Source organism: Ascidiella aspersa, chromosome 2, assembly GCF_963924565.1.
Source record: "Ascidiella aspersa chromosome 2, kaAscAspe10.2, whole genome shotgun sequence".
Taxonomy (NCBI): Eukaryota; Metazoa; Chordata; class Ascidiacea; order Phlebobranchia; family Ascidiidae; genus Ascidiella; species Ascidiella aspersa.
The window spans coordinates 6,434,844-6,506,932 of record NC_139448.1 but is presented as its reverse complement, the minus strand read 5'-3'; the positions used below and the strand labels follow the sequence as shown (position 1 = coordinate 6,506,932).

Genomic DNA, 72,089 nt, shown 5'->3' with positions numbered 1-72,089 from the left:
ATTTCGAAAACCACCCCATTGCTACATAGGTTCGACTAGATTTGTGACGTCACATTATGACCTAATTTCTTGACCTTATGTTGCAAAATTTCCAATCCCTTACCCATAAAAGTTTACATATTAAAATCGGCATTTTATTAGTTTGTGGTGCCATTTGCCCAAAAGCATTCGCTTTAGATTGTCTAATAATAAAAGCCTAATATTTAAATAGGAAATAGCAACGAATTTGCTGAAACTGTCTACGTTCAGCCCAATATAATTTTACCAGTCATTTGGGATGAGGCAGGCGTCCTTGAACTCAACCCCGGAAGCTCAATGAGGATAAGTGTTCCAAGTAAGAATTATCCAAAAGCTTTCGTTTCACTTTACCTGTGTTGCAAACAAGTCATTTAAAAAGACAAAAAAGTCCTAGTCGACTTAATCACTAAATAATCATAAAACGATAAACCAGTAAATATTTTAAATTAGTCCAATTATGAGCAATAAATCAACACACAAAAAAAGAAGTATTGACATGCAGCAATCTAATTAATGGTGTTTCAAGCACAATTCGAGAATAATAGCTCAATTCTATAGTAAAATGGTCGAATAAAACCCTAATATCAAACCAAGTAAACTGAATTAATGTCATAAGGTAAAAGAAAGTCACGTGTCTGAAATATTTGGAGTCATTTAAACAAAACGACTTAATCAAGTTGAATCATTTAAAACAAATCTAATTTGCTATTACAAACACTTTGTTATTACCACACAAAAAATCCTACCATTTCACATTTGAATTGTTTAATAAAGTTACAATCAAGATTATGAAAATTCAAATTTACAAAATTTGAATTCAATATGAGTATTTGACCGTTCAATTGACAGGATCCGAATAAGAATGTAAATTTATACATGATCAATGTCATTTGCTATAGAAGGACCAGAAGGAGTGAGCACACATCCAGAGCAAGCGAGCAGATAGGTATGTTGCCTTATTTGATTAATTCAATTTCAGTAGATTTTTTTTATTCTTCTCCATTTTAGTGATTTCTGATTTAAGATTCTGTGAAAATATACGCACTTTAGTGTGCACTTTTTGAATTGATCTTTTTAACAGCTTTGTGGAAAACAACCCCAGCACGATTTGGTTGAATATTTCGAAAACCACCCCATTGCTACATGGGTTCGACTAGATTTGTGACGTCACATTATGACCTAATTTCTTGACTTTATGTTGCAAAATTTCCAATTCCTTAATTAACGTTTACATATTAAAATCGGCATTTTATCAGTTTGTGGTGCCATTTGCCCAACAGCATTCGCTTTAGATTGTCTAATAATGAAAGCCTAATATTTAAATAGAAAATAGCAACGAATGTGCTGAAACTGACTACGTTCAGTCAAATAAAATGTTACCAGTCATTCGGGATGAGGCAGGCGTCATTGAACTCAACCCCGGAAGCTCAATGAGGATAAATGTTCCAAGTAAGAATTACCCAAAAGCATTCGCTTTAGATTGCCTAATAATGAAAGCCTAATATTTAATTAGGAAATAGCAACGAATTTGCTGAAACTGACTACGTTCAGCCCAATCTAATGTTACCAGTCATTCGGGATGAGGCAGGCGTCCTTGAACTCAACCCCGGAAGCTCAATGAGGATAGATGTTCCAAGTAAGAATTACCCAAAAGCTTTCGTTTCACTTTACCAGTGTTGTAAACAAGTCATTTTAATAAGACAAAAATTCCTAGTCGACTTAATCACTAAATAATCATAAAACGATAAACCAGTAAATATTTTAAATTAGTCCAGTTATGAGCAATAAATGAGCTTAAAAAATAAATATTAACATGTAGCAATCTAATGGTTTTTCAAGCAAAATTCGAGGTATATAGCTCAATTTTATAGTTAAATGGTAAAGTAAAACCCTTAATTTCAAACCAAAAAACTTAATTAATGTCATAAGGTAAAGTAAAGCCATTGGTCTAAAATATTTTGAGTCATTTTAACAAAACGAAGTAATCAAGTTAAACCATTCAAAACATGTGACAAAAAAGTGCACTTAAGTTAGGTCATTGACCTAAGTCATTACAACACTGCACTTTACCTATAAAAGAAAGCTTTATTGTTTTGTTTTTTTATTAGGGAACAGAGACGACGTTGATGAAACTGGCTACCTTCAACCAAATCCAAGGTTACCAGTCGTGCAAGATGAAGCGGGATATATTGAGCTCCCTGAATGCTCAATAGTGGCATTCGGTCTGACTAGAGGCTGTGAGAATAGACAGGATGGGCAACGTTGCGAAACAAGTGATCGCCACCAATCACCTAGCAACGATGTTTACCAAGACGTAGTGTAAAATTGGCTCAGGAATTTAAACGTTATAAAATAGTCATAGACACTGCTGCATGATTTTGCAGTAGTGACGCCTGACATGAAATAACATTGTCCTCTTGTATTGAGTTTGGCCAAAAGGTCACGGTTCAATTTTGGAACTTAAAAGCGGCGCAAAAGTGTTCTCCCATGTAATTTATAGACCCTGAAAATGTGCGTCAAGGTGCCATGGTGGGTCTTTTTTATTCTTTTAAGGGAGTCGTGCAACGATTTTGTTTCGTATGCAAACATAACTGTGCGGTAATGAAATATTTCCAAGCAATATTATTTCCTGACTTGTTCATTTCAACTCATTCTTACAAAACTCTAGCAATAGTTTTTGATTTATCGATTAATTTTCTCAATAGTGATTAAATTCGGCGCGCGACAAATAAGGTCAGGAGTATGCTGTTAGCTAGTTGAATACATTGACAAAAAGCGAAAACCAATATGTTCGTCAAAATTCAAACATATGCGACTAACGGTGTCGTCCTGGATAGCCGACAGCAAATATTATGGCTTTCGCACAATTTGGGGTTTAGAAACTGCAGGAAAAACTTGGTGTTTCATTTGTAGCAAAGCATATGTCCCAGTAACAGCGTGATGCCTAACAATTTAAGACGCCATTTAAAATTATCAGATTCCATAAATACACCTAGGGTTTTTGTTTAAAATATAACCCTCTACCTTAAGCGACCTAATTTTTGTAAACGTGGCTATGTTATAGTCTATATTAACTTGATGTGTTCACATTTATACTGCATAGTATGGGCTCTTGTCGAAATACCAAATTTGTTGATGCGTTCGAACACTATGCGGCTTTGATTTTTGATTGCTAAGAAAACGCTTTACATTGTCCACTCATGACTCAACCCAGTGGGTGAGGGGTCGGCAAACTGTGGGCCGCGGCCGACATGTGGGCCTTTAAGCAATTTTTAGTGGGCAGCGAGCTATTGCTTAATATTTCAGTTTTATCATGTAGTTGTAAGCCGCGCGATAGCATTACATTCACTGCAATGTAACTTAAAAATGGTGTAAGAGTGTTTTTACTTTTGCTCTTTGTTGCATCATAGGGCCACCTTGCTCGCCATCCACCAAAAACTATACTTTATTGAATCGTTTAAGCCCAACGACGCTAGACATACTTTGACATGTTGGGCCGTGTCACTTATAAACGCTAGAAAGGATTTTGTTTATTCAATGAAATAACTCTTCACACTACATGGCATGCAATATGACTTACAGATTTAAGGTTTTGTGACGTAACTTTGTGGCGCCATTCGTTTTCCGTAGTGGACCTTCAACAGCTCTTGAAAGAGCAATTTGTGCCGCGATAAAAAAGTTGCTGGCCAATGACATAAGCCATCAATATTATTAATTTTTTATCTGTGGTTACGTCATCATTTACAAGGCCATCGCGAAGAAAAAGACAACCACCGTTGTAGTTCAATACAAAGTTTCGTTAAATAATTTTTCTTATATCTGGATAAATTGGACATGAATTTTTGTAAAGATTTACAGTTTGATACGCGATAAATTATATCGACTTTTTTTTCCACTGTTTGCCATATATGTTTGATCCTTTAATAAAACAATAACTTTATGTCTTGATCCTTTAATTAAACAATAATTTCATTTTAAAATATATATTCTCTCTTCCTTACCATCCCTGTACTTAGCTTTTTGAATTATGTGTTTTTCATTTACTATTTTCTACGTTTTTCTGCAAATATTAGCATACGCGTATATTTAGGAAGTCATAAAGGTCATGTTGCTAGTGGAGTCTCATCAACATTTTGCAGCTGAGATTTTTTCGAATAACTCTTTTCACATATTTTATTTTAGTAGAAAATAATTCAAAACATTTTAGGTCGTAAAACAAATCAGGGTTAAATTATAGGTGTTTATTAGTGTTTACCTATAATCATAAGAAGCTAAACCAAACAAGAGACGATTACAGTAGGAGCAGTTTTAACCACACAAATGTACCAGTAGCCGAAAACTTTATAAACTTTCAAGGCTAACAAACGTGAGTCAAAAAACACAAGCACGTGGCTAGCGTATACAGGTGCGGACTATGGAAAAATTTTCATAGATGACGTCACAAAGTTACAACAAAAAGTGACGTCATAAAGAGGTAACATTAAGAACGAAACATAATTCGTTTATTTATTTATTTCGGTTAGATAAAGATTACTTTCAATATAAAATTATCATTACAAAGATGTTATCAATTTAAGCAAAGCCAAATAAGCCTTATCGTTCAAGTTGCCATAACTTTTATTTGTGAGTTCAGCAAAAAAACGCATTTATGTAGGTAAAACCGGAATAAATTCACTTAAGGGGGGAAACGGCCACGCCAAATGCTTTTTCCATTTCTTGCCCATGGGCATAAATTCTCATGTGTGGTAAGAAGCGTCTAACGTTCTATTAAAATCAGAATATACCTATAGTTTAAGTAAAGTAAACAATTCAGATCAGAAATAAGATACAACCACGTCGTAGTGAATATTAAAGTCCTCTAAATCTAAACAATTGAATTAACACACAGCTAAGCGCTTCACAATCACTATTTTCTATCTTAATTTGCATAAGGACAAACACAATTACGTATGAATAGGTTTATTGTTAGACACCATATTGCGTCACAGAAGTTATATTGACCAAGGGATTGTTTTTATTCATGAGTGCACAATAAAGTCCAATGTAGAATCGAGCTAACCTTACGTTATTTTTGTAATACTTGTCAACCTGCACTTTCAGGAAACATCAAGTCATTTGTTGTTGGATGGTTCTGTGGTTTTGTTTTTGGAGGTTCTGTGATCCAGGTGAAAAGTTAATATCTAAGTGTAATATTTCATTGCAGTTATACAGGATTTCGAGTTGATGTAATTAGTAAGACCGAGTGTGTAATTAGGTTAAAATGCACATTATTCTGTGTGTACTTGTGCTTTTGACGACAGCAGAATTTTCTGTTGCTGTTTGGCATCGTCTAGACAACTTGGAATACTTCATTGAAACCAAAAATAACCTAAAATTTAGCGATGCTTCTTCGGCTTGTGTTAGAATGAACGGAACGCTTGCAATTGTTAAATCAGAATCGATTCAAAAGTTTCTAGCAACGCAATTACGACAAACGGAAGGTAAGTATAGACCCTGTCTTAAGCTACCAAGAAGGAATATACTGTATAAAACCTATAGTTTATGTCTACTCTAGACACACCGAGCACTCATTACATTGGGCTAAAGAGGATAGGTACGAACCGAAACTTTGAATGGTTGGATGGATCGCAATTATATCATCCACATTGGGCTCCCGGAGAGCCCAATGACTTGACGTTCAGTCAGGACTGTGCAGCAATGGAAAGTGGTCTCGACTACAGATGGATTGACATGCGATGCACCTTAAAAAGAAAGTACATTTGTCAGAGAAAATTCGGTGAGAGCTGATTCATTTTTTTTCTGATTAGCACTTATATATTTTAGAAACGTCTTTAAATACAGAACAACGCATTTCAATAAAATGTGCATTAAATCGACTAACTTTAACTTATACTGCTTACACCTATCACAAGCTTGCAAACTCAAAATAATTCGATATTTTTCTTTTAGTTATATTTGAAATACGAAATTAATCTGTTAAACGTTGAGCAGAAACATAATTCGTTTATTTTTATTTTTTTTTTTTTTCGGTTAGATAAAGATTACTTTCAATATAAAATTATTAATATAAAGATGTTATCAATTTAAGCAAAGCCAAATAAGGCCTTATCGTTTAAGTTGCCACAACTTTAATTTTTGAGTTCAGCAAAAAACTTGCATTTATGTAGGTAAAACCGGAAAAAACTACACTTAAGGGGGGAAACGGCCACGCCAAATGCCTTTTCCATTTCTTGCCCATGGGCATAAATTCTCATGTATGGTAAGAAGCGTCTAACGTTCTATCAAAATCGGAATATACCTATGGGTTAAGTTAAAGTAAACAATTCAGATAAGAAATAAGATACAACCACGTCGTAGTGAATATTTAAGTCCTCTAAATCTAAACAATTGAATTAGCACACCCCTAAGCACTCCAAGGCTATATCCTGAAACGTTCAATGTTTCAGGCTGCATCATTCTTCTAGTTGTGTTCAAAAATCAACAAAAAAAACTTACCCTTTCTTCGTGAAACTACTACACTTATTTAGCCTCTACAACAAACATGTGTAAATTATAAATCGACAAGTGTAAAGGCCTTGTGTATTTGCTGTAGATAGCTGCGTTCGTTCAGTTGTGATATGATAAATTTGCAAATATGCAAGACAAACGATGAGAGGTTGTTTGGCTTTTATCAAAGCTAATAGAAAAATTCACCCAGTAAACTCAAACGTTGGTTTTCGGTTTGACGTTTTTTGATTTCTATTTTAGCACGATCACTTCTTCACAATCACGCCTTTTTATATGAATTTGCATAAGGATAAATCGAAGTCAATTACGTATGAATATGTTTATTGTTAGACACCATATTGCGTCACAGAAGTTATATTGACCAAGGGATTGTTTTTATTCATGAGTGCACAATAAAGTCCAATGTAGAATCGAGCTAACCTTACATTATATTTGTAATACTTGTCAAACAGCATTTTTACGAAACATCAAGTCGTTTGTTATTGCATGGTTATGTGTTTTTTTTTTGGAGGTTCTGCGGTCCAGGTGAAAAGTTAATAAGTGTAAGATTTCATTGCAGTTATACAGGGTTTCGAGTTGATGCAATTAGTAAGATCGAGTTTGTAATTAGGCTAAAATGCACATTCTTCAGTGTGTACTTGTGCTTTTGACGACAGCAGAATTTTCTGTTGCTGTTTGGCATCGTCTAGACAACTTGGAATACTTCATTGAAACAAAAAATAAGCTAAACTTTCACGATGCTTCTTCGGCTTGTGTTAGAATAAACGGATCGCTTGCAATTGTTAAATCAGAATCGATTCAAAAGTTTCTAGCGACGCATTTACGAAAAACTGAAGGTAAGTATAAACCCTGTCTCAAGCTATTAAGCAAGAATGTACTGTATAAACCCTATAGTTCATGTCTACTCTAGACACACCAAGCTCTCATTACATTGGGCTAAAGAGGATAGGTACAAACCGAAACTTTGAATGGTTGGATGAATCGCAATTATATTACCAACATTGGGCTCCTGGAGAACCGAATGATTTGACGAAAAGTGAAAACTGTGCAGCAATGGAACGTGGTCCCGAATACAGATTGGTTGACTTGCGATGCACCTTAAAAAGAAAGTACATTTGCCAGAGAAACTTCGGTAAGGAATTTCAAGCTTTTAAACTAACATGCCACCATCTCATGTTTAACATAATTTGGATTGCAGAACCACACACTTCAACACAAGATGAGTTAAATACTCAGACGGCAACTTCTGGAACAAACAGCGATATCACGACGACTGGTTTTACAAACATCGCAGCTTCATCAACTCGCTTTACGTCTACAGGTTACTCGCTTTATGTTGTTTTAATAAATAAGTTTTAAAGCGTTTTTTAAGGCGAATAAAGATACATAGATTTTGGGCATCAGCGTGTAGCTTACATTTAGAACACAAATACTTTATAGTACAGTAGTACACTATTAGTTTGTGGCACGAAATAGGTAAGGTTTTTGAACAACCAGAATCCTACCGCATAATAATTGTCTCACTTGGTTTTCTTCTGTCTATTCAATTGTTATATTTGTAATGTTTGTAAATGGTGTATTCGTAGAAGGTTTATTGCTCATAGACGTAGAAGTGAATTGGAATGAAAGAACGGATAACACGCACGTTTATATAGGGCGCAGAATGCAATTACCATTCCAACGTAAACCATTCATTACTGCGCCTTCGGGACGCTAGCGAAATAGCAACGCGAGAAACGCGTCTACTGGGCGTGTACTGGGCGTGTACGTGCATGCTGCATGGCAGTAGATTCATAGAGTGAGACAACGAAATACACGTATGAAAATTACTACGGTGGTCTAACTCCATGACAAATATCGTTTTGAGTTCTATTACAGAGCGAAACAAACCGACAAACGACGCAATGATACATCAACCATCGCAACCAACTGTTATCAAATATACATCGCAATCAACTGTTAGCAAATATACATCGCAACCAACTGTTATCAAATATACATCGCAATCAACTGTTAGCAAATATACATCGCAATCAACTGTTATCAAATATACATCGCAATCAATTGTTAGCAAATATAAGACAAACATTCCGACAACTGTCGAATTTCAATCAGTACACTACAATTCAACAGGTTACCTTGACATTAAGATAAAAATTAAGTTTAGCTATATGCTACCAATTTCATGTTTGTGCTTTACGTAATAAGAAATAGACTAGTAAACAATAACAACGGCTATATTAGAAGAACATATGGACAACGCTGTAAGAGCAACGGACGTGACCCATCAGCTCAAAATAACTGAAGAATCCACAAAATCAGGTACATAATTTCGGTGCCAAGTAAATCAATTTAAGTTGATTATTCGGCAAAGCACCGACTGTATAAAATAATAAATATTGCGATATATTTCTAGTTGTTGTTCTTAACGGATCTTCATTCACTTTAACTTGCAGTAGACGACAAGCCTTTTGGTATACCAAGAGCTGAATTTACAATCATTATTGTGGCTGCTTCTGTGGGCAATTTTGTAATACTATGTTTAACGACAGTGGTGGTTCTGATTTGTATAAGGTAAGTGAAAGTCCACAACTTGCGTATAAATCGAAATCAAAAACGATCTGTTACTCAACACTTTAAAAGAACGTTTTAACATGAGTTCGGCATCCCAACTTTAAGTTGGCTAACAACATAGCTTTTTTTGATTAAGTTTTATATTTGTTATATGCAATCCCAATAACAAACTTTAATAATGTGCGTATGGAGTTTCTATTCGTAAATAATTGAATGTGTAAAAATAATAAATTACCCGCATTCCATCACTGAGCTACTTTTTAAAAAATATGAGTGCGAGATTGTTTAAAGGGATTCAAAATATAATTGTCGACGTTGATTAAAAACGCTGCAAATTATCGGCAGTCAGGTTCTGAAAATAAATACGCGGAATACATTGAAAGGCAATTTATAAACATATAACATTTCTACATTTATTTTTAGTTCCACATGTAAATTAATACCAGAATGTTACATTTAAACGCTGTTGTACGTTCCCATTCCTCTTTGTTTAAAATTTAGTTGCATGCAAATTGTTGATAGTTTTTATGTGTTTCGAATTTTTGGAATTTATTGCAACTATAAACTTTGAATTGGCAGCAGTCTTGTTTAATTATTCTTGCATGATAAGAATAACTTTCAACAAACTAAACATAATCCGAATAAATAATATTAGGTTAGATCTAGGGTTGGGCATTTGACTGGTCATATACAATCCTCGTCAAATAGGTCAAATATTGGTCAAATACTATACACACTAACATAATGCAATTGAAGTTAAAAAAAACTTGATTTTACCTTTAAATAAATATATGAAGGTTTTGACTCAAGTACAATGATTTGTAAAACAAAAACAATTATTTTATCTATTTGTGAGTATCAATAAGATTTTTTGCAAAACCATGCCCATCTTGCAAGCAATCCTATAGCATTATTGAAGTAATTATTTACCATTACTACAACCACCAAGTTAAGCCAACAAGTTTATTACCGCAATTTAAAAACAGTAAATGCATCAGTAAAAAATATTTTTACTCCTCATCACAACTTTGGTCACTCTGAATTTTCTAAATCAGCGTGGTTCAACATCTTTTCATCGCGGGCCAATGCTTTTAAATAGCGATTCTTAGGCTTATTGCTTTATAAATAGCCTATGCTGATGAAGTGAATGCATTACGATAAATGCTTCATTACCTGTGAGATTATACACTTTTTCTTAGTGGTGCTACAAATCACAAAGGATAATTGACAAAGTTTTTTCTGTCAATTACAATAACAAAAAAACAAAAATTGAAGTGATATTGCTAGATGGAAGCTAAGCTGACTATCAGTTCGCGGGCCAGAAAAGCGTAACTCCCGGGCCAAGGGCCTGCAGTTGGGCCACACTATTCTAAATCTTCACATAAGGCATTTGATTCTTCTTAATTTCTAAGTAGCCTCAGATTGTCGTATACCCCAAATATTGTTTTATTTTATGAAAAACGCGATTCATCATATAAGTGCATTTGTTCTAAACAAAATAAATCTAATTTGCTATTACAAACACTTTGTTATTACCACACAAAAAATCCTACCATTTCACATTTGAATTGTATAATAAAGTTACAATCAAGATTATAAAAACTCAAATTTACAACATTTGAATCCAATTTGAGTATTTGACCGGTCAATTGACAGGCTTGCCAAGCCTAGTTTGATCCGAATAAGATGTTAATTTATATATGATCAATGTCATTTGCTATAGAAGGACCAGGAGGAGTGAGCACACATCCAGAGCAAGCGAGCAGATAGGTTTGTTGCCTTATTTGATTAATTCTATTTCAGTATAGATTTGTTTTATTCATCTCCATTTCAGTGATTTCTGATTTAAGATACTGTGAAAATATACGCACTTTAGTGTGGACTTTTTGAATTGAACTTTTTAACAGCTTTGTCGAAAACAACCCCAGCACGATTTGGTTGAATATTTCGAAAACCACCCCATTGCTACATAGGTTCGACTAGGTTTGTGACGTCACATTATGACCTAATTTCTTGACTTTATGTTGGAAAATTTCCAATCCCTTACCCATAAACGTTTACATATTAAAATCGACATTTTATCAGTTTGTGGTGGCATTTGCCCAAAAGCATTCGCTTTAGATTGCCAATAATAAAAGCCTAATATTTAAATAGGAAATAGCAACGAATTTGCTGAAACTGTCTACGTTCAGCCCAATCTAATGTTACCAGTAATTTGGGATGAGGCAGGCGTCATTGAACTCAACCCCGGAAGCTCAATGAGGATAAATGTTCCAAGTAAGAATTACCCAAAAGCTTTCGTTTCACTTTACCTGTGTTGCAAACAAGTCATTTTAGAAAGACAAAAAAGTCCTAGTCAACTTAATCACTAAATAATAATAAAACGATAAACCAGTAAATATTTTAAATTAGTCCAATTATGAGCAATAAATGAGCTTAAAAAATAAGTATTAACATGTAGAAATCTAATGGTTTTTCAAGCAAAATTCGAGAATAATAACTCAATTCTATATTAAAATGTTAAAGTAAAACCCTTACTTTCAAACCAAGAAACTTAATTAATGTCATAAGGTAAAGTAAAGCCATTGGTCTAAAATATTTTGAGTCATTTTAACAAAACGAAGTAATCAAGTTAAATCATTTAAAACATGTGACAAAAAAGTGCACTTAAGTTAGGTCATTGACCTAAGTCATTACAACACTGCACTTTACCCAAAAAAGAAAGCTTTATTGTGTTTGTTTCAATTAGGGAACATTGACGACGTTGATGAAACTGGCTACCTTCAACCAAATCCAAGGTTACCAGTCGTACAAGATGAGGCGGGATATATCACCCTGAATGCTTAATAGCGGCATCCGGTCTGACTATAGAGGCTGTGAGGATAGCCAGAATAGGCAACGTTGCGAAACAAGTGATCTCCACCAATCACCTAGCAACGATGTTTACCAAGACGTAGTGTAACATTCACTCAGGACTTTAATAGTTATAAAATAGTCATAGACACTGCCGCATGATTTGCAATAGTGACGCCTGACATGAAATAACATTGTCCTCTTGTATTGAGTTTGGCTGATAAGTTACGGTTCAGTTTTGGAACTTAAAAGCAGCGCAAAAGTGTTCTCCCATGTAATTTATAGCTGGCCCTGAAAATGTGGGTCAAGGTGCCATGGTGGGCCTTTTTTACTTTTTTAAGGGAGTCGTACAACGCTTTTGTTTCGTATGCAAACATAACTGTGCGGTAATGGAATATTTCCATGTAATATTATTTTCCTGACGTTCATTTCAACTCATTCTTACAAAACTCTAGCAATATTTTTTGATTTATTGATTAATTTTCTCAATAGTGATTAAATTCGGCGCGCGACAAATAAGGTCAGGAGTATGCTGTTAGCTAGTTGAATATATTCACAAAAAGCGAAAGCCAATATGCGCGTCAAAATTCAAACATATTCGACTAACGTTGTCGTCCTGGATAGCCGACAGCAAATACAATGACTTTCACACAATTAATGGTGTGGCTAAGAGTGTTTTTACTTTTGCTCATTGTTGCTTCATCTGGCCACCATGCTCGCCATTCACCAAAAACTATACTTTATTAAATCGTTTAAGCCAACGACGCTAGACATACTATGACATGTTGGGCCGTGTCACTTATGATCGCTACAAAGGATTCTTTTTATTAAATAAAATAACTTTTCACACTACACGTACCTTTTCACACTACATGGCATGCAAGATTACTTACAGATTTAAGGTTTTGTGGCGTAACTTTGTGGCGTCATTCGTTTTACGTAGTGGAACTTCAATAGCTCTTGAAAGAGCAATTGGTGCCGCGATAAAAAAGTTTCTGGCCGATGACATAAACCATCAATATTATTAATTTTTATCGCTGGTTACGTCACCATTTACAAGGCCATAGCAAGGAAAAAGACAACCGCCGTTGTAGTTCAATACAAAGTTTCGTTGAATAATTATCCTTATATCTGATGTAAATTGGGCAGAAATGTTTGTAAAAATTTACAGTTAAAGCGCGATAAATTATATCGACTTGTTTTTCCACTGTTTGTCATAAGTTTTATCCTTTAATTTTTGTTTAGTTATCTAAAATAAAACAATATTTCCATTTTATAATTTATATTCTCTCTTCCTGTGCAACCATGTACTGAGCTTTTTGAATTATGTGTTTTTCATTTACTATTTTCTACGCTTTCCTGTAAATATTAGCATAGGCATATATTTAGGAAGTTATTAAGGTCATACAGTGTTGCTAGTGGAGTCGAATCAACATTTTGCAGCAGAGATTTTTTGGAATAATTATTTTCACATCTTGTATTTTAGTAGAAAATAATTCCTTAAAAAAAATAAGTTCTTCTGGTATATATTTGTGTACAAATATTTAGAACAAAAACTTGTTTTATTATACAATGCCTGGTAACAACAGAATATTTATTGAAAGAACCATATCAGCCAAAATGGGCCGTCCGTAAGTCGGCAATATATTACACAAAATTTCCGAATAGGCAAAAGTTTTTTTTTTTAAATAGCAAAAAGCAACAAATGCGTTGAACAAACGCAATATATCCACATTAATAACAAAGCGTTTCTATTTTATATTCAATCATCAATTTAACACTAAAGAACATACTTGTAGGGTCTGTAACGATGTTCTGGTTGCTTCCTGGAATTGCGATCATCAGTCCCAGTAAAAGAAGACAAACAGATGTCGGTTTCATTTCGACAAATTAACAGAAAATGGAGTAACAAATCTAAACACAAAAAATTCGATGAAATAGGAAATGTATTGCCACATTTTTAGGATATTTGTAAATTGCGACGATATACCTTAAATTTACAAAAGTGAAACTTTACATTTAACGATTAAAAAAAATTAAGTTTGATCATTTAATTGCTTCCCGCAAACGAGTTTAACGCTCTTACTGATTAATATGCCAGGCTCTAGAAGTCAAAGTTTGCAATCAGCGTTCGGTAAAAAAAATTAAAACTTAATAAAAATAAAATAGCGTTGCAAACAAAGGCTAACAGCGAGCACTATGGTAGTTGAATGCCATCAAAAGTTATATAGTTATGAAGCGATAAATCAAACGCTCCTTTTTGTCATTTCGTTACAAATTGCAAGCTATTTCGTCTAATCCCGAAAAAACCCACCCGCTTACTCTTGTCATTTCTCTTCGAGGAGCGGCTAAAATCCGAGATAATTCCCGTTTGACGCCATTGTTGCAAATCTACAACCATTGTTGTACATCAAGCCTCGTGTTCCACGGTGGTTTAATGAGTTGTGGCGCAAAGCCTATATAGATCTTATCATTATCTAAGGTCTGTAAGTACACCGAAAGCCATCGCAGACTCACCGAATCTGTTGATCTATAATGCAAGCAGAGCAGACCCTTCGAAGCTGCTTTTTGACCAACGACTACCAACGACTCGAAGGGCTAGATCTCATGTGTGAATGTTTCATTGAATAAATGATATGGTACTGTGTATTACTTCTATGAGGTTGCTTGTACTAACAGATTGAGCAAGCATTGGCGCATGGTTGTTTCTCGACTCGTTCCCTTCTTAGCCTGCATAGCTCAGTTGGTGGAGCGACGGTCCCGGCTGGACCGGAGGTCGTGAGTTCGAACCTCACTGCAGGCTAGTTGTTTTTCTAGTCTGCTCTGCTTGCATCATAGATCAACAGATTCGGTGAGTCTGCGATGGCTTTCAGTGTACTAATTATACGTAAGCCGTAGTCGTTGGTCAAAAAGCAGCTTCGAAGGGCTAGATCTCAGTTATTGACACACATATGTGTGAATGTTTCAGTGAATAAGTCTGTAAGTTAATGATTTGTGGCGCAAAACCTATACAGTAGATTTATCAATATCTAAATCAGTGGTTCTTAACATGTTTCCTTGCTGCACCCATTTCAAATCACCAACAAATTCTCGCACACACCTCTAGAACTGCTTAACACCCCTTTCAAATCACCAACAAATTCTCGCACACACCTCTAGAACTGCTTAACACCCCTTTCAAATCACCAACAAATTCTCGCACACACCTCTAGAACTGCTTAAATGTTTTTCTTTATGGCTTATGTAAGAAAAATATTCTACTTTCTTCTTTGCTCCAACGCCATATAAAGACCATATGTAGGATGTTTAGAGGTACAAGATGACTTAATAAAATTATTCGTATTCCTAATCCTGATAAATAGCTATATAATACAGAAAATAAATTTTATACAACTTTAACAAATTCTATAACAAATAAAAATAAAATTAATAATAAAACTCTTAATTTCTTTAGATTAACAGACTGCAAAAACGCCAACAGCCTATACCGAAATGTTGTGTGCTAAAACAAACGCTACTATGGAATGCTTTAAGGGTTTTGCGCAACCTACGGCCAATGTTGATGCCCTACTCGGGCGACCTTCCACAGCTAAATCGAATTTGAAGTTTAACTGCATTGATGGAATTAAAGTATTTCCATTAAACTTTTTCACTTTTTTTGTATAACTTAATACTGTGGAATTCCCGAGATTCAATTTATTTTCAAATTTAATTCACAAATCGTGCGTTAAAATTGTGTTTGAAAAACATGCATCTCGAGAATAAAAATAATGAAAACATTGACAAAGTTATAGATGTATATGTTAATTAATACTTCAGAATAGCCACCAAAATATCTATCAATAGAATTAAATACTACATTAGCGATTTCTTATTGATCGCATATAAATATCACAATTATGATGGCAATGTTTAGCTTTCAATATGTTATTTGCATAAAGGTAAAAAGGGAAATTTATTTTAATCAGGTTCGTTATCAGGACGTCTATTTCTGCACAGAAGGTATATCCAAATATAGACATTGCTAGCAACTTCTTATGCAACTTTTGCCTCTGGATAATCTTACAATAGATTTCCAAGCAATAACAGTCGATGTTTTATCTTTATCACTTTTCTGTCGCACGTTGACAATTGGTTGTTTACTGGTTTTGGGTTTTAAAATGAGAATATTTAATTGCAGTTATTCAGAGTTTCAATTTGGCCTAATTGGCAAATTTTGTTTGATGTTCAAACGTGTTTTTATAATCAGGCCACAATGTGGACGTTTTTGAAAGTACTTGTGCTTTTGAAGACAGCCGAAAGTTCTGTTGCTGTTTGGCATCGGCTGGACAACTTGGAATACTTCATTGAAACCAAAAACAAGCTAAACTTTTACGATGCTTCTTCGGCTTGTATTAGAATGTACGGAAGACTCGCAATTGTTAAATCGGAATTGATTCAAAAGTTTCTAGCAACGCATTTACGAAAAATTGAAGGTAAGTATAAACCCACTCGTATAAGCTAGCGAGGAAATGAAATGTCTATTACCTTAGATTAGCGCACTGGTGCGCCATGGAAGCTGCTACGTTCGCCGCGAGCAAAAGGAAAAACCATGTCGAAATAAGTCCAAAATTAATCAGAATAAGACTTTAATGGACAAAATAACGTTTTCAGTCTTAAAGGCTGGAAGTCCCTTTAAAGATATGGAACTATAAAACCCATATAATAAAAAAATGCACGCAATTTAAGAGAAATACTGGTACTCCTCAAAAATGTCGCGCTCGCTTCCCTCGCAATGTGCGCCGCCACGTTTTCAAATGTTTCTATAGGTGCGCCCCCAAGTTGAAAAGGTTAACAAACACTCCCGTTCATGTCTACTCTAGACACACCGAGCACTCATTACATTGGACTTCAGAGGAAGGATACAAACCAAACCTTTAAATGGTTGGATAGATCGCCAGTACATCACCAACATTGGGCTCCTGGAGAACCGAATGATTTGACGTTCAGTGAGGATTGTGCAGCAATGGAACGTGGTCCCGACTACAAATGGATTGACATGCGATGCAGTAGAAAGGAAAAGTACATTTGTCAGAGAAAATTTGGTGAGAGATGATTCTTTTTTTTTCTGATTAGCACTTATATATTTTAGAAACGCCTTTAATTACAGAAAAACGCATTTCAATTAAAGGTGATTAAATCGATTAACGTTAACTTCTATAGCTTACACCTATCACAAGTGAGCACACTTAAAATAATTCGATATTTTTCTTTTAGTTATCTTTGAAATACGAAATTAATCTGTCAATCGTACAGCAGGGGTTCAAAATATTTCTCATTTTGGTGGGTGGTGCATTACACTTAGTTTTAAACCATCTTCCATGAGTTCAGCAATCCTTGACCCAGTAGCCTTAAGAATACCACACAGTTCGTTTATTTTGTTAAAACACTATGTTAAAGGAGTTACTTTTAAATCAAAAGCAACAAAACAAAGATATTATTGATTTACACAAAGCAACACAAAAGCACGATATTTTTTTTCTGTTTTGTTGCGATTGGTAGCCGACGCATTTCGGCTAAATCGTTTTTTAATGGGCTAAGACATAGAAACCTAATTCAGATAACAAATTTGCATTTACGTATAGATACAAAAGAAAATTATATGGTTTTGTGGAGCATGGACAAATTCCCACGCTTTTTAAACAAAAAGGGAAATTAACACAATATTATTACATTTTCGACAGCTATATGACTTTTGACATTTAAAAGTTTTACATACAGCAACTATAAATGCACCTTATCCATGTGTTTTATTTGTAAAATCCTTAAACTCGTTATGATAAACGAATAAGTTTGATGATATGCAGCAGTGCTCTAAACTTATTTAAAAACAATGGCTGTGTTAGCAGAACCGTTGACGAATGCCGAAAGCATACCGAATAGAAAGAAACACCTCGAAAAAACACAAGAACTCACACCAACAGGTAATAACAATGTCATATTTCAATTTGTTTGACTGCAATGCGATACATTTCTAGTTCTTGTTCTTAACTGATCTTCATTTTCTTTAACTTGCAGTTTACCAGAAACATTTTTGTATACAAAGAGCTGAATTTACGACCATTATTGTGGCTGCTTCTGTAGTAAATGTTGCAATACTGTGTTTTGTAACAGTGATGGTTGGAATTTGTATAAGGTGAGTGAAAGTCCACAGCTTACGTATTAGGTGTTTATATATAAAAATAAAACAGAGCGATTTATTACTCTTACATGACTATGGAGACATTTTTAGAATTGAAAGTAACGTTCCAAATTTAATTTGGCAAACAATTTTGATTTTTTTCTTAAGTTTAATTGTATTCAATTATAACTTCAGGAAAGTGCGTATCGAGTTTCTATTTGTCAACAATGTAATGTATCATAATAACAAATCACCCGAATTCCACCAATGGCTCAAAAAGTACGACATTCATACAGTTTTCATGAAAGGGATTAAAAATGTTTGACGACGTTGTTCTAAAACGCTTCAAATTATCGGTATGTAAGGTCGGATAATAAATACGCGCGACACACATTAAAAAGCAATTAATAAAAAAATTGCAACATCTCTACTTCAATTTTATGTAAATTCACTGCACCCAAACCCTGTTGTTCGTTTACACTCATCTTATGTAAAATTAGTTTGCACCCATATATTTGAAATTTCTTTATTCGTTTCGGATTTGTGGAATTTTTGAACCAGTAAAGTTTGAATTCGCAGTAGTCCTGTTTAATACATCTTGCATGACAAGAATAACTTGCAACAAACGAAACATATTCCGATTTAACAATATAGCTTAGATCCAATATAAAATGTTCAATTATACATGAATAATGTTTGTTTTATTATAGAAGAACTCAAAACGCCGCTCGATTCACACCGAACGAGGAACTAGGTATGTTGCCATATTTCAGTAATTCTTTGGAGATTTTTTTATTTTTGTTCCTTATTCATATCTCTGTCACTATTATAACGTCCCAACATTCGTCAATTAATAGGAAACTGCGCAGTCGAGTCAAGCCTATGTCTACTAATGCTCAACCGAAATCGTGCTGGGGTTGTTTGCGACTAAGGTGTTAAAGGTTTCCATTAAAAAAGTGAAGACTTAACTGTGACTTTATTTATGTACATGTATGAAAATTTTCACTCTTTTCTACACTACTATAAAATACTTTGCCGGTTGGGCACAGAGTTAAAATAAAAACTAAACGTTTACCTATTTAAATCGAACTTGTCTCAGTTTGTGATGGCACTTGCCCAAAAGCATTTGCTTTAGATCAGGGGTTCTTAAGGTTTTTTTACCGCGGACCCCAAAAATTTTCTTTTAGCTCGCATGGACCACTGTAGGCAAAAAAGTTCATAAATTGACGTCACGGTACAAATAAACTTTATAAGTTTGCTGATTTCGATCCAAAAATAGGAAAGTGAAATTAAGTCTAAATACATTCAGTGAAAACCCGTTTTGTTTTTAATTAAATTGTTTTGTTTATAAATTGATTACTTCATTAGTATACACTAATATTTCAATTAGGTTTTTATGAACCCCTAAAACTAGTTCACGGACCCCCAAGGCTTCCATGGACCCCAGTTTAAGAACCCCTGCTTTAGATTGTCTAATAATTTAAGCCCAATATTTAAACAGGAAATAGCAACGATTTCGTTGACCCTGACTATGTACAGCCCAATCTTATAATACCGGTCATTCGGAATGAGTCAGGCGTCTTTGAACTCAACACCGGAAGCTCAATAACGATAAATGTTCCAAGTAAGAATTACAAAGAAATCGTTTCATTTTACCAGTGTTGTAAACATGTCATTTTTGAAAAAAACACACTCAAGTGTAAAAACACTTAAGTCCCTGTCATATCAACCCCCAATATAATATTAAAACGATAAAAAATTAAATTAGTCCAATTATGAGCAATAATTTAACTATAATAAAACAAATATTAACATGTAGGAACTTAATGGTTTTTCAAGTACACCTTGAGAATAATTGCTCAATTTTATAGCAAAATGGTAAAGTAAAACCCCTAATTTCAAACCAAGAAACTTAATTAATGGCGTAAGGTAAAGTAAAGTCATTTGTCTTAAATATTTTGAATCATTTAACCAAATCGACGTAAACAAGTTAAATCATTTGAAAAATGTGACAAAAAAAGTGCACTTAAGGTCATTGACAGTCATTACACACCGCACTTTACCCTTAAAAATGCTTAATTCATTTTTTTGTTTTTGATTTAGGGAATAGTGACGACGGTGATGAATCTGGCTGCGTTCAACCAAATCCAAGGTTACCAGTCGTACAAGATGAAGCGGGATATATTGAACACCCTGAATGCTCAATAGTGGCATCCGGTCTGACTGAAGGCGCCGAAAATAGTCAGCATGGGCAAACAAATGATCGCCGCCAATCACCAAGCAACGATGCTTACCAAGACGTGGTGTAAATTAACCCCAGGAACGTCTTCTAATTCATGTAAAACTCGTCTTACTTTAAAGTTTATAAAAAACTATTTTTTGTAGCGACGCTTGGCCTTAAATAACAATGTTTTTTAAAGTGTTAAGTTTAACACAGATTGTTAGTGTCCCACATTTTTTGAACTTGATAGCAACGCAATATTATTTTATCGTTTAGATTTGGCCGATACTTGACATTTTTTCCGATACCCGATAATTTGGTGCAAAAGTATCGCGCTCCGATCCGGTATCAATTGACGTCATTACTAATGTTAACCGAGCATAATTGATAATATCGAAACATTTGAAGGTATTTTTCCAGATTATTAGGCCCGAATTTGCTTTATTTTAAAGTTTGATTTGCTCCAGCTGTTAACCTATAATTTTGGATAAATAGGCGAAAAGCTGTCAAGGTAGACTAGATGAGTTGGATCGCACATTTAATGACGCATTTAACATCACCAGCGAGCAGTACAGATTTGCGAATTTTCGACATTTGATAACACGAAACCTTGTTTAAGCTTTCTGTAAAAACGTATGTTCAATAGTAAATATGTGAAAGTATGTGCAATTCAACTATTCTTTGTCCTCTTAAACTGGCTTTCACACAATTAATTTTACGACAAAATTTATCAATGGAACAACAGCAATATCTCTTCGAGCCAAACTGGTAATAATATCGTTATTTGACGTTTTGTGAAAACAATGTTCAACTTGCTTGTTGTAGAAATCAAGCTTTGCAATACTCAGCACTTTTTTCTATTATTGCTTGCTTCTACAAGGACAATAGCGAACGTACAATTTTCGCACGGTACAAAGCGAAACAGTAGAGAAATCGGTGCAGGTTTTCTGTAAAGCGAAAGAAGAAATTTTTAGCGTACAATACTTCATTGACAAACAAAAAAGGTTATGAAATAAAACATACCAACGTTTGATGTCTGGCGTGTATAGCGTCTTCGGTAATGATGCTGGTGGTGACTGCACCAAGCACCGCAAAACAAAAGCTTTATATAGCAACACTACCGCGCCTAATTGTGTGCGTATGCAATGCGTCGCGCCATTATGCGCGCGCAAAAACGAGAATGGAGCATTAGCGAAAGGCAAAAAACTAACACTTGTATTTTTGCTATCATTCGAACTTGCCGTTTACAAACTATTTAAAATTCTGGTTAAACATTTCAAAGAGATACGGAGTAAACTAGAAAAACACAAATGTTGATTGTAAGCGACGTAACAATGTTTGGCGATTAGGCGACATACATAGATTGCAAGCTTGAGGTCAACTGTTGCAAAACTTCTCACGAATAGAAGGTAGTAACATGTAAAAAAAATGCGTTACAATAAAAACGTAGGCTTGAAACTACAAGTTTTAGTTCAACTGAAAAAAGTGAAAATACCGACACGATTTTGCAATATCACGACATTGCTACAAATTTATGCACGTGGCCCCCCAGGGGGGCAGAGGGCCACGGTTGAGAAACACTGCACTAACACGATCAGAAAATTAAAGTCTATCTTTTCTGCAATCGTGTTTTTAGAATTTTGAATTTGTGAAAATATCGAAATATTGCTACTAATTCTACGTTTCCTCGTCAAAATTTTGCACAAACTTCTACCAAATGAAACTATATGTTGCAATTTATGCCCAACCAACTTTTACAAGCCAAGTGTATTTGGAGTATATACTTGACATCTTGGTACTGTTTTTTTTTTTTGATCGGTAATCGGTGGTGTTAGAACATGGGTATAGCGGTTGAAATTATGAGCGGAGTTAGTCATGTAGGCCAGCTTAGGGATGTGGTTTGGGATTAGGTAATATCTTGTATACGCCTGATTCTGATGGATGGAATCCTTTTTATGAAGGCGAATCAATATAATGTAAGAAAAAATCAAATTTACATTTTTCCAGCCCAAATGCAATAGAGGTACATCGGAAAAATCAATTTGACTTGCAAACTTACTCGGATAGGCCAATTTATCAAAAATAACCATAATTGAGTCGAGTGTGTCGACATTTAGAGACACGTTATGTGGGTTCCTAGAAAGTCATTATACTCGTGCTCCAGCAATTAAAATAAACTGTAAACGAGGATTGTGTCGCATTCCGATTCAGAAAATAAAAGTATTTATAAGCTATCGGCATATTTTTCTAATTCACAGCTTTCCATATCGAATTAAAGTTACGGAAATCACAGTATGAAGTTTTAATTAGTTTTTAAAAAATAGTTCAGATTGTTTGTTTAGCTTTTCACTATACAAATGTAATATAGGCGCAGTAATGTTTCAAACACTTGCAATGGCAGATTGAAATGATTAACACTATTTGATATCAAAGGTGTAAGAAAAATCATTGAGTAAAAAGCAACCGTTGCGATGTGATTGGACGCCTATTGATTACTTTTGGGACGATCACATCTTCACAATCGTGCCTTTTTATCTTAATTTGCATAAGGACAAATCGAACTCAATTAAGTATAAATAGGTTTATTGTTAGACACCACATTGCGTCACAGAAGTCATATTGATTGTTTTTATTTATGAGTGCACAATAAAGTCCAATATAGAATCGAGCTAACCTTGCGTTTTTTTTGTAATACTTGTCAACCTGCACTTTCACGAAACATCAAGTCGTTTGTTATTGGAGGGTTCTGTGGTTTTTGTTTTTGGAGGGTCTGTGGTCCAGGTGAAAAGTTAATATCTAAGTGTAAGATTTCATTGCAGTTATACAGGGTTTCGAGTTGATGCAATTAGTAAGATCGAGTGTGTAATTAGGCTAAAATGCACATTATTCAGTGTGTACTTGTGGTTTTGATGACAGCAGAATTTTCTGTTGCTGTTTGGCATCGTCTGGACAACTTGGAATATTTCATTGAAACCCAAAATAACCTAACCTTTGCCGATGCATCTTCGGCTTGTGTTAGAATGAACGGATCGCTTGCAATTGTCAAATCGGAATCGATTCAAAAGTTTCTAGCAACGCATTTACGAAAAATTGAAGGCAAGTATAAACCCTGAAGTAAAATAATAACGAAATCCTTTAGTACCGGTACACTGAATGCCATTGCAGATTCACTGAATCTGTCGATCAATGATGCAAGCAGAGCAGGCTAAAAAACAAAGCCAGCTCTGTTAGCCAACTCTGTTTGCATCATTGATCGACAGATTCGGTGAATCTGCAATGACTTTCCTTCAGTGCACCAATGATATGTAAGCCGTAATCGTTGGTCAAAAAGCAGCTTCAGAAGGGCTAGACCTCAGTTGTTAACACTCATATGTGAGTACATACGTTTCATTGAATAAAAATACCTTAGTTTTATTTTCACACTAGATACACCGAGCACTTATTACATTGGGCTAAAGAGGATAGGTACAAACCGAACCTTTCAATTGTTGGATAAATCACAATTATATTACAAACATTGGGCTCTTAGAGAACCGAATGATTTGACGTTCAGTGAGGACTGTGCAGCAATGGAACGTGGTCCCGACTACGAATGGGTAGACATGCGATGCACCTTAAAAAGAAAGTACATTTGTCAGAGAAACTTCAGTGAGTAATTTTAAGCTTTTAAAGTAACATGCCACCATCTCATGTTAAATATAATTTGGATTGCAGAACCACACACTTCAACACACGATGATTTAAATACTCAAACGGCAACTTCTGAAACAAACAGCGATTTTACGACAACTGGTTTCACGAATACCATAGCCTCATCAACTCGCTTTACGTCTACAGGTTTCTCGCTTTATGTTGTTTTAATAAGTTTCAAAGCGTTTGTTAAGGCGAATAAAGATACACCGATTTTGGGCATCCGTGTGTAGCTTAAATTTAGAACACAAATACTTTACAGTACAGTAGTACAATATAAGTTTGTAGCACGAAAAATATAAGGTTCTTGAACAACCAGAATCCTTCAGTACAATAATTATTTTGTCTTGATAATTTTCTTTTATCTGCAATTGTTATATTTGTGATGCTTGATAACATTTTGACTTCCCTTACAGAGCAAAACAAACCGACAACCGAAGCAATGAGATATCAACCATCGCAATCTACTGTTAGCAAATATACATTGCAATCAACTGTTGGCAAATATAGGATGACAAACATTCCGACAACTGTGGAATCGCAATCAGTCCACTACAATTCAACATGTTAGTTTTACTAGCTGAGAGAATTTAAGTGCTACCATTTTATAGAGATTTGCCTTAAGAAATTTGAAAGCCTATGCAATGTAACAGCATATGTAGTACACTAGTAGTAAACTATTACAAAGGCTATATTAGCAGAAACTAAGAACAACGCTGTGACAACAACGGACGTGACCAACCTCCTCAAAATAACTCAAGGATCAACAAAACCAGGTACATATTTTCGGTGCGAGTAAATAAATTCACGTTGATTATTTGGTAAAGCACTGACTAGAGGAAATGTATAAAATAATAAATATTTTTCTAGCAGAACATACGAAAAATGACACCACCGCAATGGATGTTACAAAACAACCTGGAATGACTTCAGAATTGACACAAACAGGTTAATAATTTCTTCATTATTTAATTGTTTGCCAACAAGGCAATGACGTAGAATCATTGTAGAATTTATTCAACGTTTTTACTATAATACTATAATTTGCAGACACCAACCAGCAGTCAGATGCAGAGAAAGCTCAATTTCCTAAGGTGATTGTGGCAGCTTCGATAGGCGGCTTTGCAATACTGTGCTGCTGTGCGACAATAGTCGCCGTACTTTGCATAAGGTAAGTTAAAGTCCAGCTATTGCTTGAAAGTCGCGTTAACACGGGAATAACCTAACTAGATTTATATCATTTTACCAAAACATTTAAAAAGATCCTTTTGAAAAACACCGCGCTATAAAAATTACTTTAGCAAAATGTTTTGATATAGTATTATAATGACGTGCTGTTGTTGCGAACTCCTGACTTTGCCTTCTCTATAGACTATAATATTATTTATGAATGTTAAAGTTCGGCGCTGCTTACAGAGAGTGATATTATAATTTTAACAGTAAATATCTTTCTTAAAATTTCATTTAATTATTAGCCTAAATCGTAAATCGCATTATCTATTATTGAGATTAACGGCTGTATATTCGCCGTACCATATATAATGGAGAACGGACATTGATTGATAATATGTATATTTGTAAAAAAACGAATTTTGTTATGCGAAAAAATCTGGATTACAAAATAGCAACCCGGGTCAAATATGCTATAGGTGTCTTTTTATATTTTATCGTACAACTGGGAACGTGGTGAACAAACCAAATCCCATTAAAAAAAGATTTAAAGATTAGCCGTACAATTATTCAATTTACAAATGTAACATTTTTCAACGCAATTTTCATTTTTAAAGGTCTAAAAACGCTCATCAAAAGAGAACGACCCAGCAAAGAGGTATGTTGATTTATGTTGTATTTTGTTTCATCTTCAGTGTGAATATTGAGTTTTATTTGGATTAGCACGAACACTAGTAACATCGCATGCCAGGTAATTTGCGCAACGTGAATGCCAAAACCCATACATACAGAAGCAGATTAGCTTGTTTTAAACGTTTCCAATAACTCTTTATTCATTGACCATTTGTAAATGAACATAGTCCATGTTGAAAATAATTGAAACAGTATTTGCTTTCAAAACTTGCTATCCCACTTCAATTTTGACCTTATGTTCATTCTATACGTCTAAATATAACCTGCAGTCAATGCGCGCCAAGTCAATATAGATTTGCATAAGTATAAATATAATCTTGCATATTGGTGCGTACTTTTTAGAACCATACGAAATGGCCGACAATCCACTATACAACACGTTTACTGGAGAGCAGTTGTGGACAACACAGTGGCAACACCGAACATCAAGATTGTATGCAACCATCAGTGAGGCACCGCGAGCAACTGTGTTTGAAGAAACAGACTTGTGATTTTATTACACTCACGTATAATAGCGGACTCCTGCCATAAGACCGATAAGAACAACATCAACGTCGGAATAAAACACTGTTTGGAATATGAACAAAATAGGACATTCATAAAGTCATAATTACGTCTAAATAAGAATAAATCCTAAATGGGTCGGACTAAGACCTAAATAACCATAATTAAATTAAATCACTAACAACGGATTTTCTAACTCCTATTGTTATCCCAACTAACCACAAACTTCATACAGTTTAAGTCGTTACTTTGACCATTCAAGCCTTAATTAGATAAATTTAGGACAAGTTTCGACAGGTTTAGGTCTTATTCAGACGATTTACATCTTATTCTGTCATTGGTATTGCTATGTATTTGGCTTTATTATGTTGTTGGTCTTAAATATTGTTGCCTTGTAGGTCTTGTTGTGTGATGCCACAGCAGCGTTATTTGTCACCAGATACTTTCTCGCCTCGTCTTTCGAGTTTCCATTTTCTAATTTAAAATAATTTTGAGATTAAGATGCAACTTGTAGCGCTGAGAATTTCAGAAATGTAATATTTTCGGAATATATGACAATACACCAAACTGAATTTTTACATAAACCCCGTGTTTGATTTAGCTATCCAGCGCACAGTAACTGTAAATACAAACTAGACGCGGCTTAGGTTGTTGTATATTTTGGCAGGGGGTATATTTTCAGGGTTTTTTTTTTTTTTAATTTTAAATTTAAATTTTTTTTTCTAATTTTTTTTTATTTTTTATCTTTTGATATTTTTTATTTTATATTATATATTTTATATATTTTTTCCTTAACTTGTTTCTGCAAGCAAAAACAGATATGGGCCGAAAACTACCCCACTTAACTTCTGGCTTTGATGAAAAAGGGGTTCAAATATGACGTCGTAATATTTGGAATATGATCGAAACATATATTTGATAAATAGAATTTACGTAGATAATGCGTACAAGCATGTTATTACTCTTCGGCCTGCTAACATGTTTAAAAAGCAAATATTATCATTCTATTAAAATGGTTTAACGTCCGTGGTTTGCTATACTTTTGCCAACTTTTACTGCGTAAATTTTTACCATGGCTTGGTCCGAGCAATCATAGTTATAACAGACTTTAAATCTGTAGTTTCGAGCAATATAAAAAACAAGTTTATGTGCCTAATAAACCACCTTTTAAATTAAAAGTTTTGCCAATTGAAATCCAATAAACGCAGTGTTCTTAATATTTATTTTAGTATGACGCCATGTTATAGCGTAGCTTTGTAAGGTCCTCCCTAATAATGCATTCAGCTTTATGTTTTACTTGCTGCGCCCTTGTACAATTTTAATTTGTTAAGGTCTGGTGTTGATATGTTTGATTGGAGTAACATGCGCAACAGGTGCAAATAGAAATGTACACTGCCACCAGATTTCGCATTTAAATTTGCGACGCTAAATATGTTGTTTCGTAGGAGCGATAGGTTATTTTACTAAGCGAAGCCTCCTTTCAAAAGGCTAGCCGCATGCGTCCACTTTTCCTAGACAAGCCACTTAGCACAATAAGTCTCACGCCTGGTGTTGATATGTTTGGATGGAGCAACAATTACAACAGGTGCTAACAGAGAGGTGTACACTGCCTCCAGGATTCGCATTTAAATTTGTGGCCGTAAAATATGTTGTGTTGTAAGAGCAATAATTTTTATTTACTAAGAGAACTAGTTTACGACAAGCCACTTTACTGTATGAACGTTGCACGCGCCAGACAATAAAGCGCAGCAGGATACCAGCAGCCGCCTCGTCGCGACGCGAGCTGAATAAAGCAAGTGATATGAAAGCATTCTGTATTGCAGTTTTTCTGCCGCTAGATAGGAGTAGATAACTGTTATAAACTAAAGCGATGACGTCACATTATTGTTTTTTTGTCCACCAATTAAAGGCACTTAGTACAAGACGTACTCTATAACAACAGCCACCAGCCGAAGTTATTTCATTCGGGATAGGTATTTAATGTTCGTTCAAAAATTGATAAGGGCCTGAGTTCGAAACATGGCCATTCGCAATAAAAAAATCCACTTAAGCGAGATGTTATTCACATTGATTTATCTGACTAACATTTTTGAAGACAGTATATTGGCTGGATAGCTAAATCAAATAGATATATGGAGTAAAAATTACAGCTGATTAGCTTCTTAACAGGAGATATTACATTCGAAGAGTTGACAAGTTAACAAATAAATATTCGCAACATCGTTTGAATAAAATAATTAGTCGAAAACCGCGGAGTTGCCATACAATGTTATCTTTGTGTGGCACTAAATTATATTTAACGAAACTATGCGCAAAAAACAAATAAAGATTTGTGAAGAATAATGACCAATTATAGCAGCATTATGTCGCAATTCGTATAAGCAATTAAATGAATCATCAGCCGACTACTATCAATCCGAAAATGGAGACAATGAGACAAACTCACCTTTGAAAACGGAAAATAACCTATTGGAATTTCTGTGAATCATATCCGCCCTATTGACAGTTTTATTTGCATTGGCGGAGATGCGTTGTATTCTGAGTTACATGTTGTAAGAATAACACACTATTGCCATATCACTTCTGATTGTGTTTGTTTGTTACTAAACGTTCAACAGTTTTACAATGCGTGATTTGTTTTTCAATTTGTTGTGTTGCAGAACTAATCTTTCAAATCCTATTAGCACTTTTATCTTAGACAAAATCTTTTCTCATAAGCCATTAAATTCTAAAAATTGAAAAAAAAATTTATAAACGTTGAAAATGAATAAAGAGAATTTCGAAAAGCTGAAATTATACCTATACTTTTTATAGGCTTGGATATTCTTACCACGTCCGACTACAACCTTTAAGCATTATGCTCCAAACTTTTACAGTGGTTTAACCAAACCTATATTTAACCGCAGGGAATTAACGCATCTACCACCCGATTCGATTTGTTTTTAACGCTTGTAGCGTTCGTATTAGGATAATTCGGGGCTTTGAAGCGTCTGTGTTAGAATATGTGTTAGAAATTAGACGCTTTAAGCGGACCGTATAAGAACAGGATACAGGCGAACAGCGAATGCGCAGACTAATCATGCATAACGAAACGTTGCCAAGCGATGCAGACTACAGAATTTTTTATCTTGTACAGTTTTGGATATTAGAAATGCAGAAATGTTTATAACTGTTCCAAGTTAATGCGATGTTTATAATTTTACCCAGTAAATAGAAGGTTAAAAGCTTTTATTGTTGCTAAAGCCTACCTTAGTGAACATTATTTGGGTTAGGGTGCGGGTTAGCGTGTCGGTTTGGGTATAGGTTAAGCAATACTATTAATAATAATACTTGAACCACCCTTAACCCAACCTGGAAAGTATAACAGAACACGCGGGTACAATGCCAAAAAAATTCGGGTGATTAGGTGCAACAAAGTTAAAAAAGGGCGCTGGTCTAGAATCCTACCACATTATTAAATCAACGCACAATATTAGGGTTAGGGGCGGCGAGAGTTAGTGTTTGGATGTGGGTGGGTCAAGTATTCTTATATTTATTTTTAACCCTAACCAAAATAATGTGTGTTGTGGTAGGACTTTCGACCAGCACGAAAAAAGTGCATCTTTGGTCTGCTTTCAAATTTTCAGACTTCCACGTTATGATTTTCTCATGCACTCTGTATTGTATACATTGCACTGTAAACATAATAGGGTGCACGAACGTTTTACATGTTTAGGGTGCAGTTCAGATTTTTTTCTGGGTGCACTTGCCATACTTTCCACAGTGGCCCCCACCCAAACAGTCCAGCGCCAATACTTTTATTGTTGCTAAAGCTAATAATGCTGTTTCTGGTTATTGACTTTCATTCCGAAGTTTTATTAGTTAAAAGACAATATTATTTACATTTACAATGCTAGAAAATATTAGTTGTAGCTAATTTACTTCATTATAATAAACTTAGTTAACTTACATTGAACGAATTGTGCAAACTAAAAAAAAATGCAAATTTTTAAGGAAATGTTGCTCAATGTAAAAAATCAATAGAATTTAATTTTGTATTGAATCACAAAAGATGTAACGTGAGTAATTACAAATTGCAGTAATTATTTGTCTCAAACTTTAAGTGTAACCTGTCGCGCCTATATATATATATAAGTATAGAAAATATGTGTGTCTATAACCAAAATATATGCGTGTACGTTCGTTATTTTATTTTACGTGAAAGAAATACAAACCGATTTTATAATTATAAAAGCAAGAACATTAATAATGTTAAATGGTCGTTTTTATCTGGTATTCAGCTCTGAAAGCCTGCGAGTATAACTTTTTTTATCTTACAAACAGTGCGTATATATTTTATTAAAGTTTTATATATAATGCATTTAACACCACACTACGACTACAGCAAACAAATCAATGAAATTCAATAGATAAAAACTGACATTGACTTGTTAAAAATGTGTAAAAAGTTTTAGGAAAGTTCACCCAAAAATTATAATCAAAAGCTATGCGGAAATGGATTTCATATTTATGAACGTTTCGAAAAATTCTAACAATATTTAAGATTAAATGTATATCGCAATTACTTTTCAACAATTAATTTCTAAAAAGAAAGCAAATTTTAAACAAAATTAACTGTGCTGAAAAGCAAAATCCAAAGCCGGCCCATAAATGAACGGTTTGTTTAAAATGCTAGCTCACTGCAAATCAGCAAATCAAAAATAAATCGAATAAATGAACTAAAAATTATTAGATATTTATATTCGGACTCTTACAACTTGCAACTGCCCGAAGAGACAAAAATTTCATTTAATTAAAGATTAAACGCTCGGCTTTTTAAATATCAGAACAATTTTTAGTTAAGAGCAAGCTACTCTAAACATCGGTAAAATGGGTTTAGCTATAAACTTTAAATACAAAGCCTCAAAAAAGCCATAAATCCAAATTCATTTAATTAATAATAGGAAAGTGTTTTAATATCAAGGGTAAGTGTTACGTGTTTATCAACACTTAAACACCCAAATTAATTAATTGCCATAAGCCAAATCTTAGAGTTCATATTAATATTAAGTTATCTTACGAATTTTTAAATAGGGCTTTAGATTAGCGCGTTCTAGCTTTCGCATAATCAAATGTATTATTGGTTGAATAATATAATATTTCTTGATGTAAAGTTTTCCGTATTGCGTTCTCTCGCCTCGTTTCAAACTTGACATGTAACCTTTAACTCGTAATCTATAACTGTCAGTCTAGTGGGCGATGTTCTCACGTTCTGCAAAACAAGCCACTCGTTTTGCTGGCCTCTTACTCCCGCTGCAATTTGGCCTTAGAATGGCCGCTGTAATGCCTAGCCATGTTTTCAGAGTGCCGGCCAGTCTTATTGGCCAAATATGACGTAACTTTCGTGTTCTTTTTCTTTCTACGTATTGGCTATATACATGTCGTTTCTTAGCGGCTTTGAGCTTTTTTCTAGAGAAGTCTTTTGCGAAGTTTTAGCCGACAGTCGCTGCAATAGGCGGTGGCTGTCTGTCTCACATTAACTTGAAAATAACGTTCACTAATGCTATTTGATAACGTTTTAATTCGTTGTAACAATATACTTTTGATTGGAATTTTAGTTGTGGTTATGACAGGTAGCATATCTGACCAGAAGCCTTTGCAAACAACAAGAACTCACGCGGTTGCGTCCCGCCGGGCAACTGTATGGGGTCAGGGGCCAGGCCCCAGTGCGCAGGTCGCGGCGGGCGGCGTAACAGTAAGATTAAGGTATAAAAAAACGATCATATATTCGTAAAAATTTAATATACGATCGAAAAATAGGGTGAATGAAAACTATTAGAGATGAATCTTGGTAAATAACAACGTCTATTAAACGTAATATACTTCATTTTTTTGAGTTTCAAACACAAAACCGTTATTATAAATAAACACCGAAAAAACTTTAACGAGAGAATTTACCTTGAAATATCGGCATGAATAATTTACCTTTAAATAAGTTTTAAATTAGAAAAGTTGGAAGAAGATTGATGTTAAATAAACAAACGATAACAGAAAATGACGAAAGAAAAACGATTAACAATACCAGGGATCATCAAATTACCTCCCTAATAATTCTAAAATGCGGTTATTAATGATATATTAACAAAATGTTTATCGGATTTATTTATAAGATTGATTTTTATGAAATATAAAACTGAACGTCACTTTTATGAAGCTCAGAATAAATATTGATAACGCTCAATACAACGTTTTGGCAGGCAACTTCAATCTTAACAGTTCTCCAGGCCTTATTATAAAAAAATCTTTGACCCCGCACGAAAAAATATTTCAAAATAAAAAAAATTAAACAATAAAACTAACAATAAACGTTATTGTTTTACTTGTGGTGAATTGCAAACCTAACAACTCGGGTGTCAATAGCGCCTAAAGCAATTGCAACAACTGAAGGATCTTCAATTATTTATATTTGTTTTTAAACAAAGACAAAATTGATCAACTTAAGGACAATTTTATAAAGCTTGCTATATATTTTGTTAAATCATATTGTTATGCTCAATTCGTTTAATAATCAGGTAAAATAATTTCAAAAAAAATTTATGTCGTTTTAGTTTTTGACACCATTTCACTTTAGCATTTGAGATATTCCAATCTAAGACGAGGGTAATCACCACTGAAAGCAACCAGAACCAGTCGAAAGTAGCGTGCTGAAATTGGCTCTGCGAACTTGTTGACCTTGTGACCATGCCAATCCCAGTTCCCGATAAATATCTAATTTAATGAACAACAAAGAGTTGCATTTTGGAGCATAATGGTTGGAGGTTGTAGTAAGACTAATAACAATATCAAAGCCCACGCAGAAGTAGGTAGCATTTTGAACGTTTTGAATAATTCTTTATTCATTACAGATCGCGATTTATTCGTTTAATGTCCAGTATAAATGTTTTTTGTTAGTGCTAAACTAATACAAAGTTTATAACTTAAAATAAACCAAAACCATCTTTGTCCCAACTAAAATAAAATTAGGCTAAACAATGCTTTTCAGCAATTGCTTTATGATTATAAATCGAGGTTAATCTGTTGTCATTATATTTCTTCACAACATTGCGCCCGCCATTTTTGGAGCCCCATTTTAATTAATTTAAAGTATATCGCAAATCTACGTATAGGTCATTTGTTCCAACAAGAACCCGCAAAGTTGATTTGGCAAACCAACAATAGTTTTAGGAGTAAGGATTTCTTCGAAACGTTTGAAATGTACTACCTACTTCTGTATGGTCATTATTATTCATTCTATACGGCTAACTAAATAAATTAAGTGCTATTGTTTTTTTAAACTAATTATTTAAGACTTGTCAATTAATCCGCGATGCATGGCGGCCTGGCAAATTGATCCGCCCGAATATTTGCCACGTCCGCAGAGTCGATATCGGTAATATTCTCTACAGCCTTCGTCAGGGCAAAACACAGGGTTTATCGAATAGGTCAAGTCGGTGAAATCAGTGTCGCAATTGACTGAATAAAAAACAAACAAGATTTGAAATACTTGCAATTCTATCGGTAGCGTTCACTTAAGTTTCAAGTCCACTTAGAAAATCATTGTAAACAAACATATCTGTTTTCAAACGTTTAAAGTCTAATTCGTAAAGCAAGGCGATTACAAAGGCTAAATTGCTTAGTGAATATTTGTAGTGCTAGAGAGTTAGTATAGCAGCCGTTAGATGGCGCTAATGAGAGTACCTAATACCAAGTAATTATTATAAAAGCAGTTTCAAAACAAAATGACGTATTTATACGGAAAAAATAGACAAGCATGGTTTAAAAAAGTGTGGCATCCAAACATGTTTTTGTGGCTCATTTAGCTGAAGGGTGCCGATAGATATTCAAGAATTTTTTAAAATCTAATTTTTGCTCAATTGGTAGGCATTTTGATAGAACTATTTGTGTAGGATTAGAGACCATTATACCAAATGATATTTTACTAAATGTTTTAAGTTGATTGTGTTGTTCCAGTTCCATTTATAGCGACATTTTATTAAAATACAAAAATTCCAGTAAGGGTGCCGAAAATCGATTTTCTTTTTTTAAGGGGTGCCGTAAGCCATAAAAGATTGAGAACCACTTCATTAAAAACCTAATAAATGCACTGCGATGGAGAAAAGATTCAACTTCAGTTGGTTAGATGTAGATTGCGGCAAACTCGGCAATTTCGTTTGCCAAAAATTGAGTGGTGTGTGCTCTAAAAACAACGATTAACTAATTGTTTTAAATACAAAATGAAATTAGTACAAATAAAGTGTTCTTTACTATGTGTTAGAGCTGTGATTCCCAAACTGTGTCCCGCGGCACACTAGTGTGCCTCTAGAGATTGTCAAGTGTGCCGCGAAACTTTTGTAATATTGAAAAAAAAGTATTTGTATTACCAATAGGCATACACGCAAGCATTTTGTACTTTAATACGTACTATTCATTACAAATTAATAATTTAGAGACATTTACATATCGTTTGTCGTGTGTTAAGGGCGATTGTAAAATTACTTTATTGTGGTTCTTGAAAAAAAAAAAGTATGTCGCGAAATTGTTAAGATTTGTTTAGTGTGCCGAGTGCCAAAAAACTTTGGGAACCACTGTGTTAGAGCATGGATTGTTGAACTTGCACCAGTGGACAAGTAGTTGCAAGATTTGGGAGGTCCACAAAGGCGTATTTAATATTTTGGTGTATCGAATTTAAACAACAGAATACATTTTTAGCCCAACAGAGTTTAAACAGAACAATTTGGTGATTTCATTTGTTTTTAAATATATTTGGACTCTATTTCTGTTTTGCATGTCTTGCACAAAAACTACCAGACTACCCTTATTTTGTGAAGTCAAATTGCCAAATTATGACTTCATCTCTAAATACTCTACGCCAACCAAAATTTTCATTTATGGCCCTACATTCAAAAACGTTAAAAAATCCTTCAGTTAGAGCGTTTTTACAGGCCCAAATCAAACTGTAGTAATATTATTTAAAATCTACGCTGAGGAACTCCTTTACACCACTGAGTTGTTGGTTATAAATAAGTTTTTTGATGTACTCAAATATCTTAGCCTTAACGCGATGGCGCTAATTGTTTCTGTGTGAAAGTGAAAACCCCTGCATTGTTTTTGCAAAATAACACACGAGTAAAAGCTGTAAAAATAATTTGGTTATTGACAGCAGTGCATGGAGATGCAATACTTTTTAGGTGTAGCGTTTAAAAGGCTTGCAAAACAATAACCGATATTTTGGGACAAACGTATCGCGATCGGGTCCGATAAGAAAATCGGTTGGTTCAGTGGTAAGGATTTAAGGCAGGGGTGTCCAACTCAAACATGCCGGCGTGCCAATTTTTATCTTATAACTTCTTCCAGTGCCAAAGTTGCTTAACCAATTCTTTTAATTTTAAAAGCGCCATTTTTACCAAAAATTAAAACGTTTATTTACACATGAGAAACTGTGCAGTAGGAATTTGCAATATTGTGGTTAAGTGTTCGTCGGTGAGCTGACTTTTGCTTCTTCACACCACGCTATATAAATATGTAAATGCTATCCTCCACTATACAGTATAATGTTACAATATCAAAAGTAATTGTTATAGTTGTGATTGCCGCGATTGTTTTATAGGTGACAAAACAATGGTAATTGATGAATAACAAATTTAGTATGTTTTGGCAATTGGCGGAGTAACAAATTGGACTTTTTTGACAATTGGCTGAATAACAAACTGAACTTTTTTGACAATTGGCTAAATAACAATTTTAGGGTTTTGGAGGGGGGTTCGCGTGCCATTGTTTATTAGGTCGCGTGTCACATTTGGCACGCGTGCCGCTTGTTGGACACACCTGGTTTAAGGTGTTCCTTGAAAGTTTGTTTTGGCTGTGAAAAGCCTATTTTTATAGCTTTATCGTTTAATATTGTCAACGGAATCGACTCGTGCATAAAAATGAAAGTCTTCGCAATTTAATCAAGATTTCTTTTAAAGGCTCTCATCTGAATGAATTCGAAACATTCCACACTGTGATTGCAGTGATAGCAATATCCCTTCTGTTGGCTTTTGTAATTGTGATGGCCGTTGTTTTGGGTCGTTTATATTGGTTAGTATAAAGCTACGATATTTTCCTTAATAAATAGTGAATCAACTTTGCGTAGTTTCTATAGTCTACTTCGGCATTAAGCTATACAGTATTACTAAGTCATATTTCAACTTATTTAACCAGGAGAGGTACTCTTGGAAAATAGAGCAATTTTAAGAAATGGAACTAAGATTTACCCGACGTTACTTACATTTTCTGGTGACTGGCCTCAACATGAAGTTTATCCTCAGTTGTAAATTGTTTGTATGTTAGGCTACACGAAAACTAACGAAAAACCTTTGATTTTTGTTCAGCAACAACGACGCGCCAGAATCACTGTCTGTAAATATCGCTGTAAAAGTCATTAACATTTCGAATCAAATCAATTACGGTAAGGGTACATTATTTAACAAATTAAGCCAGTAGTTCATTTTTAATATTGTTTTATTTTTAGCTACATGTTCTTTGCTGTAAAACAAATTTTGCGTTTTCACTAAAAGGGAGTATTTTTGAATCAAAGCAACTAAATCTTTTGTTGTTATTTCCATTTTTTTTAAATTACTCCTGCGTAACTCCCAACTCTAAAAAGTATATCCCTGATATCAAGGAATGTGGCCATATAATATGTTTTACTGAAAGGATAATAGTTTATTTTCTTGTTTTGGCGGCTCCTTTTCAATCTCACGACGACTAATTCATGCAAATTTTATGTAAGCTAACGCCGCTCATGTAGGCACTGTTTTGTTTGAAAAATCTGGGCTAAGCCATGTCAGCAGTACCTTGACAATAAACCTATTTACATAATAGGAATCTGGGCGCTTAATAGACTGTCGTTTGAACTGACCAAAGATTTAAATAGTCTCGCAAGTGGTTAAAACCGAAGAGGCTGGTGTATTTAAAAGTAGGCATTTCAACTGCCTGAATTTAACTCGCCCTTCTTGCTTGTAGAAAGCGATAGAGTAAGCGAAGCAATGGAGGTGGCTGTTTACGGTGATGTCTAAACTGCAAGCTCAGAAGTTAACAAGTCGACAAACGTGGAGTCTGTCCATTTACACGCGCCGGAATGTGCCGACCAGAATCAGGACTGAACACATTGACTGGGTGTGCTTAGTGCACGTAGAAAAATAAAGCAGGCTGCAGTTACTTGTTGGGCAAAGCGGTTGAATCGTTTGTATTTTTAATCTATAATACGATGCTAACACTATAGAAACATATTTTGAATTTAACAAAAAATACCAAAAAAATGGTGTTTTTTTTTTCAATATGGTGTATCTGGATAGCATAATAAATTTTAAATTTGAATTTTAGAAATAATATATCTAAATATTTTAATTTTTTGTTATTTTTATTGTCTTCGTACTATATGATGACATTATTTACAATAGATGAACAACTTCGAAAACTATCGCCTTATATGTGAAACGCATCCCGAAGATTTTGCATACCGAAGAATGACAGCTGTGTTTTATAATGGTTAAAATGTTTCGATATAGAAAACAGAAAGTTGTATCCTTGAGCGCTTGCGATAGATCTTCAGCATTGTCCGTTACCTCGAGCTTAGTACATAGTGTATAGCAATAATTGTATGTTGCTAAATTGTGTTAATTAAAAGAAGGCAAACAAAGCAAACCGTGATGTATTGTCGTTATACCCTTTTCACGACTGTGTTCTATAACGGACTGTAATTGCACAAGAAGTTTTTATGCTGTGAATCTCGTTTGCGTCATGGTAAATAATTAAAATTGCGCTTTCATGTTGTACTTTTATTAACCGCTACAATTTTACGTTTTCTTCACTCTTTTCGAATTTTGATGCTCTCTAACAAAATGCAATTAGGTTCTACAAACGTTGACCATCTGTAGGTAAAAAGCAGTTTTTCCCAACGGTTTATGGTTTGCGGCACCACTCAGTAATAACAAATAGATTGCGGCACCCCTAGAAGGATTTTTTCGCAAGTAATTCATTGGAAATTTCAATAAACGGAACTGAAACAAAACACATTTACTCTACATAACGAAGAAAGTTATAATTGGATTCATTATTACGCTCTAATGTTACATACAAAGTTGTGAGTTCAGCAAAAATCAGATTCTTAAAGATTTTAAAATATCTTTCGGCACACTTGGGCATTACAAATGGCACCCGGGTTGCCGCGGCACCCCTCTTGAGGACCACTGGTATAAAGCATACAGTTATTCGTTCTTGTGGTTAACGAGGACTGTAATTACAGAAAGGCTGCGTTATGGAATCCTTTTAAGTATAAAAAATACGTTTTTTTAGCTTTGTCTAAAAGATTTAAAGTCGTGTTTTTCTCACAATGTTGTTAAACGATCCAGTTTAGAAACACACGATAAAACAATGTAAAAAAAGGCGTGTGATCTGTTAATATTTACATCCAAACTAAATGAAGCATGCAATGAGTAACCAATGACAGATATGATTGCATATGTCTATTTTAGCATGATCCATAAATTAATCGTCGACCGCTAAGTAACTGTGCATTACATTATTATTAACAACACTTTCTTTACTCTTTTAAAAATTAAAACGCTTCCTTGTCTTGACAAAGAGAAGCTGGTCTGACGATTTTCATTGTCTATGGGCCGAAACTATATGATTCAGCCTTTGTTTCAACATAGCCAATCGTACTGTATATTCAACTTTATAGAAACTTCCGCGTCATGACACGCTGCATGTCGCAGCGGTTTACGTCAAAAAAGGAGCATGTATTGTTCAAAGCGTGAAATCCTCTCAAACTAAAACTGGCATTTTATATCAGTTGTGAGGGCAATGACTGCTGGTTGAACCTTTTGCGTGGTAAATTAGTTATTGCAAATTTCCCATTGCTATAAGTTTGGTTTATGGTTTGTTTAGAATGCAGATGTTTGTTTATGCCCTTACTGTGTTTGCGTTGGCCGAAAGTTCTTTAGCTCTTTGGCAGCGGCATGGTGAATTTGAATACTATATCGAAAGAAGCAGGCAACTTAACTTTAAGGAAGCCTCGATTGCTTGTGAAAAAATGAATGGAACTTTGGCAAAAGTTAACACGAACGAGATTCAAGTTTTCTTAGCAAAGCAACTTAACAGCACCAAAGGTATAAAAACGCACAACAGCTATATTTACACGAAATGTCGTTGTTTAATAATTCTATGTTGTTTAGGAAACACACAGACTTACTATATCGGATTACAGAATACTGATGGAAAATTTAAATGGTGGGATGGGACACTTCTAAATGATACCAAGTGGACCCCTGGCGAGGAAATCAACTTTATTTTGTTCAACGAGTATTGCGGAGCTATGGAAAACGGCCCAGACTATCTTTGGGTTGATATAAAGTGCAATAGAAACGAAGGGTTCATTTGCCAACGAAAAATTGGTAAGAAAATCTAACACGACTTTAATTAACTAAAATTAGGCATAACGTGTTTTTTTATTTGACTATTTATTTGACTTAACACATAGATGAAGCTACTACCACCACAGCTGTGTCATCAACAACACAAAGATCATTAAACTTGTTAACTTCAACGTCATACGATGGATTTGATGTCTCCAAAGGTAAGATTGAACAAACTACTTCCGATTTTCAAACAGCCAGTACCGTTCCAACCGGTAGGTTTGCTGTTCAGCTTAATCGCCGTATCCGTATTCAGATACTTTATGCAATTTCAAAGTGGTGAGGTTAATTGTTGGCTTTGACTAAAAACAAAAATCTTACGATATGAGCGAATGTAACTCTTGCTCAAAAATAATTACTAGTGTTTGAATAACACAATTTTTAAGCGTTTGACCTGAACGTTGCAATTATCCAAACAGAAATATTTATAGAGAGAAGTAATTCACTGACTAATTTAAATTTCGGTTAACGTTTATAAGTTATGTCCTCCTTTTTTGTGTTTTTCGTGTTGATGGGGCAACAAAGATTAAAAATGTGTTACACGTAAAACTCTTATTTATTACTTTTGTTCAAAGATCAAAACAAAAGCGATTTTGGAACAAATATAACAACAAACATTGGCACCGTCACTCAAACTTATTCCACAGGTACCTTTGCATTTAATCCTTAGGTATTAGTCAATATCTCCTTATTATCCTACGGTATTGGACAATTAGACTATTTTGCAAGCAGAGTTTCATTGGTAGCCAGAATTAACTCTCTACATAATAAATTTTGCTTGCTGTGTTACAGTTGACACCACACTGGAAGCCGGAAAGGCAGCGCAGCACCAAACTACCATACTGGCAGCATCGATTTGCGGGGTTGTGCTGCTTTGCTGTGCAATGATTGTGATTGCCGTGCTCTGCATAAGGTTGGTAAAGTACACCATAATGTACAAATTAGCAGTGCTCATTGGCAGAAGCGATGCTAATAGACTTAGTCTATATACAGTTTTGCCAAATCAAGAAGCTATGTCTAAAACCATACGACCCAACAGTGTCTCGCATATTGTTACACATCTACGAATCGTGTTTTGCGAATCACGATCTGGCAGACAGCAACTGAATTTGGTTAACCGGGGCTGAATTTGTAGGAATGAATGTCAATGCAACTAATTTTTTTTCTTTCAATAGCTTGGTGTCAGTAGTTTTATTTTACTCTTCGAGTTAACTACACTTTGAACTTATTAGTAAATAGTGAATAATTGAATAATTTATTTTTAATAAAACTCAACTAATCCAAGTGACGTAATATAAACAAAGTCGAATGAAAAAATAAGTTATTCAAGCTCTATATAAGCCAACATATTTATTTTTGGTTGCAAGGATTTACAAACTTGCGGAGAAATATTGCTGACAAGGAAATAAATATCATCTGTTAGGGTTTTATACAGTCAGTATAGATATAAATTGATTAGCATCAAATTTGGAAGATTTTGTTTTTACATTTTGTCTTGCCTTTGCAGAAAATCACGAAAACGGTCTACATCATCAGCAAAAAGCGAATTAGGTACGTTGCTTGGTTAATGTATGCGAATTAGGTACGTTGCAAGACGTTAATGTATTACAAAACAATTGGTTTGTTTCTTCCAGATAATACAAACGAAGACCCAACAAAAACCGGTTTAAGAATAAACCTGGAAGGCCAAGTGGTTTATTCAGGAATACCAAAAGGTTAGACAAACTCTGTACTGGTCATTTACGGAATTCAGAAACAAGTTTTTAATAATTTTAAAGTACAACGGTTATTGCGCCCAAACAAGAACTACGTTTCAGATGAGCTTTAATGGTAGCTATAAAAAAGTTTAAACTGAGCTAATCAACTTTTTTTCGTAATGTTATATGAATCCGTTCGAGGACCACCCTTAACTAGTAGTTTGCTATTAAACAACTTAGCCATACCTTTACTAATAAACAACTTATGACAATATTTTTTGCTTCATAGTGCCTGTCGAAACAAATGGCGAAAAAGAGATTGTCACAAATCCTTTATACGAGAAATTCAAAAATGATCCTGCGAAAACTAGCAAAGAAATGGTAGCCAATCCTTTGTATGATCAATTCAAGAATGGCCAGGCAGAAATTAGCAACGAAATGGTAGCTAATCCTTTGTATGATAAATTCAAGAAGGACCAGGCAGAAATTAGCAACGAAATGGTATAAAATCCTTTTATCAATTCAAGAACGTTTACGCATAATTAAGTGCCCTCGATTTTAAAATTAAACAGCGTAAAACTTATTGATTACTTATTAAAATAAATGACGATTGGGTTCAGTGAATGTTACAGTTTTTACATGTTTTGCATAACCATATGTGTCTTTAATATTATTTTGTTTTCAACTGTGATATCATAACCACGACGAGTTGGACTCTTTTTGCATATTTTCGCACCGTATATTTACATTGTTTATGTATAGTTTATTAATCATTTTACAGTATTTTACATTTCTTAAGTAGTTGGAACTAAAAACTGGAAAACAGATTGTTGATGAGGCAATATTTAGTGTACTTCGCAAGATCACAGTTGCAATAATCACAAATGTGTATGTGTCTTTCATTTTAAAGGCTGTTCAAATCCTTGCATACTTTTACGCGGAACATATTAGGAAGTAAAGGCAAGTTTTACTTGGTTTTGTCTAAAAACAAGACCACTCAGATTTGCGTGTACGTTCGTTATTTTACTTGAAAGAAATACAAACCGATTTTATAATTACAAAAGCAAGAACATTAATAATGTTAAATGGTCGTTTTTATCTGGTATTCAGTTCTGAAAGCCTGCGAGTATAACTTTTTTTTATCTTACAAACAGTGCGTATATATTTTATTAAAGTTCTATATATAATGCATTTAACACCACACTACGACTACAGCAAACACATCAATGAAATTCAATAGATAAAAACTGACATTGACTTGTTAAAAATGTGTAAAAAGTTTTAGGAAAGTTCACCTAAAAATTATAATCAAAAGCTATGCGGAAATGGATTTCATATTTATGAACGTTTCGAATAAATTCTAACAATATTTAAGATTAAATGCATATCGCAATTACTTTTCAACAATTAATTTCTAAAAAGAAAGCAAACTTTAAACAAAATTAACTGTGCTGAAAAGCAAAATTCAAAGCCGGCCCATAAATGAACGGTTTGTTTAAAATGCTAGCTCACTGTAAATCAGCAAATCAAAAATGAATCGAATAAATGAACTAAAAGTTATTAGATATTTATATTCGGACTCTTACAACTTGCAACTGCCCGAAGAGACAAAAATTTCATTTAATTAAAGATGAAACGCTCGGCTTTTTAAATATCAGAACAATTTTTAGTTTAGAGCAAGCTACTCTAAACATCGGTAAAATGGGTTTAGCTATAAACTTTAAATACAAAGCCTCAAAAAAGCCATAAATCTAAATTCATTTAATTAATAATAGGAAAGTGTTTTAATATCAAGGGTAAGTGTTACGTGTTTATCAACACTTAAACACCCAAATTAGTTAATTGCAATAAGTCAAATTTTAGAGTTCATGTAGTATTAAGTAATCTTAAGAATTTTTAAATAGGGCTTTAGATTCTAGCTTTCGCATAATCAAATGTATTATTGGTTGAATAATATAATATTTCTTGATGTAAAGTTTTCCGTATTGCGTTCTCTCGCCTCGTTTCAAACTTGACATGTAACCTTTAACTCGTAATCTATAACTGTCAGTCTTGTGGGCGATGTTCTCGCGTTCTGCAAAACAAGCCACTTGTTTTGCTGGCCTCTTACTCCCGCTGCAATTTGGCCTTAGAATGGCCGCTGTAATGCCTAGCCATGTTTTCAGAGTGCCGGCCAGTCTTATTGGCCAAATATGACGTAACTTTCGTGTTCTTTTTCTTTCTACGTATTGGCTATATACATGTCGTTTCTTAGCGGCTTTGAGCTTTTTTCTAGAGAAGTCTTTTGCGAAGTTTTAGCCGACAGTCGCTGCAATAGGCGGTGGCTGTCTGTCTCACATTAACTTGAAAATAACGTTCACTAATGCTATTTGATAACGTTTTAATTCGTTGTAACAATATACTTTTGATTGGAATTTTAGTTGTGGTTATGACAGGTAGCATATCTGACCAGAAGCCTTTGCAAACAACAAGAACTCACGCGGTTACGACCCGCCGGGCAAATGTATGGGGTCAGAGGCCAGGCCCCAGTGCGCAGGTCACGGCGGGCGGCGTAACAGTAAGATTAAGGTATACAAAAACGATCATATATTCCTAAAAATTTAATATACGATCGAAAAATAGGGTGAATGAAAACTATTAGAGATGAATCTTGGTAAATAAGAACGTCTATTAAACGTAATATACTTCATTTTTTTGAGTTTCAAACACACGTTATTATAAATAAACACCGAACAAACTTTAACGAGAGAATTTACCTTGAAATATCGGCATGAATAATTTACCTTTAAATAAGTTTTAAATTAGGAAAGTTGGAAGAAGATTGATGTTAAATAAACAAACGATAACAGAAAATGACGAAAGAAAAACGATTAACAATACCAGGGATCACCAAATTACCTCCCTAATAATTCTAAAATGCGGTTATTAATGATATATTAACAAAATGTTTATCGGATTTATTTATAAGATTGATTTTTATGAAATATAAAACTAAACGTCACTTTTATGAAGCTCAGAATAAATATTGATAACGCTCAATACAACGTTTTGGCAGGCAATCTTCAATCTTAACAGTTCTCCAGGCCTTATTATAAAAAAATCTTTGACCGCGCCCGAAAAAATATTTCAAAATAAAAAAATTAGACAATAAAACTAACAATAAACGTTATTGTTTTACTTGTGGTGAATTGCAAACCTAATAACTCGGGTGTCAATAGCGCCTAAAGCAATTGCAACAACTGAAGGATCTTCAATTATTTATATTTGTTTTTAAACAAAGACAAAGTTGATCAACTTAAAGACAATTTTATAAAGCTTGCTATATATTTTGTTAAATCATATTGCTATGCTCAATTCGTTTAATAATCAAGTTAAATAATTTCAAAAAAAATTTATGTCGTTTTAGTTTTTGACACCATTTCACTTTAGCATTTGAGATATTCCAATCTAAGACGAGGGTAATCACCACTGAAAGCAACCAGAACCAGTCGAAAGTAGCGTGCTGAAATTGGCTCAGGGAACTTGTTGACCTTGTGACCATGCCAATCCCAGTTCCCGATGAATATCTAATTTAATGAACAAAAAAGAGTTGCATTTTGGAGCATAATGGTTGGAGGTTGTAGTAAGACGTAATAAGAATATTAAAGCCCACACAGAAGTAGGTAGCATTTTAAACGTTTCGAATAACCCTTTATTCATTACAGATCGCGATTTATTCGCTTTAATGTCCAGTATAAATGTTTTTGTTAGTGCAAAACTAATGCAAGGGTTATAACTTGAAACAAACCAAAACCATCTTTATCCCAACTAAAATAAAGTTAGCCTAAACAATGCTTTTCAGCAATTGCTTTATGATTATAAATCGAGGTTAATCTGTTACCATTATATTTCTTCACAACATTGAGCCCGCCATTTTTGGAGCCCCATTTTAATTAAATTTAAAGTATATCGCAAATCTACGTAGGTCATTTGTTCCAACAAGATCCCGGAAAGTTGATTTGGCAAACCAACAATAGTTTTAGGAGTATAGATTTTATTTGTCTAAAAGGGTTCAAGTCGTGTTTTTCTCACAATGTTGTAAAACGATCCAGTTTAGAAACACACGATAAAACAATGTAAAAAAAGGCGTGTGATCTGTTAATATTTACATCCAAACTACATGAAGCATGCAATGAGTAACCAATGACAGATATGATTGCATATGTCTATTTTAGCATGATCCATAATTCAATCGTCGACCGCTAAGTAACTGTGCATTACATTATTATTAACACCACTTTCTTTACTCTTTTAAGATTAAAACGCTTCCTTGTCTTGACAAAGAGAAGCTGGTCTGACGATTTTCATTGTCTTTGGGCCGAAACTATATGATTCAGCCTTTGTTTCAACATAGCCAATCGTACTGTATATTCAACTCTATAGAAACTTCCGCGTCATGACACGCTGCATGTCGCAGCGGTTTAGGTCAAAAAAGGAGCATGTATTGTTCGAAGCGGGAAACCCTTTCAAATTAAAACTGGCATTTTGTATCAGTTGTGAGGGCAATAACTGCTGGTTGAACCTTTTGTGTGGTAAATTAGATATTGCAAATTTCCCATTGCTATAAGTTGGGTTTATGGTTTGTTTAAAATGCAGATGTATGTTTATACCCTTACTGTGTTTGCGTTGGCCGAAAGTTCTTCAGCTCTTTGGCAGCGGCATGGTAAATTTGAATACTATATCGAAAGAAGCAGGCGACTTAACTTTAAGGAAGCCTCGGATGCTTGTGTTAAAATGAATGGAACTTTGGCGAAAGTTGACACGCCCGATATTCAGGTTTTCTTAGCAAAGCAACTTAACAGCACCAAAGGTATAAAAACGCACAACAGCTATAATTACACGAAATGTCGTTGTTTAATAATTCGATGCTGTTTAGGAAATCTAAAGACTTACTATATCGGATTACACAAAACCGGTGGAAAATTTAAATGGTGGGATGGGACACTTCTAAATTATACCAAGTGGGCCCCTGGCGAGGAAAGCGCCTCTATTTTTGACAACGAGAAGTGCGGAGCTATGGAAGATGGCCCAGACTATCTGTGGGTTGATATACAGTGCAATAGAAAAGAAGGGTTCATTTGCCAACGAAAAATTGGTAAGAAAATCTGCCACGACTTAAATCAACTGAAATTAGGCATAACGTGTATTTTCATTTGACTATTTATTTGACTTAACACATAGATGAAGCTACTACCACCACAGCTGTGTCATCAACAACACAAAGATCATTAAACTTGTTAACTTCAACGTCATACGTTGGATTTGATGTCTCCAAAAGTGAGATTGATCGAACTACGTTCGATGTTCCAACAGCTAGTCTCGTTTCAACAGGTAGGTTTGCTGTTGTACTTAATTCGCCATATCGGTATTTAGATACTATGCGATTTCAAAGTGTTGACTAAAAACAAAAATCTTACGATATGAGCGAATGTAACTCTTGCTCAAAAATAATTACTAGTGTTTAAATAACACAATTTTTAAGCGTTTGGCCCGAACGTTATAATTTTCCAAACAGCAGTATTTATTCACTGACTAATTTAAGTTACGGTTAACGTTTATAAGTTTGGAAATTATATGAAATGTTTGTGTTGTTATTAAATAGAATGCTTTATGAGTACGGTAGGGCTATAATATGCCCTCTTTTCTAAATAAACTCAATGGTCCTCCGAAAACACTAAATGCTCAAATGTCCTCCTTATTGTATTTTACGTGTTGATGGGACAATAAAGATTAAAAATGTGTTACTCGTAAAACTCTATAAATTTATTACTTTTGTTCAAAGATCAAAACAAAGGCGATTTTGGAACAAATATAACAACAAACATTGGCACCGTCACTCAAACTTATTCCACAGGTACCTTTGCATTTCATCCTTAGGTATAAGTCAATATCTCCTTATTATCCTACGGTATTGGACAATTAGACTATTTTGCAAGCAGAGTTTCATTGGTAGCTAGAATGAACTCTCTACATAATAAATTTAGCTTGCTGTGTTACAGTTGACAACACACTGGAAGCAGGAAAGGCAGCGCAGCACCAAACTACCATACTGGCAGCATCAATTTGCGGGGTTGTGCTGCTTTGCTGTGCAGTGATTGTTATTGCCGTGCTTTGCATAAGGTTGGTAAAGTGCACCATAATGTACAAATTAGCAGTGCTCATTGGCAGAAGCGATGCAAATCGTAGACTTAGTCTACATACAGTTTTGCCAAATCAAGAAGCTATGTCTAAAACCATACGACCCAACGGTGTCTCGCATATTGTTACACATTTACGAATCGTGTTTTGCGTCATTACTCTTCAAAAAAAAAATAAAAAATATGAGTGCGAGATTTTGTAAAGGGATTTAAAATATAATTGTCGACGTTTATTGAAAACGCTGCAAATTATAGGTAAGCAGGTTCTGAAAATAAATACGCGGAATACATTGAAAAGCAATTTATAAACATACAACATTTCTACATTTATTTTCAGTTCCACATGTAAATTAACTCCAGATTGTTACACTTGAACGCTGTGTTCGTTCCCATTCCTCCTTATTTAAAATTCAGTTGCATGCAAATTGTTGATATTTTTATGTGTTTCGGATAATTGGAATTTATCAGAACCAGTAAACTTTGAATTGGCAGCAGTCCTGTTTAATTATTGTTGCATGATAAGAATAACTTTCAACGAACTAAACATAATCCGAATAAATAATATTAGGTTAGATCTAGGGTTGTCATTTGACCGGTCATATACAATCCTCGTCAAATAGGTCAAATATAGGTCAAATACTATACACACTATCATAAGGCAATTGAAGTTAAAACAAAAACTTGATTTTACCTTTAAATAAATATATGAAAGTTTTGACTTAATTACAATGGTTTGTAAATCAAAAACCATCATTTTGCAACTATTAATAAGATTTTTTTGTAAAACCATGCCCATCTTGCAAGCAATACTATAGCAGTATTGTAGTGATTTTTACCATTACTACAACCACAAAGTTAAGCCAACAAATTATTACCGCAATTTAACAACAAGTAAATGCATCAGTAAAAAATATTTTTACTCCTCATCACAACTTTTGTCACTCTAAATCTTCTAAATCAGCGTGGTCCAACATCTTTTCATTGCGGGCCAAAAACATTTTTTTATCTTGCGGGCCAAAAACTGTTTTTTTATTTTTTTTATCTTGCGGGCCAATGTTTTTAAATAGCGATTCTTAAGATTATTGCTTTATACGTAGCCTATATGCTTATGAAGTGAACTCAATAAAATAAATGCTACATTACATGTGAGATTATACACTTTTGCTTAGTGGTGCTACAATTCGCAAAGGATCATTAAAATGTTTTTTTTGTCAATTACAATAACAAAAAAACAACAATTAAAGTGATATTGCTAGATGTAAGGTAAGTTGACTATCAGTTCGCGGACCAATAAAGCGTAACTCGCGGGCCAAGGGCCTGCAGTTGGGCCACCCTGTTCTAAATCATCAGATAAGGCAATTGATTCTTCTTAATTTCTAAGAAGCCTCATATTGTGGTATACCCCAACTATTGTTTTCTTTTATGATTAACGCGATTCATCATATAATTGCATTTATTCTAAACAAAATAAATCTGCTTTGCAAAACAATTTATTATTACAACACAACACACCCTACCATTTCATAATTAAATTGTTTAAAAAAAGTTACAATCAAGATTATGAAAAACTCAAATTTACAACATTTCAATCCAATATGAGTATTTGACCGGTCAATTGACAGACTTACCAAGCCTAGTTTGATCCGAATAAGAAAGTTAATTTACACCTGATCAATGTCATTTGCTATAGAAGGACCAGAAGGAGTGAACACACATCCAGAGAAAGCGAGCAGATAGGTATGTTGCCTTATTTGATTGATTCTATTTCATTAGATGTTTTTTTTCTTCTCCATTTTAGTGATTTCTGATTTAAGATTCTGTGAAAATAAACGCACTTTAGTGAGCACTGTTTTGATTTGAACATTTTAACAGCCTTGTGGACAACAATCCCAGCACGATTTGGTTGAATATATCGAAAACCACCCCATTGCTACATAGGTTCGACTAGATTTGTCACGTCACATTTTGACCTAATTTCTTGACTTTATGTTGGAAAATTTCCAATCCCTTACCCATTAACGTTTACATATTAAAATCGGCATTTTATTAGTTTGTGGTGCCATTTGCCCAAAAGCATTCGCTTTAGATTGTATAATAATAAAAGCCTAATATTTAAATAGGAAATAGCAACGAATTTGCTGAAACTGTCTACGTTCAGCCCAATATAATGTTACCAGTAATTTGGGATGAGGCAGGCGTCCTTGAACTCAACCCCGAAAGCTCAATGAGGATAAGTGTTCCAAGTAAGAATTACCCAAAAGCTTTCGTTTCACTTTACCTGTGTTGTAAACAAGTCATTTTAGAAAGACAAAAAAGTCCTAGTCAACTTAATCACTAAATAATAATAAAACGATAAACCAGTAAATATTTTAAATTATCCCAATTATGAGCAATAAATGAGCTTAAAAAATAAGTATTAACATGTAGCAATCTAATGGTTTTTCAAGCAAAATTCGAGAATAATAGCTCAATTCTATATTAAAATGTTAAAGTAAAACCCTTACTTTCAAACCAAGAAACTTAATTAATGTCATAAGGTAAAGCCATTGGTCTAAAATATTTTGAGTCATTTTAACAAAACGAAGTAATCAAGTTAAATCATTTAAAACATGTGACAAAAAAGTGCACTTAAGTTAGGTCATTGACCTAAGTCATTACAACACTGCACTTTACCCGAAAAAGAAAGCTTTATTGTTTTGTTTTTTTAATTAGGGAACCGTGACGACGTTGATGAAACTGGCTACCTTCAACCAAATCCAAGGTTACCAGTCGTACAAGATGAAGCGGGATATATCACCCTGAATGCTTAATAGTGGCATCCGGTCTGACTTTAGAGGCTGTGAGGATAGCCAGAATAGGCAACGTTGCGAAACAAGTGATCTCCACCAATCACCTAGCAACGATGTTTACCAAGACGTAGTGTAAAATTCACTCAGGACTTTAATAGTTATAAAATAGTCATAGACACTGCCGCACGATTTTGCAGTAGTGACGCCTGACATGAAATAACATTGTCCTCTTGTATTGAGTTTGGCCGATAGGCCACGGTTCAGTTCTGGAACTTAAAAGCGGCGCAAAAGTGTTCTCCCATGTAATTTATAGCTGGCCCTGAAAATGTGGGTCAAGGTGCCATGGTGGGCCTTTTTTACTTTTTTAAGGGAGTCGTACAACGCTTTTGTTTCGTATGCAAACATAACTGTGCGGTAATGGAATATTTCCATGTAATATTATTTTCCTGACGTTCATTTCAACTCATTCTTACAAAACTCTAGCAATATTTTTTGATTTATCGATTAATTTTCTCAATAGTGATTAAATTCGGCGCGCGACAAATAAGGTCAGGAGTATACTGTTAGCTAGTTAAATATATTCACAAAAAGCGAAAGCCAATATGTGCGTCAAAATTCAAACATGTGCGACTAACGGTGTCGTCCGGAATAGCCGACAGCAAATACAATGGCTTTCACACAATTTGCAATGGCTTTATGGCTTTCACACAATTGATGGTGTGGCTAAGAGTGTTTTTACTTTTGCTCATTGTTGCTTCATCTGGCCACCATGCTCGCCATGCACCAAAAACTATACTTTATTAAATCGTTTAAGCCAACGACGCTAGACATACTATGACATGTTGTGCCGTGTCACTTATGATCGCTACAAAGGATTCTTTTTATTAAATAAAATAACTTTTCACACTACACGTACCTTTTCACATTACATGGCATGCAAGATTACTTACAGATTTAAGGTTTTGTGGCGTCATTCGTTTTACGTAGTGGACCTTCAACAGCTCTTGAAAGATCAATTGGTGCCGAGATAAAAAAGTTTCTGGCCGATGACATAAGCAATCAATAATATTTAATTTTTATCGCTGGTTACGTCACCATTTACAAGGCCATAGCAAGGAAAAAGACAACCGCCGTTGTAGTTCAATACAAAGTTTCGTTGAATAATTATCCTTATATCTGATGTAAATTGGGCAGAAATGTTTGTAAATATTTATAGTTAAAGCGCGATAAATTATATCGACTTGTTTTTCCACTGTTTGTCATAAGTTTTATCCTTTAATTTTTGTTTAGTTATCTAAAATAAAACAATATTTCCATTTTATAATTTATATTCTCTCTTCCTGTGCAACCATGTACTGAGCTTTTTGAATTATGTGTTTTCATAAATTTAGGAAGTTATTAAGGTCATACAGTGTTGCTAGTGGAGTCGAATCAACATTTTGCAGCAGAAATTTTTTGGAATAACTATTTTCACATCTTGTATTTTAGTAGAAAATAATTCCTTAAAAAAAATAAGTTCTTCTGGTATATATTTGTGTACAAATATTTAGCACAAATACTTGTTTTATTATACAATACCTGGTAGCAACAGAATATTTATTGAAAGAACCATATCAGCCAAAATGGGCCGTGCGTAACTCGGCAAATTATAACACAAAATTTCCGAATCGGCAAATGTTTTTTTTTTCAAAATAGCAAAAAGCAACAAATGCGTTAAACAAACGCAATATATCCACATGTATAACAAAGCGTTTCTATTTTATATTCAATCATCAATTTAACACTAAAGAACATACTTGTAAGGGTCTGTAACGATGTTCTCGTTGGTTCCTGGAAATGCGGCCAACAGTCCCAGTAAAAGAAAACAAACCGACATCGGTGTCATCTCGATAAATGAACAGAAAATGGAGTTACGAATCTAAACACAAAAAATTGATAAAATAGAAAAGCATTGCCACATTTATGAGACTTTTCTGAAATGCGACGATATACCCTAACTTTACAAAAGTAAAACTTTAAATTTAGCGATAATCTCAAAACTTAATAAAAATAAAATAGCGTTGCAAACAAAGGCTATCAGCGAGCACTAATGGCAGGTGAAGGCGATCAAAACTTATATAGTTATGAAGCAATATATCAAAACGCTTCTTCTTGTCAATTCGTTGCATATAGTACAAGCTATTTTGTCTGTCCCGAAAAAACCCACGCGCTAAATCTTGTCATATCCCTTCGGGGAGCGGTAAAGACCCGAGACATTAGCGGCTTTCCCGTTTAACGCCATTGTTGTAGATCTACAAACAATGCCTCGTGTTTAACGGAGGATTAATGAGTTGTTGCAAAGTCTATAGATCTTATTATTATCTAAGGTGAGTGTGGTAGATAATGAGTGCGGCGCAAAGCCTATACAACAGTATCAGAGACAATAGCGGCTTTTCCGTTTCACGCCATTGTTGTAGATCTAGCCTCGTGTCCAACGGTGGATTAATGATTTGCGGCGCAAAGGCTATACAGTAGATCTTGTCATTACCTAAAGCAGTTGCTCTTAACTTGTTTCCTTGCTGCACCCCTTTCAAATCACCAACTAATTTTCGCACCGCTTTCAAATCGCCAACTAATTTTTGCACCCCTTTCAAATCACCAAATAATTTTCGCACCGCTTTCAAATCGCCAACTAATTCTCGTATCCCTTCAAATCATCAACTAATTCTTGAACACACTTCTATAATTGCTCAAATAATAAAACCGTTGTAATTTTACATTTATACAAGAAACCGATAACACAGTAAAATAATACCAAATTGTAAGTTTTACATTTACTTCAACAAAGAAATAAATTACAATAATACATTTTTGGTGTTTGACTCAACACCCCGCATCCCTTAGAACAGTTGTTGCACCCCTTGGGGGTGCGAGCATCCCTGGTTAGAAACCCGCGATTCAAGGTAAGTGTGTAAGTGCATGGTTATTAACAATGATCACACACTATTCGCATCTGAAAAAAAAATTAAAAAAATTTGTTGTATTGTTTCACGCAACTTTCTTATGAATCTGAATTCAGTGGGGCGAGTCCATAAGTGGTATTACTTGGTGTACATTGTTTGATTTAACCCGTTTCGACATGTGACATATTATTCACTATAGCATGCCAGTTGAAAGTAGAGTTATCGATGTATCTTGTGAGTATTCTAATCAACGTTCACGTCGAATATCGTGAATTTATATTAAAATGCAAATAATGAACATATATTTTTACGCTTTGACAACAAAGTGAAAGATCCCGTGATTTTTCGTGATACGTTTTATGCTAAGCATGAAAGTTATTCGTTAGTGCTAAACTTAAGTAAAATATGGAACTTGAACAAAACCGAAAATATCTTTGTCGCAAATAAAACAGAAAAGTGCAATATAGTTAACCATTACATGTTTTTTATATTTGAATTCATGTAAACCTGTTGCCGTTATATATTGGTTATTCATACCTTTATGAATGTGCAAGGAACTGGGTTTTCGTATCAATGTACTTTTAAAAATGTTTTTCGCTGGGCCAATTCTAATTTTAAAATGTTTTTCGCTGGGCCAATTTGCTCTTTAAACCTGCAGTTAATAAGCCTGCACTTGGTTTTAATCGTCCCAATATAAATTATAGAAACTTCCTATGTTCTAATATGTTCTATCCCGAGATTCAAATTTTTCTCAAATGTAAAATTATGTTTGAAAAACAAGCATTACGAGAAAAAACATAATAAAACATTGACAAAGTTAGATAGCTAGATATGTTCACTAATACTTCAGAATAACCACCAACAGATCTAACAATAGAATTAGTACATTCGCAACTTTCTTATAGAGCGCATATAAATATCACACAAGTATTTTGGTAATGAATTAGCTTTCAATATCTTATTTGCATAAACGTAAAAAAAGGCGAGTCATTTTCGTCAGGGCTTCTATTCCTTCATTGAAGTTATATCAAAACAGAGAGATTGCTTTTATTTACAAATGCTTTGCAACTTTAACCTTTGGCCAATCTTACGTAAATTTTCCAAGTAATAACAGTCGGATTTTATATTTACAACTTTTCCGTCGCATATTTGTTATTGGATTTTAGCTGCTTTGTATTTTAAATGGAAAATATTTAATTGCAGCTCTACAGAGTTTTAATTTGGCCTAATTGGCAAATTTGGTTTAATTTGCAAACTTGTTTTTATAATCAGGCCACAATGTGGACGTTTCTGAAAGTACTTGTGCTTTTGAAGACAGCCGAAAGTTCTGTTGCTGTTTGGCATCGTCTGGACAACTTGGAATATTTCATAGAAACCAAAAACAAGTTAAACTTTTACGATGCTTCTTCAGCTTGTGTTAGAATGTACGGAAGACTCGCAATTGTTAAATCAGAATCAATTCAAAAGTTTCTAGCAACGCATTTACGAAAAACTGAAGGTAATAGACCCTGACGCAAAATAATAATAAAAATACCTTAGTTTTATTTCCACACTAGATGAAGCAAGCACTCATTACATTGGACTAAAGAGGAAGGATACAAACGAAACCTTTCAATGGTTGGATAGAACGAGATTATATCACCAACATTGGGCTCCTGGAGAACCGAATGATTTGACGTTCAGTGAGGATTGTGCAGCAATGGAACGTGGTCCCGACTACAAATGGATTGACATGCGATGCAGTAGAAAGGAAAAGTACATTTGTCAGAGAAAATTTGGTGAGAGCTGATTCATTTTTTTCTGATTAGCACTTATATATTTTAGAAACGCCTTTGATGACAGAAAAACGCATTTCAATTAAAGGTGATTAAATCGATTAACGTTAACTTCTATAGCTTACACCTATCACAAGTGAGCACACTTAAAATAATTCGATATTTTTCTTTTAGTTATCTTTGAAATACGAAATTATTCTGTCAAACCTACAGCAGGGGTGCAAAATATTTCTCGTTTTGGTGGGTGGTGCATTACACTTAGTTTTAAACCATCTTCCATGAATTCAGCAATCCTTGACCCAGTAGCCTTAAGAATACCACACAGTTCGTTTATTTTGTTAAAACACTATGTTGAAGGAGTTACTTTTAAATCAAAAGCAACAAAACAAAGATATTATTGATTTACACAAAGCAACACAAAAGCACGATATTTTTTTTCTGTTTTGTTGCGATTGGTAGCCGACGCATTTCGGCTAAATCGTTTTTTAATGGGCTAAGACATAGAAACCTAATTCAGATAACAAATTTGCATTTACGTATAGATACAAAAGAAAATTATATGGTTTTGTGGAGCATGGACAAATTCCCACGCTTTTTAAACAAAAAGGGAAATTAGCACAACATTATTACATTTTCGACAGCTATATGACTTTTGATATTTAAAAGTTTTACATACAGCAACTATAAATGCACCTTATCCATGAGTTTTATTTGTAAAATCCTTAAACTCGTTATGATAAACGAATAAGTTTGATGATATGCAGCAGTGCTCTAAACTTATTTAAAAACAATGGCTGTGTTAGCAGAACCGTTGACGAATGCCGAAAGCATAACGAATAGAGAGAAACACCTCGAAAAAACACAAGAACTCACACCAACAGGTAATAACAATGTCATATTTCAATTTGTTTGACTGCAATGCGATACATTTCTAGTTCTTGTTCTAAACTGATCTTCATTTTCTTTAACTTGCAGGTTACAAGAAACATTTTTGTATACAAAGAGCTGAATTTACGACCATTATTGTGGCTGCTTCTGTAGTCAATGTTGCAATACTGTGTTTTGTAACAGTGATGGTTGGAATTTGTATAAGGTGAGTGAAAGTCCACAGCTTACGTATTAGGTGTTTATATATAAAAATAAAACAGAGCGATTTATTACTCTTACATGACTATGAAGACATTTTGAGAATTGAAAGTAGCATTCCAAATTTAATTTGGCAAACAATTTTGATTTTTTTCTTAAGTTTAATTGTATTCAATTATAACTTCAGGAAAGTGCGTATCGAGTTTTTATTTGTCAACAATGTAATGTATCATAATAACAAATTACCCGAATTCCACCAATGGCTCAAAAAGTACGACATTCATACAGTTTTCTTGAAAGGGATTTAAAGATTTAAAATGTTTGACGAGGTTGTTCTAAAACGCTGCAAATTATCGGTATGCAAGGTCGGATAATAAATACGCGCGACACACATTAAAAAGCAATTTATAAAAAAATTGCAACATTTCTACTTCAATTTTATGTAAATTCACTGCACCCAAACCCTTTTGTTCGTTTACACTCATCTTATGTAAAATTAGTTTGCACCCATATATTTGAAATTTCTTTATTCGTTTCGGATTTGTGGAATTTTTGAACCAGTAAAGTTCGAATTCGCAGCAGTCCTGTTTAATACTTCTTGCATGATTGATAAGAAAAACTTTCAACAAACGAAACATATTCCGATTTAACAATATAGCTTAGATCCAATTTATAATGTTCAATTATACATGAATAATGTTTTTTTTTGTAGAAGAACTCAAAACGCCGCTAGATTCACACCGAACGAACAACTAGGTATGTTGCCTTATTTCAGTAATTCTTGGAGATTTTTTTATTTTGTTCAGTCTTCATATCTCTGTCACTTTTTTAACGTCCCGCTCCCGACACTCGTCACTTAATAGGAAACTGCGCAGTCGAGTCAAGCCTATGTCTACTAATGCTCAACCGATCGTGCTGGGGTTGTTTGCGACGAAGGTGTTAAAGGTTTCCATTAAAAAAGTGAAGACTTAACTGTAACTTTATTGATGTTCACGTATGAAAATTTTCACTCTTTTATACACTACTATAAAATACTTTGCCGGTTAGGAACACAGAGTTAAAATAAAAACTAAACGTTTACGTATTAAAATCGACCTTGTCTCAGTTTGTGGTGGCACTTGCCCAAAAGCATTTGCTTTAGATCAGGGGTTCTTAAGGTTTTTTTACCGCGGACCCCAAAATTTTCTTTTAGCTCGCATGGACCACTGTAGGCAAAAAAGTTCATAAATTGACGTCACGGTACAAATAAACTTTATAAGTTTGCTGATTTCGGTCCAAAAATGGGAAAGTGAAATTAAGTCTAAATACATTCAGTGAAAATCCGTTTTATTCAGAATTAAATTGTTTTGTTTATCAATTGTTTACTTCATTAGTATACACTAATATTTCAATTAGGTTTTCATGAACCCCCTAAAACTGGTTCACGGACCCCCAAGGGGTCCATGGACCCCAGTTTAAGAACCCCTGCTTTATATTGTCTAATAAGTAAAGCCCAATATTTAAACAGGAAATAGCAACGATTTCGTTGACCCTGACTACGTTCAGCCCAATCTCATATTACCGGTGATTCGGAATGAGGCAGGCCTCTTTGAACTCAACCCCGGAAGCTCAATAACGATAAATGTTCCAAGTAAGAATTACAAAAAAATCGTTTCATTTTACCAGTGTTGTAAACAAGTCATTTTTGAAAAAAACACACTCAAGTGTCCAAAGACTTATGTGCCAATCATATCAACCCCTAATATAATATTAAAACGATAAAAAATTAAATTAGTCCAATTATGAGCAATAATTTAACTAATACAACAAATATTAGCATGTAGCAACTTAATGGTTTTTCACGTACACCTTGAGAATAATAGCTCAATTCTATAGCAAAATAGAAAAGTAAAACCCTTAATTTCAAACCAAGAAACTTAATTAATGGCGTAAGGTAAAGTAAAGTCATTTGTCTAAAATATTTTGAATCATTTTAACAAAACGACGTAATCAAGTTAAATCATTAGGAAAATGTGACAAAAAAGTGCACTTAAGGTCATTGACAGTCATTACACACAGCACTTTACCCTTAAAAAATGCTTAATTCATTTTTTTGTTTTTTTATGTAGGGAATAGTGACGACGGTGATGAAACTGGCTGCGTTCAACCATATCCACGGTTACCAGTCGTACAAGATGAAGCGGGATATATTGAGCACCGTGAATGCTCAATAGTGACATCCGGTCTGACAGAAGGCGGCGAAAATAGTCAGCATGGGCAAACAAATGATGGCCACCAATCACCAAGCAACGATGCTTACCAAGACGTGGTGTAAATTCACTCCAGGAACGTCTTCTAATCCATGCAAAACTCGTCTCACTATAATGTTTATAAAAAACTATTTTTTGTATTGACGCTTGGCCTTAAATAACAATGTTTTTTAAAGTGTTAAGTTTGACACAGAATGTTAGTGTCCCACATTTTTTGAACTTGATAGCAACACAATATTATTTTATCGTGTAGATTTGGCCGATACTTGACATTTTTTCCGATAACCGATAAAGCATCGCGCTTCGATCCGGTATCAACTGACGTCATTACTAATGTTAACCGAGCATAATTGATTATATCGAAATGTTTAAAGGTATTTTTCCAGAATGTTAGGCCCAAATTTGCTTTATTTTAAAGTTTAATTTGCTCCAGCTGTTAACCTATAATTTTGGATAAATAGGCGAAAAGCTGTCAAGGTAGACTAGATGAGCTGGATCGCACATTTATTGACGCATTTAACATCACCAGCGAGCAGTGCAGATTTGCGAATTTTCGACATTTGATAACACGAAACCTTGTTTAAGCTTTCTGTAAAAACGTATTTTCAAAAGTAAATATTTGAAAGTATGTGCAATTCAACTATTCTTTGTCCTATTAAACTGGCTTTCACACAATTAATTTTATGACAAAATTTATCAATGGAACAACAGCAATATCTCTACGAGCCAAACTGGTAATAATATCGTTATTTGACGTTTTGTGAAAACAATGTTCAACTTGCTTGTTGTAGAAATCAAGCTTTGCAATACTCAGCACTTTTTTCTATTATTGCTTGCTTCTACAAGGACAATAGCGAACGTACAATTTTCGCACGGTACAAATCAAAACAGTAGAGAAATCGGTGCAGGTTTTCTGTAAAGCGAAAGAAGAAATGTTTAGCGTACAATACTTCATTGACAAACAAAAAAGGTTATGAAATAAAACATACCAAAGTTTGATATCTGGCGTGTATAGCGTCTTCGGTAATGATGCTGGTGATGACTGCATCAACAAGCATCGCCAAACAAAGGCTTTATATAGCAACACTACCGCGCCTAATTACGTGAGTGTGCGTATGCAATGCGTCGCGCCATTATGCGCGCGCAAAAACGAGAATGGAGCAATAGCGAAAGGCAAAAAACTAACACTTGTATTTTTGCTATCATTCGAACTTGCCGTTTACAAACTATTTCAAATTCTGGTTAAACATTTCAAAGAGATACGGAGTAAACTAGAAAAACACAGATGTTGATTGTAAGTGACGTAACAATGTTTGGCGATTAGGCGACATACATAGATTGCAAGCTTGAGGTCAACTGTTGCAAAACTTCTCACGAATAGAAGGTAGTAACACGTAAAAAAAATGCGTTACAATAAAAAAAGTAGGCTTGAAACTACAAGTTTTAGTTCAACTGAAAAAAGTGAAAATAGTGACACGATTTTGCAATACCACGACATTGCTACAAACTTATGCTCGTGGCCCCCCAGGGGGGCCGAGGGCCACGGTTGAGAAACAATGCACTAACACAATCAGAACATTAAAGTCTATCTTTTCTGCAATCGTGTACTTAGAATTTTGAATTTGGGAAAATATAGAAATATTTCTACTAATTCTACGTCTCCTCGTCAAAAATTTGCACAAACTTCTACCAAATGAAACTATATGTTGCAATTTATGCCCAACCAACTTTTACAAGCCAAGTGTATTTAGAGTAAATACTTGACATCCTTGTGTATTTTTAAGACGTGTGGACAACACTTTTTGGATTTTTTGGTACTGTTTTGTTTTTTTGATCTGCAATCGGTGGTGTTAGAACATGGGTATCGGTTGAAATTATTAGCGGAGTTAGTCATGTAGGCCAGCTTAGGGATGTGGTTTGGGATTAGGTAAAATCTTGTGTACGCCTGATTCTGATGGATGGAATTCTTTTGATGATGGCGAATAAATATAATGTAAGAAAAAACAAATTTACATTTTTCCAGCCCAAATGCAATAGAGGTACATCGGAAAAATCAATTTGACTTGCAAATTTTCTCGGATAGGCCAATTTATCAAAAATAGCCATAATTGAGTCGAGGGTGTCGACATTTAGAGACACGTTATGTCGGTTCCTAGAAAGTCATTATACTCGTGCTACAGCAATTAAAATAAAATGTAAACGAGGATTGTGTCGCATTCCGATTCAGAAAATAAAAGTATTTATAAACTATCGGCAAATATTTCTAATTCACAGCTTTCCATATTGAATTAAAGTTACGGAAATCACAGTATGATGATTTAATTAGCTTATAAAAGATAATTCCGATTATTTGTTTAGCTTTTCACCATATAACATGTAATATAGGCGCAGTAATATTTCAAACACTTGCAATTGGCAGATTGAAATGATTAACACTATTTGATATTAAAGGTGTAAGAAAAATCATGAGTAAAAAGCGACCGTTGCGATTTGATTGGACGCCTATAGATTTCTTTTGGGAAGATCACATCTTCACAATCGCGCTTTTTCATCTTAATTTGCATAAGGACAAATCGAACTCAATTACGTATGAATAGGTTTATTGTTAGACACCATATTGCGTCACAGAAGTTATATTGACCAAGGGATTGTTTTTGTTCATGAGTGCACAATAAAGTCCAATGTAGAATCGAGCTAACCTTACATTATATTCGTAATACTTGTGAACCTGCGCTTTTACGAAACATCAAGTCGTTTGTTATTGGAGGGATCTGTGGTTTTGTTTTTGGAGGTTCTGTGGTCCAGGTGAAAAGTTAATATTTAAGTGTAAGATTTCATTGCAGTTATACAGGATTTCGAGTTGATGTAATTAGTAAAATCGAGTGTGTAATTAAGCTAAAATGCACATTCTTCAATGTGTACTTGTGGTTTTGATGACAGCCGAATATTCTTTGGCTGTTTGGCATCGTCTGGACAACTTGGAATACTTCATTGAAACCAAAAATAAGCTAAACTTTGACGATGCTTCTTCGGCTTGTGTTAGAATGAACGGAAGACAAGCAATTGTTAAATCAGAATCGATTCAAAAGTTTCTAGTAACGCAATTACAAAAAACTGAAGGTAAGTATAAACCCTGTCTTAAGTTACCAAGCAGGAATATACTGTATAAACCCTATAGTTTATGTCTACTCTAGACGCACCAAGCGCTCATTATATTGGACTACAGAGGATAGGTACAAACAGAAAATTTGAATGGTTGGATGGATCGCAATTATATCATCCACATTGGGCTCCTGGACAACCGAAATATTTGACGTTCAGTAACGACTGCGCAGCAATGGAACGTGGTCCCGACTACAAATGGATTGACATGCGATGCAGTAGAAAGGAAAAGTACATTTGTCAGAGAAAATTCGGTGAGGAACTTCATACTTTAGCACTAAAATTCCATCATTAACTTATTAATGTTTTAAATGTAATTTGAAATGCAGAGCCGAACCGTTCAACACAGAGTTCGTCTACTTCTGACACGGCCACTTCTGGAGCAGGCAGCAATGTTACGACAACTGGTTTCTCAAACATAATAGCCTCATCAACTCGCTTTCCCTCTACAGGTTACTCGCTTTATGTTGTTTTAATTAAATAAGGTTTAAAACGTGTGTCATGCGAATAAAGATACACAGATTTTAGCTTAAATTTGGAACACAAACATTTTACAGTACAGTAGTACACTATAAATTTGTTGTACGAAAAATGTAAGATTCTTGAACAAACAGATTCCTTCTGCACAATAATTATTTTGTCTTGATAATTTTCCTTTATCTGCCATTGTTATATTTGTGATGGTCGATATCATTTTGCCCCTTATTACAGAGCAAAACAAACCGACAACCGAAGCAACGACACATCAAACATCGCAATCAACTGTTGGCAAATATAGGATAACAAATATTCCGACAACTGTGGAATTGCAATCAGTCCACTACGACTCAATAGGTTATTGTAAATATCTAAGAGAATCTAAGTGCTACCAATTCATATAAATGCGCTTTAAGAAATTCGAAAGCTAATGCAATGTAACAGTATATGTGGTACACTACTAGTAAAAAATAACAACGGCTATATTAGCAGAAACTAAGAGCAACGCTGTAACAACAACGGACGTGACCAACCTCCTCAAAATAACTCAAGGATCAACAAAACCAGGTACATATTTTCGGTGCGAGTAAATAAATTCACGTTGATTAAGCACTGACAAGAGGAAATGTATGAAATAATAAATATTTTTCTAGCAGAACATACGACAAATGACACCACCGCAACGGATGTTACAAACCAACCTGGAATGACTCCGGAATTGACACAAACAGGTTAATAAATTCCTTATTATTTAATTGTTAGTTGCCTACAAGGCAATGACGTAGCATCATTGTAGAATTTATTCAAAGTTTTTGCTATAATTAGCAGACACCGACCAGCAGTCAGATGCAGCGAAAGCCCAATTTCCAATTGTCATAGTGGCAGCTTCGATAGGCGGCTTTGCAATACTGTGCTGCTGTGCGACAATAGTCGCCGTACTTTGCATAAGGTAAGTTAAAATCCATCTCTTGCGTGAAAGTCGCATTAAAACGGGAATGACATAACTCGTTTGTTCATCACTTTGCCAAATGTGTGAATCGACACCTTTTCACAATACGACGATGTAAAAATTACTTTCGCAAACCATAATGTTTTGATATAGTATTATAATGATATGCTGTTGTCTGACTTTGCCTGCAATAAAGCCTAATCTTTCTAAATATTGAAGTTGAGTACTGCTTACAGAGAGTGATATTATAATTCTAACAGTAAATAAATTTCTTAAAATTTCATTTAATTATTAGCCTAAATCGTGGTTTTAAATCGCTTTATTGAGATTAACGGCTGTAAATTCGCCGTACCATATATAGTGGAGGACGGACATTAATTGATAATTATGTATATTTGTAGAAAAACAAATTTTGTTATGAGAAAAAAAATCTGGATTACAAAACAGCAACCCGGGTCAAATATTCTATAGGTGTCTTTTTTATAGTTCATCGTACAACTGGGATCATTGTGAACAGACCAAATCCCAATAAAAAAGATTCAAAGATTAGCCGTCGATTATTCAATTTACAAATGTAACGTTTTTCGACACAAGTTTCATTCTTAAAGATCTAAAAACGCTCGCCTCAGATTGTGGTATACCCCAACTATTGTTTTCTTTTATGACTAACGCGATTCATCATATAAGTGCATTTATTCTAAACAAAATAAATCTAATTTGCTATTACAAAAACTTTGTTATTGCCACACAACAAACCCTACCATTTCATATTTGAATTGTTTAAAAAAAGTTACAATCAAGATTATGAAAAATTCAAATTTACAACATTTCAATCCAATATGAGTTATTGACCGGTCAATTGACAGACTTGCCAAGCCTAGTTTGATCCGAATAAGAATGTTAATTTATACATGATCAATGTCATTTGCTATAGAAGGACCAGAAGGAGTGAGCACACATCCAGAGTAAGCGAGCAGATAGGTATGTTGCCTTATTTGATTAATTCTATTTCAGTAGATTTTGTTTATTCTTCTCCATTTTAGTGATTTCTGATTTAAGATTCTGTGAAAATATACGCACTTTAGTGTGCACTTTTTGAATTGAACTTTTAAACAGCTTTGTGGAAAACAACCCCAGCAAGATTTGGTTGAATATTTCGAAAACCACCCCCTGGTTACATAGGTTCGACTAGATTTGTGACGTCACAATATGACCTAATTTCTTGACTTTATGTTGGAAAATTTCCTATCCCTTACCCATAAAAGTTTACATATTAAAATCGGGATTAGTTTGTGGTGCCATTTGCCCAAAAGCATTTGCTTTAGATTGTCTAATAATAAAAGCCTTATATTTAATTAGGAAATAGCAACGAACTTATTGAAACTGACTACGTTCAGCCCAATATAATTTTACCAGTCATTCGGGATGTGGCAGGCGTCCTTGAACTCAACCCCGGAAGCTCAATAACGATAAGTGTTCCAAGTAAGAATTATCCAAAAGCTTTCGTTTCACTTTACCTTTGTTGCAAACAAGTCATTTAAAAAGACAAAAAAGTCCTAATCGACTTAATCACTAAATAATCATAAAACGATAAACCAGTAAATATTTTAAATTAGTCCAATTATGAGTAACAAATAAGCTTAAAAAATAAGTATTAACATGTAGCAATCTAACGGTTTTTTAAGCAAAATTCGAGGTATATAGCTCAATTCTATAGTTGAATGTTAAAGTAAAACCCTTAATTTCAAACCAAGAAACTTAATTAATGTCATAAGGTAAAGTAAAATTATTTGTGTAAAATATTTCGAGTCATTTTACCAAAACGACGTAATCAAGTTAAATCATTTAAAACATGTGACAAAAAAGTGCAATTAAGTTAGTTCATTGACCTAAGTCATTACAACACTGCACTTTACCCTTAAAAGAAAGCTTTATTGTTTTGTTTTTTTAATTAGGGAACCGTGACGACGTTGATGAAACTGGCTACCTTCAACCAAATCCAAGGTTACCGGTCGTGCAAGATGAAGCGGGATATATTGAACACCCTGAATGCTTAGTAGTGGCATCCGGTCTGACTAGAGGCTGTGAGAATAGACAGGATGGGCAACGTTGCGAAACAAATGATCGCCACCAATCACCTAGCAACGATGTTTACCAAGACGTAGTGTAAAATTCGCTCAGGAATTTAAACGTTATAAAATAGTCATAGACACTGCTGCATGGTTTCGCAGTAGTGACGCCTGACATGAAATAACATTGTCATCTTGTATTGAGTTTGGCCGATAGGCCACGGTTCAGTTTTGGAACTTAAAAGCGACGCAAAAGTGTTCTCCCATGTAATTTATAGGCCTGAAAATGTGCGTCAAGGTGTCATGTTGGGCCTTTTTTACTCTTTTAAGGGAGTCGTACAACGTTTTTGGGTTCGTATGCAAACATAACTGTGCGGTAATGGAATATTTCCATGTAATATGATTTCCTGACTTGTACATTTCAACTCATTCTTACAAAACTCTAGCAATATTTTTTGATTTATTGATTAATTTTCTCAATAGTGATTAAATTCGGCGCGCGACAAATAAGGTCAGGGGTATGCTGTTAGCTAGTTAATATAACGTATAACTTGCCTAGAGTTATTATTGAAACATATTGAGCATTCTGCAATTAATCCACCAGCTGTAGTTTGCAATACGACCTAACTGACAGACACCCATGTTAATACGGAAAGAAAGAAGTTAAAGAAAACTTAATGTGAGAAGTAATGAATAAAACTGTTTGAAATTTTGATTTAGTTTACTTGCATCAGTTAAACTTGTACATTTCAACTCATTTTTGCAAAACTCTAGCAATATTTTTTGATTTATCGATTACTTTTCTCAATAGTGATTAAACTCGGCGCGCGACAAATAAGGTCAGGGGTATGCTGTTAGCTAGTTAATATAACGTATAACTTGCCTAGAGTTATTATTGCACTATTTGTTGTCTTATGACTGTACGTCACATCCTTATTTCTATTTGTGGTACTTGGTTCGGAAATCTCAACCGCCGTGGTTGTTCGGTTCCAGAAGTTTCTCTTGTGCTTGTTTGTATGTCTGCCGCAAAATATAGTCTTGAAGTTAACTACTTTTAGTTAAGAATGGCTTGTAAAAATATGATTGTTCACAATGCGAAGTATCCCTTTAAATATTGTCATATTTATTTATGTTTTAGTGGCGTTCAACAAATTACATAATATTGTAAGTGTGGATTAAATAGGATTGTTACATTGTTTTAATTTAGTGGTCGGCAAACTTTCGGCACAAAGTGCTGTTGAAGCCTCACTACGTAAAACACTACGAAAATAGTGGCGAATTCAGGATATTTGTATTCAAGGTGAAATATTACACGGCGCCTTGATGCCCAAAACACTATACCATATCATAATGTACAACATATTATAAAACGAAGAATAAACGCGGGAAGCTAGAAAATTTTTGCGTTTAATAGTTCGCAAAAAAATATAGTTCCACAGGTACGCTGCTCAGAACCACATTTGGCACGTGGGTCGAAACTACGCTGAGACAATAAAAAATTCTAAGCCGCACGAACTTTTAAAATGGAGTGCAATGAATGTATGGCTATCACGCGGCACACAACTACATAATGACACTAAACTATTTAAAAGTAACGCGCGGCCCACTAAAATGGCTCTGCGGCCCACAATTTGCCAATCACTGTTTTAACTAATCTACTCATGTTTATATTGACATTGAGATGCATTAATAGATTATAATTCATGTTAAATTCTGTTAAATGTCGTTAGGATTATTGCCGTACCTGTAGCGAATGATCTCTGGCATATGTATCATACTGAAAAGCCGCAGGGATAATCGTTCCAAAGCAAACTGGGATGCTAAGGAGCTCCCATAACAACACAATCCTCGTTTCCACTTGTCTTATGATTATTCGGTTCACCACCTCTCCAACTCGACCATGTTAACTTTGATCCATCCAACCAATTGGAGTTATTAGATGATGGGTTCCTCTTCAGACCGATGTAATAACTCTTTCGTGGTACTAAATATACATTTTTGTCTCCCATTAACTCTTTAAAGGTTTTAGCATTTCAAATTTATCTATACCTGCTAACGTTGCCAAGAATGTTTGAAGATTAGACGAGTTGACTTTGGCCAGCGTCGCACCCATGGTAGTACAAGACACAAGTGCTTCATCGAAATTTTCTGACGAATTGGTAGCGAGATAAAATTCTGAGTTATCTAACTTATGCCAAGTCGCAGTGGAAGTCTCACACCGTACAAGATAAAGAACGACAAGCCAGATCAAATCCATTGCGAATCGGCGAATATCGCAATCCTATCGTGCACTACAAACATAAAATGATTACATATAGTGCTAGTTAATATTCTCAGGCCGAACTGAATTATTTGTTATACGCTACCAACTGCTAAAATAAGCAAGGTTCTGCTGTACTTAGAGTGGTAAGAAAACGGAAACCGCATTACGTATGTTCGTGCAGAGATAATAAGGAAATGCATTTAAGTCCTAACAAAGCATGTATTTATGGATTTCTCAGATATTGAATTGTATAATTTTAATTATTAGGAAGGGTTTTATAATACATTTCAATGCATAATGACGATGGAAGTTGGCCATTTTGGAATCTTACTTTATTGTCCATTTTTAAAATATCGTGACGTCGTCATCTCTGAGAAACATATTCATGACCCCCCAAACGAAAATCCTAGAACCGCCCCTTGTGACTAAATGAACTTCATACAGAAATAAATTATCTTTTTAGGCTACATGAAATGAAACATAATTGGAATTTTATAATAAATATACGTTTACTAATTGTCGATTTTTTTAGCCTTTGTGTGTACATATTTATTAATTTTAAATGTTCTTTCAGGCTATCATTAAATTTTCAGTCAGAGTATCTAACTGTTAGCAAACCACTTAAAATGCTACGCTCAAACTAGGCGTAGATGCGTTAAGTTCCCTGCGGTTAAATATAGGTTTGTAAAAGTTTGGAGCATAATGGTAAAGGTTGTAGTAAGACGTGGTAGGAATATCAAAGCCCATAAAGAAGAATAGGTAGCATTTTGAACGTTTTCGAATTTTCTCTTTTTTGTTCATTTTCGACGTTTGTAAATTGCTTTTTAAAGGTTCTACAGTTAAATTGTTTATGAGAAAACATTTTGTCTAAGATTAAGGTGCTAGTAGAATTTGAGATTACTGATGCAACACAACAATTTGAAAAACAATTCACGCCTTGTAAAACTGTTGAACGTTTAGTAACATATAAACACAATTCGTAGTGATAAGGAAGTAGTGTGTTATTCTTACAACATGAAACTCAGAATACAACGCATCTCCGCCAATGCAAATAAAACTGTCAATAGGGCGGACATGATTCACAAAAAATCCAATAGGTTATTTTCCGTTTTCAAAGGTGAGTTTGTCTCATTGTCTCCATTTTCGGATTGATAGTAGTCGGCTGATGATTATTTCTTATACGAATTGCGACATAATGCTGCTATAATTGGTCATTATTCTTCACAAATCTTTATTTGTTTTTTGCGCATTGTTTCGTTAAATATAATTTAGTGCCACACAAAGATAACATTGTATGGCAACACCGCGGTTTTCGACTAATTATTTTATTCAAACGATGTTTCGAATATTCATTTGTTAACTTGTCAACTCTTTCGAATGTAATATCTCCCGTTAAGAAGCTAATCAGCTGTAATTTTTACTCCATATATCTATTTGATTTAGCTATCCAGCCAATATACTGTCTTCAAAAATGTTAGTCAGATAAATCAATGTGAATAACATCTCGCTTAAGTGGATTTTTTTATTGCGAATGACCATGTTTCGAACTCCGGCCCTGATCAATTTTTGAACAAACATGAAATACCTATCCCGAATGAAATAACTTCGGCTGGTGGCTTTTGTTATAGAGTACGTCTTGTACTAAGTGCCTTTAATTGGTGGACACGTGACGTCATCGCTTCAGTTTATAACAGTTATCTACTCCTATCTAGCGGCAGAAAAACTGCAATACAGAATGCTTTCATATCACTTGCTTTATTCAGCTCGCGTCGCGACGAGGCGGCTGCTGGTATCCTGCTGCGCTTTATTGTCTGGCGCGTGCAACGTTCATACAGCGCATGCGGCTAGCCTTTTGAAAGGAGGCTTCGCTTAGTAAAATAACCTATCGCTCCTACGAAATAACATATTTAGCGTCGCAAATTTAAATGCGAAATCTGGTGGCAGTGTACCTCTCTATTTGCACCTGTTGCGCATGTTACTCCAATCAAACAGATCAACACCAGACCTTAACAAATTAAAATTGTACAAGGGCGCAGCAAGCAAAACATAAAGCTGAATGCATTATTACGGAGCACGTTACAAAGCTACGTTATAACATGGCGTCATACTAAAATAAATATTAAGAACACTGGCACATAAACTTGTTTTTTATATTGCTCGAAACTACAGATTTAAAGTCTGTTATAACTATGATTGCTCGGACCAAGCCATGGTAAAAATTTACCCAGTAAAAGTTGGCAAAAGTATAGCAAACCACGGACGTTAAACCAATTTAAGAGAATGATAATATTTGCTTTTTAAACATGTTAGCTGGCCAAAGTGTAATAACATGCTTGTACGCATTATCTACGTAAATTCTATTTATCAAATATATGTTTCGATCATATCCCAAATATTACGACGTCATATTTGAACCCATTTTTCATCAAAGCCAGAAGTTAAGTGGGGTAGTTTTCGGCTCATATCTGCTTTTGCTTGCAGAAACAAGTTAAGGAAAAAATATATAATATGAAATATACAATACAAAATATCAAAAGATAAAAAATAAAAAAAAAATAGAAAAAAAAATTTAAATTTAAAATTAAAAAAAAACACCAAACCCTGAAAATATACTCCCTGACAAAATATACAACAACCTCAGCCGCGTCTAGTTTGTATTTACAGTTACTGTGCGCTGGATAGCTAAATCAAACACGTGGTTTATGTAAATATTCAGTTTGGTGTATTGTCATAAATTCCGAGAAAATTACATTTCTGAAATTCTCAGCGCTACAAGTTTCACGATGCATCTTAATCTCAAAATTATTTCAAATTGGAAAATGGAAACTCGAAAGACGAGGCGAGAAAGTATCTGGTGACATACAACGCTGCTGTAGCATCACACAACAAGACCTACAAGCAACAATATTTAAGACCAACAACATAATAAAGCCAAATACATAGCAATACCAATGACAGAATAAGATGTAAATCGTCTGAATAAGACCTAAACCTGTCGAAACTTGTCCTAAATTTATCTCATTAAGGCTTAAATGGTCAAAGTAACGACTGAAACTGTATGGAGTTTGTGGTTAGTGGGGATAATAATAGGAGTTAGAAACTCCGTTGTTAGTGATGCACTGGTGTTGGGTTTGGGGCTATGTAAAACGTTGTATAGGTTTAATTATGGCTATTTAGGTCTTAGTCCGACCCATTTAGGATTTATTCTTATTTAGACGTAATTATGACTTTATGAATGTCATATTTTGTTCATATTCCAAACAGTGTTTTATTCCGACGTTGATGTTGTTCTTATCGGTCTTATGGCAGGAGTCCGCTATTATACGTCAGTGTAATAAAATCACAAGTCTGTTTCTTCAAACACAGTTGCTCGCGGTGCCTCACTGATGGTTGCATACAATCTTGATGTTCGGTGTTGCCAGTGTGGTGCCCACAACTGCTCTCCAGTAAACGTGTTGTACATCGGATTGTCGGCCATTTCGTATGGTTCTAAAAAGTAGGCACCAATATGCAAGATTATATTTATACTTATGCAAATCTATATTGACTTGGAGCGCATTGAATGCAGGTTATAGTTAGACGTATAGAATGAATATAAGGCCAAAATTAAAGTAGGTTTGCAAGGTTTGCAAGTTTTGAAAGCAAATATTGTTTTAATTATTTTCAACATGGACTATGTTCATTTACACATGGTCCATGAATAAAAAGTTATTGGAAACGTTTTAAACAAGCTAAAAAAAAATTAACCAAGTTTTTAACTACTATGGTTATAACACGTAAGTGTTCGTGCTAATCCAAATAAAACTCAATATTTACACTGAAGATGAAACAAAATACAAAATAAATCAACATACCTCTTTGCTGGGTCGTTCTCTTTTGATGAGCGTTTTTAGACCTTTAGGAATGAAAATTGTGATGAAAAGCGTTACATTTTTAAATTGAATAATTGTACGGCTAATCTTTGAATCTTTTTTAATGGGATTTGGTTTGTTCACAACGACCCCAGCTGTACGATAAACTATAAAAAAGACACCAATGGCATATTTGACCCGGTTTGCTTTTTTGTAATCCAGATTTTTTTCTCATAACAAAATTCGTTTTTCTACAAATGTACATATTATCAGTCAATGTCCGTTCTCCATTATATATGGTACGGCGAATTTACAGCCGTTAATCTCAATAAAGCGATTTAAAACCACGATTTAGGCTAATAATGAAAATAAATTTGAAGAAATGTATTTACTGTTAGAATTATAATATCACTCTCTGTAAGCAGTATCCAGCATTAATATTTAGAAAGATTAGGCTTTATTGCAGGCAAAGTCAGGAGTTAGCAACAACAGCATGTCATTATAATACTATATCAAAACATTATGGTTTGCGAAAGTAATTTTTATATCGTCGTGTTGTGAAAAGTTGTCGATTTACACTTTTGGCGTTATGTCATTCCCATGTTAATGCGACTTTCACACAAGAGATGGATTTTAACTTACCTTATGCAAAGTACGGCGACTATTGTCGCACAGCAGCACAGTATTGCAAAGCCGCCTATCGAAGCTGCCACTATGACAATTGGAAATTGGGCTTTCG

The 72,089-nt window shown here is 34.4% G+C and overlaps 2 protein-coding genes and 1 non-coding gene across 3 annotated transcripts; all 3 read left to right on the top strand.

The window, feature by feature from the left end:
- Window positions 1-14,680: 14,680 nt before the first annotated feature.
- On the top strand, window positions 14,681-14,755 carry Trnap-ugg (transfer RNA proline (anticodon UGG)). Its single transcript has one exon. It is a non-coding gene; the product is annotated as a tRNA-Pro (tRNA).
- Window positions 14,756-39,737: 24,982 nt separating this feature from the next.
- Window positions 39,738-42,481, top strand: LOC146163327 (uncharacterized). The gene is made up of 7 exons (XM_083381459.1): window positions 39,738-39,844; window positions 39,931-40,026; window positions 40,441-40,512; window positions 40,658-40,778; window positions 41,373-41,416; window positions 41,500-41,580; window positions 41,852-42,481. The coding sequence occupies exons 1-7, from the start codon at window positions 39,766-39,768 to the stop codon at window positions 42,067-42,069; spliced, it is 711 nt and encodes a 236-aa protein (XP_083237585.1). The 5' UTR covers window positions 39,738-39,765; the 3' UTR covers window positions 42,070-42,481.
- A 12,266-nt stretch (window positions 42,482-54,747) lies between these two features.
- On the top strand, window positions 54,748-55,258 carry LOC146163326 (CD209 antigen-like protein A). Its single transcript, XM_083380445.1, has 2 exons — window positions 54,748-54,967; window positions 55,026-55,258. Exons 1-2 carry the CDS (start codon window positions 54,748-54,750, stop codon window positions 55,256-55,258), a joined length of 453 nt encoding a protein of 150 aa, XP_083236571.1.
- The last annotated feature ends 16,831 nt before the right edge of the window (window positions 55,259-72,089 follow it).

Coding starts and splice junctions, on each gene's coding strand:
- LOC146163327 (XM_083381459.1), top strand. CDS start 39,766: ATGGAAAACGGCCCAGACTATCTTTGGGTTGATATAAAGTGCAATAGA. Junction 40,779..41,372: donor ATTGCCGTGCTCTGCATAAG/GTTGGTAAAGTA, acceptor TTGCCTTTGCAG/AAAATCACGAAAACGGTCTA. Junction 41,581..41,851: donor TTATTCAGGAATACCAAAAG/GTTAGACAAACT, acceptor TTTGCTTCATAG/TGCCTGTCGAAACAAATGGC.
- LOC146163326 (XM_083380445.1), top strand. CDS start 54,748: ATGTGGACGTTTCTGAAAGTACTTGTGCTTTTGAAGACAGCCGAAAGT. Junction 54,968..55,025: donor GCATTTACGAAAAACTGAAG/GTAATAGACCCT, acceptor TTTCCACACTAG/ATGAAGCAAGCACTCATTAC.